A 72,089-nucleotide genomic window follows, 5' to 3' on the forward strand; every position below is an offset into this window, starting at 1 on the left:
AATATATCAAATTTCCCCAGCTATTATCAATTACCTTACTTGAATGCAATAATATTAGGTTAAGATTTAGGGTATTAGTATTTAAAATTGGGGGTGAGGGTGGAGGGGGGTTAGATGATTGAGTGGGGGGGGGGTAATGTCTTACTCTATCTACTGTGTGAAGTTATACCGGGGGTGGGATAGTTGGAGGGTGGAGGGGAAAGTAATTAACCAGGCCAATGTTCTACTCCCACAAAACTTTTATCGTTTTCGAATATGATTGATTCCAATTAGCCCAAAAAAAATTTTTTTTAATATATATAAAAAATAAATAAAACACGCAACCAAAAAATAGATAGTTCAACATGAGAAATTTAAAATATAGTTGAAAAAAAAACGCTAGATACAATGTTTTGTGTTATACTAGAAAAAAAAAACACACCGCGCAAGACATCAATTGCGCGAGGTAAATATGACGATTAACATCATTACCCAGGTACTTTATCTACCATTACCTGTCCAATTATTGTTTTCTTGATGCTGCGCAAATTACCAGCAAATTCCCCACAAAATGTTGTTGGCTGTCCCTGAAAGTAAAACATCTCTTGGTCTATCTATAAGGAAATAACAAATAAAAAAAACATTTCCTAAATGGTGATAAATGAGAAGCGATTTATGCTTTTGACAAGATAAGTATACCAACGATAAGATAAGTATACCAATCAAATAAATTTGGGTTTCAGCGTAGTCTAGAGAATGCTATTACGGTGGTTCAATCCATTCAGGTCGTGTCATTTATACTTGCCCTCTGACGTTTTATTAATTTACGTTTGATTTTCATGATTTCGTATTTTTTTATATATTTTCTTCTTAGAGTTCTCTCTACAATTTATCAAATGTCAAAACAACATGAATAGCTATGTCAGCAAAATGTGGCGTAAAATATGTTTTTACTTTTTTTTTTTTTTTTTGCTAAATGTGAAAAGGAAAAAAAAACGTAGAGGTTCTATATTTTATTCGGTGGAGCGTATGATTGTATTTATCGTCAAAATAAAAAAAGTATCCGTCAAAATAAAAAAAAAAATGGCTCCACGATTGCCTCAGGCGTTGAAGAGTCCTTCCATCGCCCTTTGTCGTTATTCATGGCTCACAAAACAAAACAAAACAAAAAAAAAATGGTTACCTCCCTGTCTCTATTACTGGAAACATTAATGCAAGTCCGGCGGTGCGTAAACCCGGGACTAATATGGATGGCCCGTAGACTGGGGAGGACACTGACCAAGGCAAAAATATGGTGAAAAAAATTGTTTTTATTGGGCCGAGTCTGGATTTGTCTGATAGAGTTAAGAAGAAAAAAAAAAACTTTCGATGGAGCTGGTTCGGGAAGAAAATATGTTATTTTGGATTGAGGATATGTTTGAAAGTTCTTCACAAGAGTGTGTAGGTGGGTTTAAGATTCTTTATGAAGGGTGAGCATGATGAAATTTTGTTTGTAGAGAGGGGTAGATGTAAGATTATAAGGACGGGTTGGATATAAAATTAGCTTGTAGAGAAGGCTGAACGTAATTTTGTAAGCCTGGACAGTCAAGGCTAGCAGAGTTTCTTTCAGGTATGTCTCCGGTAGGTAATGCCCCCCCCCCCCCTCCCATACATTTCCACCGCTCCTCCCCCTCTACCCTCAAGGACGAAATAGAAAAAGTATATAATTTATATAGAAAAAATAATACTTTAACACCTGTCCGCCTCATCCCTGTTCATAAATTTTAATAGCGACTCCCCTTCTCACCCCCACCCCTAAAGTTTTTAATTCCCCTCCCACCCTCCTCACTCCGAAGAAGAACGTCTAAAAAAACACGGAAGTCTAGGTAAGGTAACTGGCTACAACAGAACAGCACGTTCATAGACGATCTAAATTATGTTTAACCTTAGGGATGAGTGAAGCATGCGATTTGCAGTTACTGTAGACCTGAATATAGCTGCCTATAGAACCAGTACCAAGCGGTTAACAATGCATGGTAGTTCGTTATGTCTTATGCTTACAACATATCCTTCGTCAAGTCTAAGTAGGGAACTTTAGTCTGCCCATAAAGTTCATCATGGAATAACTTGAATTCCAAAAGCAGAGCTGTGGTCTTGTTGAAAAAGCCAATCAAAGTTAATATTTCAAAAATGAAACAACAAAACAAAATAATGGTTGGGTGTTCAAAAGTAAACAAAATATTAGTTTTATACGAAAGCACTTCTAAAACGTTTTCTGAGTTTTACTATTATGAAACACACCGTTCAAAACGTTACATTTCTAATTTCTTAAAAGTTTATTTTTAATATTGTTAAAATAACAAAACGTGTTTCATACATGTTAACAAGAACGATCGCGTGTCTCATAGCAAGGGGACGGCGTGGTCGAATGGTAGAGCTTAAGATTGCTTACCCAAATGTCTCTTGTTTGAATCCCGGGCTTCGATGGGTACCTGATTAACGTTAGGGAAACAAAGGCGGCTGGACATAGTGATGACAACACAATCTGTTCATATGCGGAGGTCATTGAAAAAGATTAACTCTACTTCATCTGTTTATCGTGTCTTGGGAACAAACTAGTAAAGATGATATCTTTAAAACCTAGCAGACGACATCAACAGGTATGTAAAAATGATGGGAAACTACAGTGCATGTCTAGCAGTAATGGTCGTAATGATAGGGGTAATGATATAAAAGACAATAAAAGTGATATACCAGTAGCAATATGATTATCATCGATGTCATTGATGACGACAGTCGAATGTGACGGCGTTGTTGCGATGCAACCTTGACACAGTTTAGTGAGTGATTTTGTTGTTATTCGGTGTGTAGTTTTACTGTTTACTGGCGTGGTTTTTCATGTTTTGAACGAATGTTGTGAGTTGTTTGAGTTGTTGACCTACTGTGTTACTTCGACGTGCTTAAAATAAAAACTGATTCATAATACATAACTGTTATTCAAGTCTTGTTATATAGACTATAAGCAAAAAAAAAACTCCATTTCGAATTTTTAATTCGAGTTTAATTAAAATTTAAAGGGACAAAGTATCTTACAGTTTGTTAGAAAAATTCTCATTTAACTACGCGTATTCCTAATAATTAATTTAATAAATTGTATAATTGCTTTTCCGTGTAAAATAAGTTCTAATAATTATTTCTTTCAAAAAAGCACTTTAAATAAATGCATTAGCGAGATCGCATTAAATCTTAAGGATTAAAAGAAACCATTTTTAAGAAAATCTAACAGCTTTCAGATACAGGGCGATCATGAATTAAAATTCACTTGAGAAAAATAAATGGAAAAGCAGGGTTGATTAAGCAAACAAAAATAAAGCTGAAATCGGACCTTAAAAACATTGCAGAATATTTAAGGATCTTGGAAGGGTGGGGGAGGGAAGGAGGAAGAGGGTGGGGCATGAAAAATCAATCGCTTGTAATGGCCATCGATAAGAAGATAACTCTATTTTCAGACTCAGCTATATTTACCTAAGGTATTTTTTTTCTCAATGTATGATGAAATATATACAAAACACACCCGACCTGCCTCGGCAAGATGATTCTCTTCAAACAATCTGAATACGTACAGACTTCATGTCGTCACGGCGCAGCTTCCGGTCTGTTAAACTCCGACGCCATCTTGGCGCGGAAGGTTTCCAGTACAGGGGCTTGCAATCTAAAGGCGCCAATCTGATCTTAAGGTCACGCTGTTAATTTAATCACCAGATACGTGGACTGGTAGACTAACCTAATCAGCACGGTTTCTGGTTCATTCTCTGATAAAAATCGATCTTTGCCCGTGGGGTGGGAAGGGAGGGGAGGGTGGGGGGTTACATCACAACACTGTGAAATATAAGCTAAAATAACTACCAACACGGTTAACTACCACGACGCAATAACTACCACAGTGAAATGTAGAATATATGTTACCGGCAATGTATGAAAATCCAGAATTCTATAGAATACATAGGTGATATACTCAGGTAAAGTATGAAATGCATACAAACGTTTGAGCACTATTTTTTTTTTAAATCAGATAACCACATAAAGACAGACTGAAACGACTAATGTACGTCACAAAAAAAAACTTAATAAGTTAATACTAACCTAAGTATAGTTTTATTTTCCTAGAAGGTTTTATAATTTGGTTTGAAAAGTTTATATAATCATACTACATTTTTTTTTTTTTTTTAAATGGCAAGCGATAAAATTATAGTTACATTTAAAAAAAAAAAAACTTAACGCCGTTTGAAAATCATCATTACTCTCATTTTCATATTTATGTATCGAATATAAGCCGTTGAACGCTGTTTAGAATTATTTCATCAATTCGAATATTTTTTAAAACCGCTATCAACCTCTCCTTGAAGTCAACCGGAATGGCCAGGGAGAGTAAAACAATAAAAGTCAGAAAAATTGCTTTCCATAATAAAATACACAATAGTAGTCTGTTGTGTATAGCCTAGTAGTTTATTTATATGAAATAATATAACATCCCCTATCACCCCAACACCCTGACTCTACTAATCCAAATTAAAAAAAAAAGTTTTTGCTAAATTACTATTAAATTACACGCAAATATTTCTTTTGAGTATTTCTAGCTTTAATGAAACCGGAAGTGATTTTGTACTTATGACACAAATATTTAATTTTGGTTGAAAAATATGCTTTCTGGCAACAAAAATTTTGAACCATTTGGAACCAGCGTTTCAAGCCTACTGTACACACCCTTTTAACTTGTAGTAACATGTGGCCTACACTACTGTCTTCTATTTCATGTTGTAAGAATATTAATATTTTTTTTTTTACTTTTCGGTGGATAAAAATACTAATTAGTATATGTTTTCGATAACCAATGAACAACCTTTCGTTTGAAGGATTTTGAAAAGCATTACAAGAGCATTCAAGATTATATTTTTTTTTAATTATAAAAGTAATCATTAATATAATAAGGGAGATAAATCGATTTTTCCACGCCGAACCCGTTTATATCCCTTGAAATTTAATGTTAAAAAAAACAAAACAACAAAGTCACGTTTTCGTTTGTAGCTAGCAAGTTTCTTTTAGAGTGCACCTTTTAATGTCATCATAAAAAATTGACTGAAATTTAGTGGCATCTCGACATACGAGAGCTCCAACATGTGAGATTTTTGAGAAACCGGCAGTCACATAAGTGATATTTTGCTTTGAGTTACGAGCAAAATTAGATATACGATAAAACGGCTCCGCGGGTTGTACAGTTCATGGCAAAGAAACACCCCAAATAAAGTTGCAATCGCAGCTATTTAAATAACAATTGTCTAACTCATTTACGCAGTTTTTTTAAATTAAGGAAGAAACAAACCTAATTAACATGTTTTGTTTTAAACGTCCTCAGTGAACATGATTAAAGACAGGCGAAAATATCAGACTAGTGATGAAAAGTGCAGTGACGCAAAATAAGAGAAAGTATTAACAAAGTATAGCCAACAAGTAGCATTTAAGTGCAACCATGTTCAGTGAATTTATCCCATTATCAGTGGCGTCGCTAGGTCGGGTGTCACCCGGTGCGGCAATTAATAGTCACCCACCCCCAAAAGAATTATATATATATATATATATATATATATATATATATATATATATATATATATATATATATATATATATATATATATGTGTGTGTGTGTGTGTATATATATAAATGCCACATACACGTGTAGTATGTGTATACGTATGTGTATATGTATTTGTGTATATGTATTTAGATATATTTTTATGCATTTAAATGTTTTTAAAGCTACGCATTTGTGGGCTAATTTTTGTCATCTTTTCTTTTATGTAGAAGCTCTTTGCCTCTGATGGGCATACTAAATGTGTAATTAATTTATAATAATTTTATATACTCCATTGCATAATATACACATTTAAAGATTAAATTGATTTAAGAACTGAATTAATTGTTTCAAAATGTTTGACAACTCTTTTTATAGATGAAGAAAAGCGCAAAAATGTCAAACAATTCTATTTAACTGTTGCTGGCACTTTGTCTATTGATATGTAGATTTGTAGATTTTGTAAATTTCCAATGTGCTTTCACCCCAATCTACTTCGGTAGACGGTGTATTTGGTGTGACCTGCGCCCTAACCTTTTTGTCAAGTGGCGTCAACTTAAATTAATCCACCTAGAAAAAGCAATAAGGGGCCTAATTCTAACAGTTTTTAATTTATGTGGAAAAATCATTGCCTTGGTAGAAAATTATTAAATTTGGTGTCACCCCCATTCCAGAAGTCGATTGACATATTAAATATCAGTTACTACAATTCTTAAAAAAGCTTTTTCCTTAGGCAAATTTAATGTTACAAATCTTAGTTGGTGTCCCCCCCCTTGATAGCTTTGACGATGTTTATCTGTAGTAGGATATTTATACGGCTGGATGTGGCATTGTTTTCTCTATCGTTAGCGGGTTTACGTCATGGTGTCACCCCCCCCCCCCCCCCCACCTCCCACCCACTCTTGTCGGAATTTGTCAACTTCGCTCTTAGAAGACTATTTAACTCTAATTAATCATTCATTTAACTGGAAGGATCATTGTTTTTCTCTATATTTTTTGTTATTTTTTTCCTTGGTGTCACCCCTCTGAATGGTGTAACCCGGTGAGGGGAAGAAACTCTACTTCCACGCTCCACCTTCGCCATCATTTTCAGTTTGCTAAACTATGCTGATTTAAAAAAAAAAGACATACTTTATTAAACCATTTTATTTCTTTACATTCTCCTTTCATTATGTTTTTATAAAATATGTGTTATTTTTAAAACACTTTTCATATTGAAAATTAGTTTTTAAAAAAATGCGGTAGAATTTTGAGGTCCCAGTGTTAATACAAGCTTGATCTCTCTACCAGATTTGTTTTAAATTTAAATGTCAGTTGCGAATTGGCGAAAATAAGAAATGTTTACAAGCAACGGTCCAAGTAACATTGTTTTATGCTGAGTAGATGCAGTTCAGTGGGTCTTGTAGGCATTTCTGTGTGTGTGTGTGGGGGGGGGGGGGGGGGGGGGGGGGGGGGCTTGTACGTCCACCACTCCACCCACCCCCGGCAGTGGTGTAGCGACCCATTCCGGCGCCGGGGGCGAACAATCAATTGTGCACCCCCCCCCCCCCATTTATATTATAATTATTCGTGTTGGTGAAGAAGCGCCCCCCCCTCCCCCTAGTTGAAAAGGTTGGTTGCCCTTCTTATCAGTCACTATTTTTAAAAAGTTTTTAGACAACATTTAGAAAATAGCTAAATCGGTGTGCAAAGCATTGTAGGCGTTTATTTTGTAAACCTTGAGTATGTATAATTCAATACTGCTTAGAATGAGATTTTACATGATTTTTTCACCTTGGTTTGTCACGCCCTTACGGTCGGCGTCCGGGCCGGTCGCCCTCCCCTAACTATACCACTGCCCCCCCCCCCCCCCCCCCCCCCCACACAGAGAGAATAGAAAAGATAAGTTATTTAGAAAATGCATACTTTAACCAGTGTCCCCGGTAGTTTCAAGCTCCTTCCCCCCTCCCAAATTTTCACGAGCTACCAAAAAATATATATGAAAGAAACCTTCAGTATTTGTTTGATAAATTATCCTTCCTTCGTCTTTTGAATCTGCTAGTGCTTCGGCTGCTTAAGAACCCTGAGCTTTTGTTTTGACTTCTGGGAAATTTAACCTATCTGGAGCAGGGACTGAGTCCACTCAGCTCTAATGGGTACCTGACATGTGTTTGGGATAGTCAGTGGCGGAACAAGAAAAAAAAGGCCCCCCCGCAAAAAAAAAAAGAATTTGGGCACCCCAAATATATATATATATATATATATATATATATATATATATATATATATATATATATATATATATATATATATATATATATATATATATATATACATATACATATATATATATATATATATATATATATATATATATATATATATATATACATATATATATATATATATATAAGTAGCCCGCTTCTCAAAATTTTAAATAGTCTATTACCAGAGTATTTTAATCTATTTTATTGCAATGTATAACCACTCTGAGATAACGAACCAATCAACAATAAGTCCGAACTCATTTCGGGCCCGCAATAATCGTGTTTTACATTTTTTATGATTTTTTTGTGTTTATATTATTATTTTAGAATATATTCATTTTTATAGCTATAGGATTCTTTAATATGCCTTATTTAAATAATAATTAAGAGAATAAATGGCTCATTAATTTACATAGTACAAAACTATTTAAATGAGCTTAATGGGCACCCGTGTTTTGATGAAGGGCAGTAAGTCATGGAAGTAGTGTGAACGTTTGCCTATCTTTCAAAGTAGAGCTCTTGTAGATTTTATATTTTTCTACGCAGAGTTAAAAAAAACATTTAATCTCTACTTCATCTGTCGTATGATATAAATGGGAAGCTTTCCTTTTTGTTATACAACCAACCTCACAACATCTGCATGGGCCCTGTAACTTAAATTAAAAACTTAACAATTAATTAATTTCGAAAAAAAAAATTACCAACACAGCTGAAAGTTTCAAACATTTATTATTGCACATTTGCTAATAACTATTTTTTTTTTACATGTCATTTCAAACAACTACTTGGTCATAAAACAAAGATGAAATGTTGAACTGAACCTTGAGAGGTACTCCCACTGATATAGATCTCCAAATGATCTGGCCAAACAGAGACACAAGACAACACAGGTTCTAGCTAGAAAACAAAGCTGTATAGACAATAAGCTCCCCAATGTTGAAAGGGATCAATGTTAAAATACTGATAGTCTTATGAAGAGGATTAAAATAATAGCTGTTGAAGTTAAATTACTAAAGAAACTTAAGATAATGTTATTTGCTTATCGAATTAACTTAAAAAGGATAAAATTTTAAATTTAAAAGTAATGTTATTTTTTATATATTTTTAATTTTTTTTAATCTGAATCAAATTTTAAATCAATTTGAGACAACTAGTGTTTTTAAAGATCTTATGATTCACACATTTAACAACTGGAATAAAATAAATCAGCATATTTATTTAAAATTATGTGAGTTATATTACTAATTAAAAAACAATTTAAAAATAATATTATCATACTATTGTTACCTACAATCAGTGATGGACTGGGCCTCTAGTAGTATTAGAACAGTTTATTAAATAAGATATTTCCGCTTTATTTCCGCAAGCAGCTTCAACAATCCAGTCCACCCCACCTTCACATTTTTATAAACAAAATAAAACATACCAAAAATGTTATATTCCATGACAATATTGTTAATTCACGAAAATAATCTAATAATTTAGAGAAGATTAAAAAGTAATGTAACTAAATATTGTGAGGGAAATAGTTATAAAAAAATATAACAAACTATAATGACACATGTTTAGTCTTAATATCACGACTTAATGTTTTCGTCTTGATATTATTTGTCTTAATATTAAGACTGCATTTCAAAATCTATTTTACAAACTCTGGAAAACTTAACACAGAAATCAAGTCATATTTGGTTGTGCAATAAACAGTCCAACAGAACACAGCTTAAAACAATGAGAAGAAATACTTATGTTATAAATACATACAAATGAAAACGATTTATAAATTAATACTTTTGTGTTTCTTTCACAGCCAGAGGTCTCTTTCTTTTCACAGATTTTTAAACAAGTAACGGAACTTTTATTCATCAGCTATTAATTAGAAAGTTTCACATTTTTTGTGTGATTTTTTTTTCATTACTATATAATGTGACTATATAGAAAACTAACCTTTACAATTATATAATTACAAATCTATTTTTAAAATTAAATATTTAGATTGTTAAAATTTACACTAAGAAAATTACATCAGGAAATTTTTTTTTCACCACCTAATTTAGCATATATAACCAAATTCTTTTTATTTGAGTACTTTTTCAAAACCTGCTAAGGCCACTTTTTGAAAAAAAATCAATTATTCTTATAGCCTTCTTAATTAAGTAGCAATTTTTGTTCTAAAAGGTATAATATAAAATAAAATTCTTAACAGTAAAATATAAAAAACCAGAAGGTTAGTTAACAAAAAAAAGTTTTTGAGTCAATATCCTCAAAATTAGTCAGATGTGGTTAAGCAGGTTTTGAAAGTGGACCCTCATTTTAGAATAGAATGATATAATAATAAGAAGGTGTTTTATTTGATAGCCTAGTATTTTAAAAAATTGACAGATAATATTAAGAATTCCACTAGTAAATTCTACCTCTTTGTACCTGAGACAAATCATTTGGCATCCTACAAGAAGCTGAGAAGTTGTGATTTTCAAAAATTCCTCACTAAAACTACATGATAAAACATTACACATGTGAGATATATTACAATGTCATTTACAAAAAAGTTTAGATTAATGTAACTTGTAACTCAAGTTTAGAAACCAACTAAAATTGTATTTTATTTTATCTAAAATGTTTTTCAAAAAAAAGTGTTTTATTTTATTTAAAAAAAAATGTTTTAAGTTTTAACTACAACAGGATACTGAATTTTTGAAAAAATAGAATTAAGACGTTTTAAATTATAATTAATGCAAATTTCACATTATGTAGAAAATTTTTAAAATATCATACCAGTAATATTTGAAAATCAATTATTTACAAAAATTGAACATTGTACATACAAGCTCAATGACAAAGAAATTGTGATAACAATAAATAAGAGAAAGAGACAGCAAATTAGCATTTATATATCTTTCTTGCAGTTTTTATAAACTAATAACAGCTTAGATAATGACTTTAGTATTGCCATACAAATAGAAAACAAAATACAAAATGTCATAAATTTAATTAAATTATATAAGCATATATATTGTGAAAAATAATAGCATGTTCTAACAGTAAAAATATTTTAAACATAATAACTTAAAATAAACAAAACTTAAAGTGAAATAGCAGTATTTTAAATTAAACAACAAAAACAAAGAGTTTCATTTTGATCAACGGTTATAAAGCATAGGCGTCATCTGAGAATAATGGTCAATATGGATGAGAATATGATTGTACATTAAACGGAATATGATGGAACAATGGAGCGACGGAATAAGTTGTTGATGATGGAATGATATTAGGAGAGTGCAGTAATATCTGAACATGGGTGGAATTTCGATGATAGAAATAGAATAATTTAAATCTATAGTCATAATAATAATAATATTGGCTGTTCACAACACGCTAGGAAAAAGTTTATAAAAATATTTAGAGTACAAGTCACAACCGATGCTGAATAAGGACCTGGAATGGCATTAAATGTCATTTAGTTTTGCAGTGTAGTTCACCTCCACTGGTATCATCATCATAAATTGGTTCACAAACTATGAAAGGGGCTTAACATAAGTAGGATTGCTAACTCTAAGGGGAGGTAAAGTTGAAAAAAACTAATTCAGTCATTGCTATAAATTAAATAGGTTACACCACAAAGGTCATTTTTTTTAAAGTTAGAAAGCACTATGCATACAGTTTTTTTCTTCTATTTTGAAAATAATTAGCCAGAAATTCCTATTGTTAAATATTTAGGAAAAGATTCGTAAATAAAAAGCCGCAAAAAAATGTATAAACATAGTTTATAAAAAAAAAAAAAAAAAAAAAATTCAATTTATTGTCAATTCTGTTCTGGTAAATACGCCCTCGTGCATTGGGATTTTAACTACATTTTTTTCATGCAATTGCAAATTAGGTAATCTGTGGTAGCAAAGATGCATGTCTTTAGATGTCATGCCAGTTCCATAATAAGTTTTTTATTTTCATAATTCATAAAAATATTATACTTTAAAAAACAACTTTAAATAAGATAAAACCACTAAGGGTTGGTGGAATAGAGTGTATACAGACAAAGGCTGCTTAGGTACTAGGCCCAGCTTCCACCACGGAATATTTTCTATTAATTATTTCATTCAGAAGGCATTTTCTTATGTGATAGTGTGCATTAATTTGACTTGAGTGACATGGTTTTTTAGTTATAGGCTACTAAGTTTGGTAGGGATAGTGTAATAGTTATATAATTTGATTTTGTTATCCTAGCAGAGATAGCTAAAATACTTTATTATGTTTTGTGCGAAACATGTATGTTTTTATGTGAAAAAATGTTAGAGTTTCTTTAAAACTGGCTGATTTTGTAAATTCTAACTTTTGGCTCTTCCGTCTTGAAGGTTGCCAACCCCTGGTTTAAATTAATAAAATAAAACAATATTACATCTCTCCCTCCCCCTACTACCCAACTAAGTGTTGCAAAAATAAATAGCAATGACTGAGGGGGGATCTACACAAGCAATGATACAACAAGAACCCTTCAAAAAATGTGCACAAAAAATGTGATGGGTGGAATCGTGAAAACATGAACTACCAATTCTACCTAAGCTATGGTTGGCTTATAATATCATGGATGTCGTCAAACTTATTCAGCTGTAAATGGAATACAGTATATGTTTTGTGATATACAATATCATAATTAACCCTATACATATTATATGAGGTTGAAGTTGATGTTTTGCTGCCCAGCAAACCTTGATAAAATATTGAAAAAAGATTTATAAATATAATTTTAGAAACATGTGTTAATATCTTGAACATTTTAACATTCCATTTAATGTGTGAAAAGAAATTATAATGTACCATAATATAGTGTGCTGAGTTGATCCATATTGTAGTGTACCATATTACAGTGTATTACAAAATATAATACTTAAGTATAATATATAATGATGTACTGTGTTAGAATGTACATTATTACAGTGTGTTTAACTAATAAAAAATTAGAAAATAAATATTATTATTTTTACCTCACAATGAATAGATTTTTATTTAAATTTTATTTATGTATGTTAACATTCATTATATAAAAAAAACAATTGCGAATTTTTGTAAAACATCCTAGACAAGTTCACTGGCAGCTATTGTCATTAAGTAAGAATGTTAATTATTTTTTAGGTAGACCATTTGCAAAGAAATACCCAGAGGTATTCCTTATTTGTTTAAAAGATTAGCAAGTAAATTGTATATTCCACCTAAATATGCAGGACAAGAACTCAGACATGTAACAAGTCAAGTGTTTTATATGCACAAAACTTTTTTTTTAAATTGTATGTTATCTATAAATAGTAAATTCCTTTGTATGGTAAAATTAAAAATAAATCTACTAAATATGTTAATATATTGTTCCATTAAAAAATCCATTTATTTAGCAAATTGTAAATTTGATGCCAAGTTTTTAATAACTCCGTCACAACCTGGTTCAAGTGATTTCGATGAATATTTTAGCACAACCAATATGTTTAGCAGGAACAACAGACACAACCAAATGTCATTAGCAGGTTTTGAAACATTTTTCAAGCACTGAAAAACATTAAGCAGTTAGAGATCAGGGGAAACAATCTGAATGTTTGGGGCAACATGTAACTATAAATATTTTCTCGTAACGGGATGACATTACTAATAATGCCCTTAAGGAAATCTAAACATATAAAAATTAATAGTTTTCTAAATGGAGATGAGTTTTGAAAAACAAAGTGATTAACGTAAACTGAAGTGGTATTAAAGTAAATAAATGCAATAGGAAAATGCATATTTTTCTCTGAAATATAAGATACACAAAGGGAGATAAAAATAAATTCAATAAAAGGACAGGATAAAGACAAGAAAAAATGTCAGGAAAATAATACATTGCAAAAGTTATTGCACAGAGAGTTAGGTTAATATTTGTACATATTAAGAAAAATTATAATTAAAAAATTGTCAATTGGAAGATAAAGTACCTATAAAGCTACAGAAGCGACTGATGTGTTTATATGTAAGCAGCATAATCTTGAGCAATTAGATGAGAGAGTTATGTGAATTAAACCAAGTACTGCAGCCAAAGTATATAGAGAAAATAATGATAACATTGGACATTAGAAACTAAATCGTATAGTAAATACATTTGATTTTAGCAAATTAATGAAACTTAATAAATATCACTTTAAAGTATAAATGATTAAAATTAATCTTAATTAAAAAGCATAACAAAACACAATTTATTATGTAGTCTTGTTTAAAATAATGGTAATAAAAAAAAAAAAAAAACTAAAGACTGAAATTAAAAACAAAATAATTTTAAAAAAGAAATGCTACATAATTATGTGTGTAAAATTGTAACTAAAATTATCAGAACATGTGATAAAAAATATTTTAAAATGCGAAAAACTTTCATTATTTGGACAAGCAATATAATGAAACAAAACAACTTTGACTTTCAAAAAACATTAACATTAACTGGCATTTACTAGTAAATATAATACAATTGCATTGAATTATACATGATTATATACATAGGTGTGTATAACACAACCATAAAAACAACGTGTAAAAAATATCTTTTTTCATTTTCTTTTAGCAACATCAAAATATTTCTTTAATGATGTATACATGAAAAAAAATCAAGTAACACCTCATACAGTTTATTCATTAAAAAATTCATTCATTTAACCATGTAAAGGAAACAAAACAGTATCACTCTAAGCTACAGAAGTAAATATATGGGGGCATGAACGTCTAGGTTCATACTCACGGAGATCATTATGTGTTCTTATGATTTTCATAGTAACACTCATATGGAGTGTCAACACAGGAAGGTGACACTGATGTAGTGTCACTGCAGGAAGGTGACGGCACAACATAGTGTCACCACAGGAAGGTGACACCATATGGAGTGTCACCACAGGAAGGTGACACTGACGTAGTGTCACAGCAGGAAGGTGACGGCACAACATAGTGTCACCACAGGAAGGTGACACCATATGGAGTGTCACCACAGGAAGGTGACACTGACGTAGTGTCACAGCAGGAAGGTGACGGCACAACATAGTGTCACCGCAGGAAGACGAGATTGCTGAGGGAGAAGGGTACCAGCGCAAGCGCAACCAGAAGGAAATTGCTTGAACATGCACTGCTTGAATTCTTAACTTTCTTTTTGTCTGTTTTGTTTGCTAAGGAGATAATTAAAAAAAAAAAAATTTTAGGCAAAAACAGTTATATGACAATGGGTGAGCAAAAAATGTAGGCATGTCTTTTATCTTTATCCAAATAATGCACAGAAATTCAATCAATTTTTTATTCAACTGGAAAATAAACTAAAAAATATTTGTGTATTTTTTTTAATATCATTGACTTTTTACAGAGTATAGATTTGATACAAAATTATTAATATATATATCATTGACATGAAGACCTATACTATTAAGTTGTTTATTTTTAACCAGAGAATTTAAATTTCAAGCAAATTTTTAGAATAATAAGCCTGAAAAATTAACAACACATCTGATATGCATTAAAAAAAACTGATCATTATTAAGATATTAATCCCATTTTCTAGTGACCACACTCTAAGGAGAATACTAAAATTATTTACTCTAGATAATCAACATCTTTGTTTCATACAAAAAATCTGCCCTTCTCATGCTTACCTGTGTGCAAAGATTTGGCCACCGCTATTGTCTTGCTGGTGGCCGTGTCACCCATCCTGTTGCTGGCCACCAGACGCACCTCCAGGTCGGCCACTGGAACATTGGACTTGTCCAGCATCAGCCAGGACTTGTCGTACACGTAGTCTGTGTTGTGCCAGTCTTGATGGCCTACAGGGATTGGGAAGTTCAGACATAAATGTTCTACCGATGTTCACATATTTATATTCAACTGATGTTCACACATTATATTCAAATGATGTTCACAATTTTAAATGCAACTTACGTTCACACATTACATCCAACTGATGTTCACACATTATATTCAACTGATGTTCACACATTATATCCAACTTATATTCACACATTTTCCATTCAACTGATGTTCACACATTTTATATTCAACTGATGTTCACACATTATATTCCATTTATATTCACACATTTTACATTCAACTGATGTTCAAATATTTTATATGCAACTAATGTTCAAACTTTTATATTTAAACGATGTTTACACTATTATATTCAAATTAATTTCACACAAATATATTTGACAGATGTTCACACATTTATACTCAACTGATGTTCACAGATTGTTATGTTCAAATGAATTTCACACATTTATATTCAACTGAAGTTCACACACTTTATTTTGAATTAAATATCACACACTCATAGTCATTGTATTTCACACACATTTTATATTTAAATGAATTTAACACACTTATATTGAATTTTCACACACTTTATATTTAAATGAATTTTCACAAACTAATTTTCAATTGAATTTCACACACCTATATTAAAATTTCATACACATTTAATAAAAAAATTTAAGAAGTGTTATACAGTTATATCTAACTGTAAGATTAATAGATTCACTTAGAATGTCATTTTAGTGCTATAATTGTTTTAAATTCACTTGATTAATTGAGAATATATTAATAACGCTTATTTTTAAGTTAGTCTATATTTGATGACACTGATATTTTATTAAATATTGCAGGCAATTAGCCTACACAGTCATAAAGACTAAGAAGAGATCCCACAAAGATTAAAAATAAGAGTCATTAAAATGAAAAAGAGAAATATCAAAGACCAAGAATTGGAGCCACAAAGACTTAGAAGGAGAATTACTTTAATGTAAAAAGGGACAAAGAAAGGGGAGTAATGTAGGTGAGTGATAAAGATGAAGTTGGTCTCACCTGATTGCCTGTACTCCACCAGGTATTTTACATCTCTAGATGCCTGGTCTGACATCCAGGTGATGTTGACGCTTGAGTTACTTAACTCTGAAACTTGTACTTTAGGAGGATTCGGTACTGTGAAATGGCAGATTTCATTTGAGTATTTATTTTGTCATAAATACATACAATTTCTTGATCCTAGACCTAAACAGAGCCCCAACCATACACAGCCCTCACCCTAACTGCTAACACTAACTATGATGGAAATACAGTAGATAACAAACCTTAAATAATAAAATAAAAAATAAAAATAGAACAATGTAAAAAGTAACACAATTAAAAAATTCAATAAAATGTACGAAACTCTTACTTTGTCCTTTAGCAGTGATCATATCATTGAAACTTGGTTCACCGCGTCCCTGTTTTGTACGAGCCCATACAATAAATCTGTATCTGTGGCCAGATTGTAGGCCAGTTATCCGAGCCCCAAGCGTTAAAGGGTCATTTATGTGGGGCATAAGTGGACGAATGGGCCCAAGTTCTAGTCCAGACACTGTCAAACATTGATAAAATAAAACATGTTTAACAAAATTAAATTTTTTGGCGTTTGGCCAACATTTCGGTTTTAACTAGATTATTCTAGAATGTTATTTATTTCTTGTAGTAATGTAAGTGTGTAAAATAAGTCAAAACATTAGGCCTAAATTTATAATTATATTAATGTTCTAGTTACAAACACAATATAGATCTAATTTGAATAGCCTAAATAAATGTAGACATAAGTTGAGTAGTAAAACTTAATTTAAAAAAAACACTTGAGAAATAGATCTCGATCTTGAACTTGGACCTAAACAGGCTACAAGTCTAAGAAAAGCTAGGCCTAAATAATTAAATTTTAAATTAGACCTCGACTAATGATTAAGGGCTAAATTTTTATTCAGTGGGTCTTAACTCTAAATTAAAGTTAAAGTCTATTACTCTAATCCCTAGGTCCTAATAATGCCTAATAAATAATACATTTTGAAATATTTTTAATAGTAATAGTGATTAGTAGTAATTAATAGGAATAGGCCTAGGCTATTTATTTGTATTTAATTTAAACTTTGAAATCTAGCTTACTGCTTATTTATTTGGTAATATTTAAAGTTTAAAGCTAGATCTAGAAATCTAGATCTTATACTACTAGAATACTAGAGTCTAAATTAAATTATTATTTATTTATATATATTAATTATATAGGCCTAATATATTATTTTTTTATATAGGCTAGTACTAGATTACAGATCTAGATCTAGATCTAGATTCTGAATCTAGATTAGATATTCTAGATCATCTAGATCTATGATACCTTAATTTAAATTTCTAACACTAGCCCTGATCTAGAGTTATTGGTTGATAGGTACTGTTATTAAAAATTCTAGTGTCACTAGAGAAATTACAAGTGAAACAATACAAAAATAAAGACTTGCCTTGCTGGTAAGCAATGTCGTAACCAAGCAAAATGCCATTAGGATGCTGGGGCGGCTTCCATTTCAGCAAAACGTAAGCTACGCCAAATGCGTGCACTCTCAAGTCTCTTACAGCACTCGGAACTTAGAGTACACGCAAAAAAAGAATAATATTAGTCATCCAAAGAAAATTAACTCATGTTAATGATTGTTCTAATGTTGCATTTTTTACTTCCCTTAGATGACAATTTATCTCAGATTTCTGATGAACTTAAACAAGTAGCCTATAAACAATAGTATCATGGCATTTATATGATTTAAGCGTTTATGTAACTTATGTATAAAATGTATTTTACAATTGATTGCAACACCGCCTTAACCTCTTTATATTTGAAACTGATTATAGAATATCGATTATAAATTTTAAAATAGCTATAAAAATAGGCCTACTAGTTACCTCCTTCAGGTGTAAAGAAGTCTAGCAGCTCACTAAAGGGTCCCGTGTAGTGGGCGTTCATGACGGCCACCTGGGCCCTGAGTGCCGTGTAGGCTGGCAGGTCGGACAGCGCCACCTTGATGCGGGGCCCGTGGGTGCGGAGTTCGTCCCCGATGACGATCTCGACTTCTTTTTTCTTGTTCCAGCCCTCACTGGACTTCCAGTAGCGGAGCTGGGGAGGATGGAAGGTTTTTTTTTTTTTAATATTATTTTAGACTGTTTTGCTTACTCTGGGGGGGGGGGGGGGGAGGGGATCATTTTAAACTCCGTGGAGTAGTGGCGTAAGACGTTTATAAGAATGGTTAAATTTTGTTTCCATTAAAACACATCCGTGCAGCTAATGAAAACTTTTTTGTCACTAGTCTTAACACCTATCGGTTATTCAAAAATGTCATACACAACTATACAATTACTCAATAACGCAAGTAATCAGTGATAAATTGAAATAAAGCATAGATTTTATATAATTGATACATACTTACTTGTAAACCTTAAAGTTAATATATAATAGACAAACCAGGGATGGAAATATAAATCCTGATAATTAGACCTATTTGTCAATCGATTTGTAGCATTAGACCAGTAGTTCTTAACCTGGGTTCGATCGAATCACAGGGGTTTCGGAGCCAGTCTCAAATGTCTGGTGGAGTTCATGACATTCACCCTACTCATACGATTCATGTTTGATTTTGTCAAATCAAACGATAGAACTCTTAAGAAGGGTTCGGTGAGTGCGCATCTGAAACTAGATGAATTCGGTACCTCCAAAAGGGTTAAGAACCCCTGAGATAGACAAAAATAGCAGCCACCTACTCTATACTTCAACAACGATTCAACAAGAATATCAGGCCCTATTATGGGTTCACCACTTTCACTTCACTGTGCCCCAGGGGTAGAGAAACTAAGTAAATGGGAGGGGGGGAGGGTGTTTTGAAAAGGCCAAGAGTGAAAAACATTACGCTGGTAGACTACATTAGCTCTTAGGAGAGAGTCTCTCTCGATAACCTTATACAGGCTCGTATGATAACAACACACAACATCACTGCGGGAAAAAAACACACTTCCTGCCCTATGTTAAAATTTAGAGGTTTTTGCGTCAATATGAGGGTTGGCTTGTAAACATGTTATTCTATTGTTGTTTTGTTTACGTACATTCGACAAATAAAAGCTGACTAGATGACAGGACATAGCTCTATAAAGTGTTTATTACTGTATATCTAAGAGTATTATGGCTTAAAAGATGCAATGTGAAATCGACTGCGATAGTGTTCGTTTTACAAACAATCCCCTAATAGGTCAAATCACCGTCATTATGGATCGTCATAGAGTCCACTCAGCTCTAAAACATACCCTATCCAACTTAATGATAAAAATATAACTAGGTATATAAAAATCTTTAATAATGACCGTTACCATTCAGTTACGTCACTTGGTAGCTTTTATAGTGTTTAATCTCATTCATATACACCAGCTTAAAAAATAATTAACTAGACACAACATTATTTTGACAAGAGTTCATTTCTCTTCCTCGGGTAAGGGGGCGGGGGTGTCACAGCTCTTAGGAACACTTCAACCGGCACCCACAACAACCAGAGAAAATAAAAAAAATGATATAATCTATATATGGGACGGAGGTGTCTAGCGGTAGAGAGCTGGACTGCTAACCCGTAAGTCTCGAGTTCGAATCCGGGTTCAAGTCAGTAGACCGTCACTGAGTCCACCCAGCTCTGATGGGTACCTGACGCGCGTTAGGGAAAGTGAAGGCGGCTGGGCATATGCCGAGGTCACAGAAACAAGTGAACTCTACTTCACTTGCCCCATAGGCCGTCAGGTTTGAAAGGGAACTACTTACTTTATAATCTATATAGAAGATATATACTTCAGCCAGCATCTATTTCCCCAACAGTTTCAAGTCCATCCGACTCCTCCTCTACGAAGGAACGAGGACCACTAATTTCGACATTAAAGTTAACGATTTTTTCGAATGGGTGTCACTCCCTAAATGGTGTCACGCCCTAAATGGTGTCACTCCCTAAATGGTGTCACTCCCTAAATGGTGTCACGCCCTAAATGGTGTCACGCCCTAAATGGTGTCACTCTGTGTCATCACACCTTGAAGCTACTGTTACCATGTACTGGTCCCTGTGTATAAATCCAGGTGAGTAGAACGTACAAACTAAACTACACGTATAACTTTGCAAGCGGTTCCAAATTATAATACTTCTTGCGTGTGACTTATATTTAATTTAACTCTTTATCATTTTATCCTAAGTTTGCGTGATCGCTGGACATTACGATTCGTTCTGTTTATTGCACTTACCATTAGATCAGTGGTTCTTAACCTGAGTTTATTTGAACCCTTGGGGTTTGGTGTGTCATTCATAAGGGTTTGGCGGAGTTCAAGATACACTTGACTCACATATGATTCACGATAGAATTTTTTCAGTGCGGAGGATAATATTAATATTGATTCGGTGAATTCGCATATGGAAGATTCAGGGCTCGGTACCTTCAAAAGGTTAAGAACCACTGCATTAGAGAGTTTATACTCTTCGTGCTAGAACCCTTTCAACAGAATTCAACGGCTAATGTATTTTCACATGAAACAATCATTGATACTGATCTATTTTTAAACTTTAAAGTGCGATGTCAAGTGGATATATATTACCTTATAACCTTTGAACTTTCCACAGATTTGTTCCGTGGCCGTGTCCACGGCGTCCCAGATAAAATGGGCTGTGTGGGGCTCTATGTGGTACTCGGGGTTGAGTGAAAAGTTGGACGGTGCAACCAGCGGTTCTGGAAGAAAAGAAAGAAAAAAATATAAGAAAACACCACAACATTTAACTGAGTCAAAAGTTACCCCACAATTCCATAGTGAAGTTTCTGAATCAAAACATTTTTAACAAAAGAAGGCAGTACAGACATGAAATCACAAAAATCCATAAAACAAAAGTATACTAACTCTGTGTTAGAACATTATATATATATATATATATATATATATATATATATATATATATATATATATATATATATATATATATATATATATATATATATATATAAATATATATATATATATATATATATATATATATATATATATATATATATATATATATATATATATATATATATATATATATATATATATATATATATATATATATATATATATATATATATATATATATATATATATATATATATATATATATATATATATTTCATTTACGTTGATTTCAAAATAATTATATTCCTTTACACTTTTTAGCAATCATTATCGATCTTCATTAATAATAATATGTAATTGCATTAAAATTCCTAAACGCAATATAAAGCCCAAACATCTAAAATCGCTTTTCCACACCCTTAATCACTTAAACTCACGATCTCATTCACAACGAAAATAAAAGAAAAGTAAATCTAATTAGAATATAAGATCCTCAATTTAATAATAAATAAAAGCGTTGACATATAAATCGAATTTAATCGACATTTTTTTTAAACGCTCAAACGTAATTAACGTAATAGAAAGAATATATTATTTTGGATAATGATTTATTTCATTTCTGTATTAAATACATTTTTATGTTCTTTTTCTACCTTTTTATCGATCACTTTCAAAAGATAAATTCTCCTTCCCCCTCCCCATTGTTAGTTGGGTATTGAAATAATCTTTGTAGCAATGTTAAGATTAAAAAGGAAATTACCTCCCTTTAGTTTGCTAATTTTCTTACACATACATATCAACACTTACAATACGCACACATACACATTACACATACACACATACACACTCCCCGTGAGTCTATTCATACACTCGACGATATCTATAAATACAATGAATAATTATATTCCTTAAGTTTAAAAAAAAGAGGAGGTTTGGGGTGGGGTGGGGGAGGGTTGTCGAGTTACCTTAAAATACAAAGGGAAGTAAAAGTTTTAATAAAAATAATCATGGGAGGTAAGTAAAAATCACCAATGGGAGGTTACCTTTAAACGTAATGCGGTAGTTCTCTTAAAATACAAAATGGAAATAAGTCTCAGCAAAAAAAAAAAAAAAAAAAAAAAAAAAAAAAAAAAAAAAAAAAAAAAAAAAAAAAAAAAAAAACAAAGAGAAAATTAACTCAAAACAAAAGGAAACTAAACCCAAGTAATTTATTGGAAATGTTACTTTATAACAAAACAAAAACAAAGGGAAATAATCCTATAGAAAATGGGAAGTTACCTTAAAACACAAAGGGGAAATAACCTTAAAGCAACAGTCTAAGCACTTCTGTTGTTCCCAGTAATCCCCCCTGATATCTGTGAGCCCCGGGTTGACCCGATAATGTCACACGGTCGGTCACACAATTCCCCAGCTCTAGGTCAGTGTTAAGTCTCGAACCTCACATTCGATTACCTCAAAACCCCCTCAAGACCCCCCCCCCCCCCCCGGACCCTTCTTCTTTAACAGAACATCCTTCACTTTCCCTTTATCTCAATAATCCCAACCCCGTTGAAACGAATTAAACCTGTTTTAAAATTAAACGTCTAAAACATCTAAATCTATACCAGTGGTATAAACTCCACGAGTTTAATACCCGTGTTTACAATCAGTTGTTTGTAAGAGCTAAGCCTGTTTTGATTCACCAGTTCAGACACCGTCCTCCCAACGGTCAGGCTTATCGGATGTCATGCGATGGCCTAAATAGATAATCGAACAGACCCGGGACGCTAGATCCCCGATCTCATTATTTCATTAGCAGTCGAAAAACGCGACTGGAATACACCAGGAAACGGTGTTGTGCTTAGGGTAGGCAATCGCGCAAGGGGGAAAAGTCGAGCTGGAAAAGTGATAATCAGAGTTGCATAAGGTCTATTACGCATGCGTAAACTAACAGGAAAGACAATTATGTAAAACGGATTTTCAAGGTCTGGGTTGGAATATATATGCGTGGTGTGCTAAAGTACTTTTGGTTTTAAAGCTAAAGGTGGCAACTGGTATCCGGACACAAAAAAAAAAAAAAGGGACATACACCCCACCGTTGATATACGCCCCCTTTATGTTCCGTATATGTCGAAATAGGGAGGTGTAAAAAAGGGGAAACTGACAAAATATATGTTATTTAATTTATTCAGCACGATTTCAATACTTCCTCTATATTCTGTTTACGATAAGAAGAAAAAACGTTAATAAACAAACAAAAAATGACACAAAAAAAATCCCTTGTATCAATCATCATCATCATTTCCCGTTCGTGTCCACGACACATGGGGCAGATGAAATAGAGTTCCGCCGCATTAGTTTCCCTAATGTAAGTTAGGTACCCATCAGAACTGAGTGAACTCACTGACGTTCATCTGATTTCATCCCGGATTCGAACTCGTGACTCTCGGGTCACACCTTTTTTTTTAACCAATAGTAACAATAAAATCGCTTTTTTTTTTCTTCAGAGCACTGATCTGTTTTCAACCAAATATTCTAAGTGTCCGCGTCATTTAAACTAAGCGAAGTGCAAACGTCTTAATGGACAAGAATGACAGTAAACTCAAAAGAATTCTTCGCGTTGCCGATGCCCGGATGTGACGTCAATTTTTAAAAAGTAAGTATGGCTTTCTTCGATGTCTCGACGCCCCCACCCTCCCCCTCACACACACACATACACACTGGAATCCCGTGAAATGTAAGCCGTATAATCTTATTTACAGCTGCGTTAATCCGGCTCTCAGATCTGCATGCGAGGGAGCGGATTAGCATGTTCGTCCGTGGATGGAAGCGAAAGTGGATAAACCCAGAAACATGCAACAGCTGTTTTTTAAATTTATTTATCCCATTCCTAGCATTATATTTTCCTTTTTTACTGTTGGGATTCTAATTTCTTGAAAGATTAATATTGATTCCATGTGAGAGTTATTTTGATTCATAATTTTAAAAAACAAGAAATCGTTTCATTTTTCTAGCGTGAATAAAACAGGATCTAGAGTTGATTCTGTAAGCAAATGATGCGTTATTTACTGACATTTACAAATATTTACATATTTATTTACAGGTATTTACATTTATTTTCATATTTTTTTTACAGATTTGTGCAGATGTTTGCAGATTTTACAGATATTTGCTCATTTTTACAGATAGTTACTGAAAAAAAAAAGAGTTCCTTTTGGACATCTTTCCAGCCCCGCCCCGCCCCCCCCCCCCCCCGTAGCACGTTCACCACATCTCTCCCCCCCTCCCCCAATCACTTCCCTTGGACATATAAGAAAAAAAATAAAGCTTATGCAGAAAAAGTTAGACTTGAACCTATGTCCTGTCTAGGGAAATTTAAAGTGCCCCCCCCCCACTGGAGAAAAAAGTCAATGAGAAGCCCCAAATGAGAGGAAAATAGAATTATTATTTACTGATGGTTCCGAAGTGCTTCGCCTTTCATAGACACATATATTCAATAACAATTTTTTAAGATTATACTATTGAAATCAAACCTTAATTGTTTCATCTGCTGTTTAAAAGTACGCGTTAAATAACGAAATTAAATGTTTCCTTTTACTATTCGTCTTCAATATGTCCTAAGATTTCTCTTTAAAAAAAACATGATAAATCTTTAGTTTATTTATTCATAAAAATAACCAGAAAATATATTTTTATCCCCCGCCCCTTTTCCCTTATCCTATTCCTAACAAAAAAAAAACAACTTCAAGCTGTGAAAATAACACCAGGTTTTCATGACATCTTTGATGTTTAATTCTGTTAGTTTTTTTATTTTCTTTAAACATTATTTCCTTCCATATTTCGAAATATTTTTTTTTGCCAATATAAATAAAACGGGTATTTTGCTACAGCTGACGTCATAGCCTTGCTTTATTGGTAGTGATAAATCTGAAACCACTTAGGTCAGCTCAGTGGCGTAGCGAGGTCGGGTGTCACCCGGTGCGGCACTTAATGGTGTCACCCCCCCCAGAGGCATAGAGACCCTTCCCAGGGACAAACTTTCAAATTTTCGATTTGCACCCCCCACCCCTCGAGTTTTCAATTTGCACCCCCACCCCTCAAACTTTCGATTTGCACCCCCCCCCTCGAGTTTTCGATTTGCACCCCCCCTCAAACTTTCGATTTGCACCCCCCCCCCCCTCGAGTTTTTCTCTATATATTTTGCTATTTTTTGCCTTGGTGTCACCCCCCTAAATGGTGTCACCCGGTGCGGTCCGCACCCCCGCCCCCCCCCCCCCCTCGCTACGCCCCTGGGTCAGCTTCCTTGTTGTTCAAATGGCTGAGGAAAATGAGATCTAAAGAAGAGAATAATAAAACGGGAGTGATCTCCCTTAAACTTTCTCATATATTCTTATGTAACAGTAGGTGGAAGGTACTTTCAGGGCTATAGGGATTTTTTTTTTTTTATACCGGAAGGTCAAAATTTGTCAAAATTGCGAATAAAATTTCGTTCACGATTACAGCTCACCCTTTTTATTCCGAATACGATAAAGCAGGGAGGTGTAAAAAGGTAAAAACTATACAAATTTCATGTAATTTTTGCGCACGATTACAATACTTTATCAATACGCTATACGAGAAAAGTAGAAAAAGCTGTTTCTTCTATTTTGGTATTAGTAATAAAACAGACAGTGTTAGTTACCTCACTAGTTAAAGGCAATTACAGGTGGTATGGACGTTTCGACCCAAGGTCTTCGCCAGCACAAAACAGTGTGGTTAAAGACTAGATAAAAAAAGACAAACAGTAACACAATTTTGGACTAAGCTCGACAGTAAAACGTCAATAGCACATTTAACTGTCTTTAACTTGTGAGGTAGCTAATACAACCTGTTTCATTACTAATTCATTAACCTCACAGCAGCTACCATTTGTATTTTTCTATTTTGATAACACCTTCACAACACAATATTCATAACATGTAGCTAAGACCAGTGGCGTAGGCAAGGGGGGGGGGGGGGTTAGGGGGATAATAACCCCTCCTATGGACTCATACCCCTATATATATATATATATATATATATATATATATATATATATATATATATATATATATATATATATATATATATATATATATATATATGATTTTATACATATGGAAAAATATTTGAACCCCTCCCATGACCCATGGCTACACAACCTGCTAATACTACGTAAAGTTCTTAACCTGTTTATAGGTCTATTAATTAATTTCACTAATAAATTTATATGCGTGTGTGGATTCTTTTTTTAAACACCCCTACCCCATGTACCGTATCCAAGCATACGCCAAAACTTCTGTATAAACTACAATAAACTCACTCGATACTTCAGTAGTACTGTAGGGACTTGAATGAAAACTAACCGGAAATATAGTCTCGTGACGTATGCGACGAGAGAGTAGGAAAAAAAAACAAGAGTTATCTGTCCAAAATAAAAAAACAATTGGGACGAAATGATGAGCCAACTCGGGCGGAGTGTAATAAGTGGAGTGAGATGATGGGAGTGCTATACGAGGGAGTGAGATGATGGGAGTGCAATACGAGGCATGATCGATGGTACACAAGGCAAGTCAAGATTATTTTTTTATTGATTGTGCCATTGTCCAGAACACAGGCGAAATTGATGCAAATTTGTCAGGAGTGGGGAAAAATAAATAGGCTCTACATGGCTAACAAAAAAATTTCTAACTTAATTTTAAAATTGCCTGATATTCTATTATTTTATTTCTCTCTCTCTCTCTTTCTCACACTCGCATATATATATATATATATATATATATATATATATATATATATATATATATATATATATATATATATATATATATATATATATATATATATATATATATATATATATATATATATATATATATATATATATATATATATATCGTTAGGTTTACTTTAGACCTGGATTTTTTTTTTTACCGTCATTGCCAAATATATTCGGTTTATTCGTTTAGTGAGATCTTGCGAGTAATCGATTATGTCAAATGTTTAGGTTTTGTCTATGCAAATTGTGATAAAAAATAATAATATTCATTGGGCATGTTGCTTCGATATGTTGTTTGTATTGAATATGTCCCGCTATTAGTAGGGTGTCTTCGTGATGTTTGATACTAACAAATACTTTTGTCATGTTGATATGCGTGTGGTTAGTATTTCCTGTGAACCTTAAACTTAATTTTCCCTTAGTATAATATATATATATATATATATATATATATATATATATATATATATATATATATATATATATATATATATATATATATATATATGTATATGTATATATAATAGGACGCTTAATTGCGCCTTGTGGAGCTGTAGTTTGACACGTGACCCCCTGCTACCGGTAACAACAAGGTCACGTGTCACTAGAGTACTCACCAGATTCCCCCGAGTGCCCGAGGTAGATGAACGCCGGCTGATGCGCCTCCCCCATCGAATTCTCGGCCTTGACCTGGATCTCGTACACGTTGTACACGTCATTGGTTTCAATGTCCAGAAACCCCTGGTTGGGGTCCGTGACGTAAGCAGAGTCCCACGTGAACGTGCCCTTTAACCTCCATTTGACCTGGTATCGAAATCGAGGCCCGTGGAAGTATAACCGGCTCATGGGCTGGAATAAAAGAAGAGATAGTATAGAAATAAATAAGGCATACTAGTTTTATTTAAACTCTCTAGTGTATTTAAAACTATTTTAATTACCGTGATGAGTTGGACGCATAGATACAATTCTTAGTTGAAGTTGTTTAAGGGTATTGATTACTAGAGTAAATCTAAAATTTTAGCTTTATAATAAAAAATAGTTATGAGAAAAATAATTTAACGCACCACAAATCAAAATTATGTTAATGGCAACTTAAATCTAGTAATAACTTAATGTATGGAAGATGAAGGAATCAATTTAGACAGAAAACAAAAATCATCGTATTTGACATTTGTGAACTAGATTTTAAAAAAGAACAACGACGTACGACTAGTAAATGCGTTTCAGATGTCTCAAATCAACAACTGGATTTTATTTGTTTAGATACTGTGTTTCCCTCTCACACGAAGTGGTTTTTTTTTATCGCGGACTCAATGTTTGAAAGTTTCAAAGATTGTAAAGATTTTATACATTTTGCACATTGTATTAAAATATAATAAAAATATGAATTTCTAGAATTTTAAGATTATTATAATTTAAAAAAAAAACTACACAATCTAACGTATCCATTTGGCGGATGAATAAAAACGTATACTTTAAAAACTACACAATCTAACGTATCCATTTTGCGGATGAATAAAAACGTATACTTTAAACAAAAAATGTAACATAACATATTACTACTACAGGAATATCCCAACATCTCGTAAATAGAATTACTGCATATGGGCTTGAAATGGAACAACCGCGATTGGCGTTTGATTGCCGTACATAGATAAAACTCAAGTATCAAACCCCAGTTCAACTGGAACAACGTCCAACTTACTGTCCACTCGACCACCAGTGTTTTCTTCGTGTCGGTCCGGGTCCTCACGTTGCTAGGGTTACGGTCGGGCCGGTCAGGGGGCGTGGTGCACATCCGGCTGGGGGTGGCGCTGGGCTTGCTGGAACCCATCGCGTTCCGGGCTTTGACACGGAAGCTGTAGGAGCCGTACGGATACAGCTGCAGCGTGGCTGCCCTGAAGCTGGAGTCGAACTGTTCATCGTAGTCATACCTGTAGAGAGATTTGCTGCAGTTAGTGGCTTGTATGTGTCTGATATGTTTTGTAAAGTAAAGTTCCACTTTAAAACTTGACGGTCTATACGGCCAGTGAAGTAGAGTTTACGTGTTTCTGTGACCTCGGCATATGAAGGAAAAGTGTGGTCAGAGCTATGCCCATCCGCCTTTATTTTTCATAAGGTAAGTTAGGTACTCATAAGAGCTGGGTGGAGTCAGAGACGGTCTACTGACTTGAGCCCAGATTCGAACTCGAGACTAACGGGCGAGCAGTTTAGCTCTCTGCCGCTAGGCTGCTTCGTCCTATATATGTTTTGTAGATGTGTCTTATTTCAAATACATGAGACAACTCATTAATTAGCTTAGAGCTCTCTCTCTCTCTCTCTCTCTCTCTCTCTCTCTCTCTCTCTCGTACTCTATCTTTCTCTCTCGTTCACACAACAACACATTCTACATTTATTAATGGGGACTGTGTCTAAATTTAGTGAATTTACATTCAAAGAATGAACTCTAATATTATTTTTAAGGGGGGGGGGGGGGGGTCATCCATAAATGACGTCACACTATTTTTGACGAATTTTACCCACTCCCTACCCACCGTCAGACAGACACAAAAAGACAGACCTGCTTCTTCCACATAACGACGTCACACCTCAGCCTACAACCCCCTTAAAAGACTTTTTAAAATAAGTGTAATTAATGTTTCAAACAGATTTCTTTCTAAAATTTTGCCTGAATTCGGTCAACCTAGCGTATACTGATCTGCTTGTTTTACACTTTACAAAAACAGGCAAACCCTTAGATGTGTCGTAAGATTTAATATGTTCCATTCAGACTCACAACCGAACCTACGTTCACCGTAGATTTTTTTTTCTCCCATCCTCACATACACATACATTGTAGTGCTAGACTACGCGAGTGTTACCATAGATCCGGGTGGTCGGAGGTGTTAAACTGTATGGTGTATCCCTGTATCTCGGCGCCGTTGCTGTTGCCCTCGTCCCACGAGAGACCCGCCGAGTTACCATGGCAACTGGTGACCTTGACGTTGATTGGTGGATCCGGAGCACCTACAAAACAAAGAGTGAAGTAGAACATAAAAGTAGATGTTATTAAAGAGCTTTAAATTTGTAATACATGTATTTAACATATACACGCATACTAAGAGCTAACGTTGATTACTTGAAAACAAAAAAATGATGTGATTTTTTAATTAAGTAGCTAATTATCTCTCGTGATGTATCGTAAAAAAAAAAAAAAATCTGATCGTTAAAATAAAAAGAAACTCATCCCTAAATATAAACCGATTTATCCACAAAAAATCGCTTTACTGTCTACACTCCTTTGCAAGTGAGCTGCTCACTGAGTATTGATTGGTTTTGGAACATTCGATAATCGATCTTTTTTATTTACTTTATTCCAGACAGTTCAGAAATATAGGAAACTGTACAAGAACATTTTTTCCTGGCTGAAACATTTTAGAAATGGGGTAGATTGTACAAGATTTTTTTTCCAATACTATTTCAGACATTTCAGAATTGTAGAAAACTGTGGGGTAGATTGTACATGATTTTTTTTTCAAATATTATTTCAAACATTTCAGAAATGTAGAAAATGGTCCAAGAATTTTTTTTCATTTCCTCTTGCAGTTACAGACATTATAGATATGGAGAAGATTGTACGCGATTTTTTTTCACCAGACATTACAGAAATGTCAGAAAATAGCACAACAATATTTCTTTCTTCATGTATTCTCAAAAATTTTAGAAATGTAGAAGATTGTACAAGATTTTTTTTTCACCAGATATTCTAGACATTTCAGAAATGTAGAAAATTGTACAAGCATATTTTTTATTTTTTTCTTGTATTCTCAGACATTTAAGAAAAATAGAAAAAATCTACTTGAAATATATTTTTTTTCTCACGACGTCTACGACGTTCGCGCGATGTTAAAGAGATGTGTCTGGCCACCCAACCCGGAAGTGATGTGGAGTTTTGTATAGCGGGCCCTTTCCGGGGCTTAAAGGTTATACAAAGCATAACGTGAGTTTAATCAAGCGGTGTGTGTGTGTGTATGTGTGTGTGTGTGTGTGAATGTGACCACACGCTGGACACCGCCACCCCCCACCCCCACCCCGACCCCCCGTCTATCAGATGAATATGTCCGCGCGTCGCCCGGGGGTGTAATGAAATCATTTCTGTTTGACAATGTCTTTATCTGTCCCCCACGCCAGCCCCACCATGTAGATGAACACCCTCATCCGGTCCCTTCAGCGCGCGACGCCATTTTGGTTCGAGGGATGCCGGGAGGTAATGCAATCACATCTATTTGAAGGGGAGACAATTTAGTCATGTCCTGTACGTGAATCGACCACCCCAGCAATCAAAGGTATTTGGCGAGCATGGCCGAGGACTGGGACGTTTTCTGTGCAAGGAATCACGCGATGGGCCAAGTGGCCCCTGCGGTCAGTGGCCACTGAAATTGCTCACTTGGTTGGCCCTAACGAAATCTGGCCCGTAATGAGCTCTCTCTTCCTACATTGGTTTGACAACTTCGTATTCCGGTAGTGATAATATTTTTATTAATAATTGACCACGGTTTGATCGAATTCGTGAACGATTAGAAATATAATAACAAGGGCGTGAAGGTGATGAATACAAATGCATCAAGAAGTGCCAATCTCTAAAACTAAATATATCCCAACACTAGAATTGGCTAAATAGTTATAATTAAAAGTTTTTATTTTATTTTACCGATTTGTAGCAGTATGTCACTTTTAATGACCTCAGCACTAAGCCCAATCGTATTGAGTCAGGTACCCAGTAGAGCTGGGTGGACTCAGGGACTTCGTGCAGACTCGAACCCGGGATTCGAACTCGAGAATTTCGGGTTTTTAGTCGTAAGCTCTACCATCCAACCACGCTCTATCCCTCAATGTTTCAATAACTGGTAAACCCAGTCGCGAAATTCATAAACAACTATAACAATTCAGAACCTACATGTCATCCAGTGGCGTAGCGATGTCGGGTGTCACTTAATGGTGTCACCCTCCCCCCCCCTCAAATTTTTCTTGGAGTCACCCCCCTAAATGGTGTCACCCTGTGCGGTCCGCCTCGCTACGCCTCTGATGTCATCTGTATCTTAAAACATAGCTAAACCTGATGCGATGGAACGACATGATGGCATAGTGAACGAAAGTCTCGAGTTCGGATACCGGGCTCCTCCGTAAACCGTCCCTGAGTCAAACCAGCTTTAATGGATACCTGGCTCCCGTTAGGGAATGTAAATAGGGTTGGACATGATGTTGATCACGCTAGCAATTCATATGCCGAGTTAATGGAAACAGGTGAACTCTACTTCATCTGCTACGTGGATCTTTAGATTCAAGATGTTTACTTATTTATTTTACAGCGTTAGATGCATTGCTTACAATCCTTCAAGACGACCAATTCTATGACAAAATCCTGACCTATCTCATCATCACGGCAAACACTGACACCAACTTACACAACATAGACCAAAGACCTAACCCTATACAAACTTAAAGTCCAGAACTTCACTGAAATGTCATGTAACTAACCAAATTCAGTCTAGACACTCTATTACTATACCAATAGACCGCTATACTTTTATACTGACTTCGTCTTTTGAGTCTAGACTCAGCGAGCGAAGTTTGATAGTGTTAGACTGCTTTTGATATCTATCCATGCTGAGAGAAAAACCAACTCTTATTTAAACATGAGGAAGACAACCTTCACTTTTTTTTACTCAAGAGTACGTTCTATTAATGGTTTTCCTATTATAATCTAGTACGCTCGTAAAAAAAGAAAAAAAGTAAAGTTACCTTCCCAACGTAGTACAGGTAAAGTAGAGTTCACCTGTGACCTCGGCATACTGAAGGTCAGCAAAATGTCCAGCTGCTTTTACTTTCCCTAAAGATGGTCAGATACCTATCATAACTGAGTAGACTCAGAGACGTTCTACTGACTTTAATCCGGGATTCGAACTCGAGCTTTTCGGGTTAGCAGTCGTATGCTCTACCATCTGACCACCCCGTCCCACAAGTACCTTGTATGTAAATATATTATATTCTAACTGGATTCCAGCTTTAACGTTGAATCACAACATTACAAACCTTAGCACTTTAGAGTATGTTTTCCTAACTTACGAAAATATGATGATGTTATCAAAAGATATTTTAATGATTTCGGCCAAGTTTGTAACACCTTTAAAGAGGATCTTCCTAGGCTTGAATGAAATATGTTTGACTGCGTCATGTTATTGAAGCGACATCATTACATTAGTGACTTAAATATTTTAAAACTAGATCAAAGAGGAACTGTTTTTTTTTAAAATATGATAGATTTTTTAAAATTTGAGCTTTGGGTTAATTTGGTTTGACGTAATGTATTAATATCATAGACGAATGGTAGTAGTAGGATTTCGGTTGGTTTTAGTACATAGGTGGGGTATTATTATATGTTGGGTATTACTACATAGGTGGGGTATTACTACATAGGTGGGGTATTACTACATAGGTGGGGTATAACGACTTAGGTGGGGTATTACTACATAGGTGGGGTATTATTACATAGGTGGGGTATTACCACATAGGTGGGGTATTACCACATAGGTGGGGTATTACTACATAGGCGGGGTATTACCACATAGGTGGGGTATTACTACATAGGTGGGGTATTACTACATAGGTGGGGTATTACTACATAGGTGGGGTATTACGACTAAGGTGGGGTATTACGACTAAGGTGGGGTATTACTACATAGGTGGGGTATTATTACATAGGTGGGGTATAACGACTTAGGTGGGGTATTACCACATAGGTGGGGTATTACTACATAGGTGGGGTATTACTACATAGGTGGTATCATTACATAAGTGGGGTATTACTACATAGTTAAGGTATTACTGCATATGTGGCTATTACCACACAGATGGGGTATTACCACATAGGTGAGTTTTGCCACATAGGTATTGCCATATACATAGGAAATTAGCAAATAGGTAAGGTATTACACATAGATATGATATTACCACATTGGTAGGGGTATTACAACATAGGTAAGGGTTACCACTTATGTGATATAATACCACATAGGGAGGATTTACCACATATATGAGGTATTAATACATATAGATATATTCCATTTTAGATGATATTTCACCATTTGGTATAAGCTACTACCAAATGATTGTAAACTTTACCATATTGGGTAGTGTTCAAACACTGTTGATAGATAGGACCAAGGTCAAAAGCCAAAGGTAAATCCAGCATAGCACAAACACGCTGACCAGACTTTAGATAGGACCTTTTCTAACTTTTTAAGCGAATTTTTTTACAAATGATATCTTCTTCTTAAGATGAAGTTTACCAGATGAAGTACAGTTCGTCTGATTCATTGACCTCAGCGTATGAAGGGATAGTGTCGTCAGCACTATGAACAGCCACCTTTGTTTTCATAACGTAAGTTAGGTACCCATCAGAGCTGTGTGGACTCAGTGACGTTTCAGTGATCTGAACCCGGATTCGAACACGAGACTCTCGGGTAAGCAGTCTAGCCTTTTACCGCCGTCCCATTCGAATGAAATATGAGCACAGATAATAGTTTCGTGCGAGATGATTTTTAAAAGTGTAGTTCATAAATCAGGCTGCTACTTTTCTTTAAATAAATATAAAATCGTACCAGAAAAAAGATATTTGATAGATAATTAATTCAAATGTATAAAACTATATTTGTATACAATAAAACATCGTAAAAAATTCAGTCATAAAGGCATAAATTAAATAAAACACATATAATTTATTTAGATTTAAATTTTAAAATATTTTAGAGAACACGGTTCAGTCATATAGGACTTATCACCGAAAGTGTCAAAAATGGAATGTGTGTCTAAAAATAGAAATGTCAGCCACTGATGGTGCTAGACTTGAGTGCCAATAAAAGCCCTATTTCCCCTTAGTGAGAAACTCACTCGGCTATTTACCGAAACACGCGAATATGACCGAGACATACTCCAGACATTTTTTTTCCTCCCGGCACCTCTAGCGTGACTGTCTACACTGCGATTGTCAAGTTGTCTATTGCGTTATCTCCCGCCATCGGCTAAAGTTGCTTCCCTTGTCATCTTGGCTTGTAAGGGAGAGAAAAAATGTTTTTTTCAAGAAGTCGGGCACTTGAGTTCCATTATCTGCTATCTCTGCCCGCACATTTCCTCCATCTTTGCAGACATTTTTTTTCTTCTTTCCTTATTTTAGTTTATTTTAATGTTAGCCATGCGATTTTCTTCTTTGCCTGGAAACTTTAAAAAAAAAACACTGTTTACCAATGTCTTCTTCCACCTTAGAAATAAGCAGCTAAGACCTGACTCGGTCTTGCTGGCGAGATATCCCAAGTGCTATTGATTTAGTTTCATTACATCTAATGCTACCGGGGGACATGCGAAATGGGGTCTTTGATCTCTACTCCTTCCGGCGATTCAATATTCGGAAGGAATTTTCGATCATTTCTCCCTTCCGCACCAAATCCAAAAATCCTTAGGAGTCAATAGAACTCTTCGACATCTTAAATTCGATCTTTCTTCCTCTCCTTAATCGATCTATTGAAATGGAAAAGTGCCCTCTAGCTGGGAGGAATTCACGTCTAATGCCTTTTCAGATCTTTTGGGGCTTCGATGAGAGTTAATATTCCTTATTAGTTGAAAAGAGTGGGATTGTGGAATTAAAAGATGGCCTCTGTCTTGTTTCAGATTCATTGGGATTTTTATTAAAGCATTGACTGTTATTATGAGGTTTTCTGATATATCTATATCTCAAAATCTGAATAGGGCTATATAAATATATATATATATATATATATATATATATATATATATATATATATATATATATACATTTTATATATGATCCCATGTCAAATGAGCTCATGGCATACTATATCAGACAAATTATCCCAGACAAATTTTCTAATGGACAAATGATATCATGAGTAATCATCCATTTTTGAAAAAGGGCAAATGATATCATGATCTGACGAACAAAAGTATATTAGGACAAAATATATCAGGACAAATTATATGCACAAATGATCTTACGTACAAAGTATATCAGGACAAATAATAAAGGACAAACGATAGCAAGGACAAAATATCTCACGGACAAAATACATCAAAACAAAATATCTCACGACAATATATTTATAGTATCTGACCAAATGACGAACTGACCAGCTGCCATTGGTTCAACTTAACGGCCTTTCCGTACTTAGAGTTCCAATGTGTTGTTCTTAATTTCGATTGATTTATGGATGTGGTTGATTTTTCTTAATCAATAAACTAATTGAACCTAATGAACTTTCCAGGCCACAAACTCTCCAGCTACGATTTCTTGTGTTTTATCCCTAGTATAATCTAGTCCGGCAGTTAAGTCAAAAGTAAGCAGAATCTATTGTTAATTACAATGCGTATGTTTTAAATTCCAAGTCAATTATACATTTCTATTTTTCATCTATTTTAATCTTACATTTAATAATACATGTAATTGTATTCTACAATACATTATTTAAACATATTTTTTATATAAGTGTAGGGTTTTTTCTATCAAACTCAATACGTTTGATTTATTTGATACTAACAAAAAATATTTCACTAGATTGAAACATCGAAATTCCGTGTGGGTTGTGCGTTGTATTTTGAACCCGACATGGTTATTTTGTTAACTGGCATATCAAGTATTTAATGTGACGTCTGCATGGTATCTCAGTTATGAACAGTTTTAATGTGGCTGAAATTTTACTTGAACATAATCCAATTTTTTAAAAGTATTTAGTGGGTTGGTAAAAGGGAAATTAATATTAAGTAAAGTAAATTTAATACAACGTGAAAAGAAATGAAATTGAAATTTCTGTATAGAATTCCAGAAACCATCAAATGCAGCTCCATTTAACGTGTGAATAATTTAAGAATTCCATCTTAAAAGCACGCACTAAATCGCATTTTATCCTGAAGTTAATGCTGCCAGTACCATCATCTCATTACCATCATCCTACTTTCGTTTTTAAGCTAGTTTCTTTTCTATACTTGATTTTTTGTGCATTAGAAAACAGATTTAAAATCCAATCCAATAATTTTTGTCTTTTAAGCTGGTTTACAAGAGTTGTTTTTGTGAAATTTTTCAATACTATGGTGACTCATAGTTGTAACCCATTGTTAAAATGTAAGTCAAATAGAGTGTTTTTACTTCTCATTGTGGACGTAGGTAAATAATCCTCTTTAGACCTATCTATCTATTTAGTAGATGAAGTCGAACACCCACCACAGTCAGGCTGGGTAACAGGCAGTAGGACATGGTGTCCAGAAGCTGGTAGGGGGGGGGGGGGGGAGCCTGCGGTTGAAACGCGACCAACATGTAGTGATCAAACCCACATTTTCAAAGCCAGTTAGTTGGAGCCGGCCTGGCTAATGGGAGTCTAACTCCTAAGCCGGTATATCAGTGTCACGATGGTAAATGAAGTAGAGTTCCTCGGCATATGAAGGGATAATGTGGTCAGCACTATGCCCAGACGCCTTTTTCAACCTAACGTGAGTTAAGTACCCATCAGGGCTCGGTGAACTCAGAGACATCCACTGAATTAAACGTGGATTCGAACTCGAGACTTTCGCGTTAGTAGTCTGGCGCTCTACCGCTAGGTCACTTCGTCCCATAACGTGGACGTATAGTGGAACAGAAAATGACTAGAAAATGTCTACTTGGAATCTAGATTTGAAAACTGGTGTTAGCTCATCATTGAGGTAACGACGAAGACCGTCCTTCTAGAAACAATGTCTAAGTCTGGGTAGAAAAGGTGTGGTCGAATGGTAGAGCTTACGACTTATAACCTGAAAGTCTCGAGCTCAGAACCCTGGTTCAGTACTTAGGGCTCTGTTGATTCTACCCAGTTTTGGTGTGTATCTTCAAGTAAAGGCGTCGCACATAGTGCTGACGTTCATAAAGCCCTGAAACACGCACTCTACTTATAGACAAGGTGCGAAAATGTAAGTAAATTACGGCAAAGAAAGGAGAAGAACTATTATATTTGTTTGACTGTTTTGATATAAAGTAGTGTAATGTTAAACGGTGATAAAGAACATATAAAGATTTATTTGTTTCTGGCCAACAGCTTAAAAATGTTTATTATTTTGGCCAATATCTTAAATTTTAAAAATTATTTTGGCCAACATCTTAAATTTTAAAAATTATTTTGGCCAACATCTTAAATTTTAAAAATTATTTTGGCCAACATCTTAAATTTTAAAATTATTTTGGCCAACATCTTAAGTTTTAAAAATTATTTTGGCCAACATCTTAAATTTTAAAATTATTTTGGCCAACATCTTAAAAATGTTTATTTTCGTTATACATTGGTTTGAAAGTATTTGACCTAAACATATATTTATATAATGGTTTAAAGTTTTAACAAATACAAATGTCACGTGACACGCCAACCCGGCAATTATCCATCTATAAAACCAAACTTAGAACACGTCAGCTGTGCCCGGCTTTGTTCGATCTGTGACACACGACACACAAATCCACTCAACGCCACCAGCATTTATCATTACCATATGATTAGCTTTGCTAGAAAAACATCAACCACAGTGATTGATTTTTCATCGAACCCCCCCACCCCTTCCCTCCCAACGAAATAAAGACTGACCACCCTCGCCCCGCATGCTATTCACAGATGACCAACAGCTGACCCCTACCCGCATGCAGTGCTTCACTGTCTCTAAAATGATGCCCCCCCCCCCGGTGTCACCGACTGACCCTTAATCCAAAAGTCCTATGCTGTCCCCAGCTGGTGCCCCCCCCCCCCCTCTACAATATCACCAACTTACCCCCCCCCCCCCCCAGCTGTCTAGGCTGTCCCCAGCTGATGCCCCTCTCTCCCCAGTGTCACCAACTGAACCTCCACCCCACCCCCCCCCTCCAGTGTGACCGACCCCCCCCCCCTCCAGTGAGACCGCCCCCCTCCAGTGAGACCGCCCCCCCTCCAGTGAGACCGCCCCCCCCCCAGCTGTCTAGGCTGTCCCCAACTGACCAGGAGACCAGCTGATTAAACCTGCATATTAGCCCCACCAGGGGAGAGAATTTATTGCATGGAACAACGCCACCATATATCATTAGGGTCCGTTCTTGAGCACTTTCTCTAAAACCAGAAACCATTAATTGGTTACCAGAAAAACGCACGCAGTGACTCCTGCTGGTATTAGGCGGTGATTGGTTTCGATCTCCAAACCTTTAAGTGATATAAGTGACTTAACTACTACATAACACATACTCGAGAAATGTGCCTCATTTTTAATTAAACAAACCAAGAACAAACAACAAGGCAGTAGTTGTTTGATTTTGGAGTTGTCTCTCCTAGAAGAGTGGCTGTCACCAACTAACGAGCTTTACCTATTAGTTTCGTATAAAATAAACGAATTTTTTAAATTTATTTTTTGCTGTTTAATACTTACTTTCATGTGCCGAACATGGTAAAAGTAGTCTAAAGGTTTTAAATTCTAAATTGTAAAGAATAGAAAAAAACGCCCATATACCCATAACATGAAGTTCGTAATTCTGATTATTTGAGCTCTACCTATACAATTGTTTAAAATGTTTGTTTAATTAAATATGTTGCAATCCAAAAAGAAAAGCAGTCTGAAATCGTAGTCAATGGCCTCAATGGCGCATAACCAGTTGACACGTAATACTTAATTGTGTTGAAGGGGATCCCTTCCAACACTAAAAGTAAGAACGAAGAAGAAAAAGATACTAAACCGATGACATAACAACACAAATGATGCATCTCTCGACTTACTTTTGATTTGAAGGTGAGCACTGGACATGTCCGTATCAAGACCGACTGACGCAATACACGAGTACACCCCCGTGTCACTCAACTTGGTTTTCTTGATGATGAGCGCAAACCTTGAGCCTTCCTCCTTGTGGATGAGTCGACCGGAATCTTCCGGACTCAGATACTGACCGTTGACCTTCCACGTGACCGCGAGCCGTTCCTCGTCCAGGTGATGAACGTCGACCTTGCAGACGAACTTGGCGCGCTCTCCCTCCTCCACCACCACATTCCGCAGCTGTTCAGAGATTCTCACATTACCAGCTGGGGAGACACGTTAGTAAATATTTAAGTTGATGTTTATCTTTTAAAAAAAAATAGTATTACCTTAATGGGTGAAATGTTATTTATTATATTTCTACTATAAATAGATACATAGTTTAAGTCTGGCTAGTGATGCCGTGATCGGATTGTAGAGCGCACGCACGACTGCTAGCACTAAAATCTCGAGTCCGAATCCGGGTTCAAGTCAGTAAAATGTCATGAATCCAATCAGCTGGTTAGGGAAGGTAAAGACGGCTTGGCATAGTGCTGCCTACACTTCATATGCCCAGCTCACAGAAACAGGTGAACTCTACTTCACTTTCCACATGCACCGTCAGTTTCGAAAAGATAACTTTACTATTTTCGGTATTCAAAACAAAATTGTTTTGGCAATGCTATTCAGTTCTTTAGAAGGACAATCGAGACTGTCATATAATACCTATGTAAAATTTGATTAGCACATTCACAAGTTACATTTACACACTCTCTCACTCAACACACACACACACACACACACACACACACACACACACATATATATATATATATATATATATATATATATATATAAAGAGAGAGAGAGAGAGAGAGAGGGAGGGAGAGAGAGACAGATAGACAGACAGACAGAAAAAGAAATAAACATCAGACGGAAGCTCTGATGAATTGTGAATATATTCCCCCCTCAGCCAACCACCAACTGCACACAATAAATATTCCTTTCAGAAGACGTCTAGACATTTTCATTATTTACAAGACGTCCGCATCCGAACAGACGCCCGCGTCCGAACAAACGAGGAGATGAGGCTTATGTTTAGTTAAATAGATATATGATCGCATGCACGCTATGAGACGGGGGTATACGATCGGGGGGAATAAACCAGATTCAACGCGTGCTAATGCAATCGTGTTTTGTGCATGAGTGTAAAAAAATTTAAAAAACTGGGCGATTGATAAAAAAGTTGACCGGGAAAATAAATGAACACTTTGACACACGTAGATGTGAGAAGTGTTGAAATCATTTCGTTTTTTTGTGATGCAAAAAAATTATAAGAAGAAAAAAAGAAGCTGTGCTTGGCTTCTCTCGTGTGATGGGATCAATAATCTTATTCGATATGTTTAAAATGAAACAGATGTACTCTAAACGGCAGCTGAGCGTTTGTGTGTAGATATAAGAAGGGTTTTCTCCCTTGGATTGGCCGTTATTTTTTGGGGGTGTGATTTTCTTCATTAGCTCTTCTCTTTTCGCTTGCATTATTGAGGAAACGTTAATCAGTGCACTATTAGAGCAGAGCTGTAATCATTGTAACTGTATATATATATATATATATATATATATATATATATATATATATATATATATATATATATATATATATATATATATGTGTACATAATTATATTGCTTTCTTTCTCAATCACCATATTGCTCCTTATTTAATGCACATATCATATGCGTTTTTTTAAACGGCAGTTAGCACATTACAAACATGCATTTCTAGGTTTAAAAATAAAATTGAAATTAGACGTTTATATTATGTAAAGTCAACTGTCGTAAACAAAATGATAGTACATTTCAGAAAGAGGCACTACTATTGTAAATCTGTATCAGTCCTTAGAAGCCAACGATGAAAACTGTAATACTAAAGCAAACATAACAAGGTAAACTGACGACGTAAATTACATATCTGAGGTGATTAAACACCAAGCAGCAACATATTGGACAGAAAAAAATTGCATTGATTTAAGTATTATATAACACCGTGAATTTGAACCGATATATTAAAGAAACATTAACAGCTGATTTTTTTCCCGTATACGATTTCTAGTTATTGTTACGTCCCTTACATGTCCCTGCTTGTGTGTGTGTGTTGTGTGCTTGAACGACAGGTACCCTCCCTTTGGTGTATAGTTGTATCCCTTGGTTGAGTGTGTTTACATGGAGCGAGAGGTGTTCACGTGAGGTGTGTCAGGTGACGGGTGTCAGAGCGTGTGCTAGTGTGTGAAGCAGTTAGTTGTAGTGTGGATGTGGAAGTGGCTGTGGCAAGACGTGGCTATGACTAGGGTCGTGTTAAGTATCATCATCTGTGTTAAAGCATATAGTATATGTTATTATTTTCATATTATTTATTCTTATATATATATATATATATATATATTAAAGTTATTATTATTGCTGAGCATTGTTATCCAGCGAATTTACTGTGGTGTATGTTGTCAGTTGCTATAATATACCCAACAGTTATCAGACCACAGCAGTGATTTTTTTCAGTCATATCTTAACCTAATCCCCCCCCCCCCCCCCCCCCGTCCTCCCTTCATGAACGTAAAAAACAATTATATAGAAAATATATACTTTTACAAGTATCCGCACCCCTCCGCCCCCCACAAAAATGCTTCAAGTCCCCGTCCCCCCCCCCCCCCCCCCCCGCGGAGAAAAAAAAGTCTGAAAGAATCACTGGACTACATTTTTACCCAACACAAACATAAACGTGTCCCCTTATCGAAGTATATGGATAACAACATGAAACACAGCAAGATGAGAACGTTGCAAACAAACACTTAGGAAGTGAACACTGTTCACGAATCAAGTTAAAGGATAGTTGAAACTTTGGAAATCCTTTCCTGTATACGAGTACTGCTGATGATGAAGAATTTGATTTGACATGTGAGAACCTCCTACGCTGGATACAAGTTATTTGAAACTTTGAGAACAACAGAACTTTAGATGTATGGCATTTTGAGAACCGCCCTCTGGGTATTTGAAATGTGAGAACAGCTAGCAGAACTTGAGATGGTTGGAAATTTGTGTAGTGTCAAATGAAGATGTGTATTTGAAACTGTCTGTATTATTGGACAAAGTAAAACGTCGATCGAACTGAATGGGGCTACGCCTGTAGTCTTACCGTCATGTTTATGTCGGTGAATCAACAACACGTGTAAGATAATATGTTTTAAATACTGAGAGCTATCGTTATGACGGGTGGATGCGAACATTCGTCTCTAATTATCTATATATATAATTCTCTTCAGGGAGACGCTAGAAAACAAGCTGTAAGCGCGCTCCCTACCACCCCCACCCCTACATTGTCTGGTGAGCTTTGGTTCACGTTAAATGTTTACATTCGTGGAGCTGAGTTTAGTGACGGCTATTTGTATTTCACGGATATATTTAGCGTTTATTTAGTCTTTAATGTTGGAAATATTTAAATGTGGCAGAGGGTTGTTTAATTTACGAAGAAAAAAAGATTAACAAACAACAAATAACAAGCATATCTTGTTTAGTAGGAAGGGTCTGGGGTATGGTTAGAATTATGGTTAGGTTAAGAACCCCCAGTTCTGTAACTTCGACCAACGATTTGTGTTTCTTTCAGACTTTTCTCTCCTGGGGAGTGAGCACTGTTAAAAGCATGTATTTCTATATAAATTCTAATTCATTCGAGGGGAAGGGGAGTAGAGGGCGCTAGACGTGTTTCAGAGGAGGTGTCTATGCCCAACCCCTCCCGAAGAGATGCATCAAAGAAATAGAGCCATCGATAGCTTATTTTATTATTTAGTGCAAAAAGAAACGCTAAAGCTTCATTACGTTCTATTGAAGTTTTCACTACACTACTAAACGTGTAGAATATGCTGAAAATGTAAGATTATATGGGCGTGTTTTATTTGGGAGTGTGAACACTTCTAAAAAAAAGTAACAACGCCAAAAGCCTGATGATGGAACCTACAACATCAACACTTCAACGGTCGCACCACAGCATCACCGAGAACACAAATCCCCTACTGTATCAGCGTCCCCTGACTCCCCCTGACTCCCCTGACTCTCAAGACAAAAACTTAAATCCTTTTAACAGCTAACGACATCTGAAATGTCCCTTCAAGTAGCTTTAAAAAAAGAAGAACTCCGTCACTCCCACTAAGACGATGACCCGACATTTCGCTGTACACTGCACTCACACGCTATCCCCCCGGGTTGTCCCTGATTTGTGTCTCGTATATTACACCCCCTCCCCCACCCACGGACCATTTCATTCGCGCCAATCCCGTACAATACCTAAAAAGGTTGGGTTTGACTCCCAGTAGAGCGGCGCTCAGTGTTGTTTGTTTGTCGAGTTTTAAAAACAGTTCATGCATTATTTGTGAGAGTTATCGGGTTAAAGAGTATAGAACATGTAGCTCTGTCAACTTCAGTTCAATAAAAATGTTTTGCATGAGGTTTTTTACAGTGTAAAGAAAAAGAGTTATTTTATAATTTTAGTTGGAACGACGTGGTCAAGCGGTAGAGAGCACGACCGCAAACCCGAAAATCTCAAGTTCGGATCGAGCTCGATTCTATACAACGCCTTTGAGTCTACACAGCTCTAATGGGTACCTAAATCTCGTTAGGGAAAGTAAAACCACTGAGCATAAAACTGATATCAATAACACCCCGATGTCACGGAGACAGAGTGACTCTACTTCACCTGTCCTATTGACAGCTATGTCCGATTGGGCAGCTGTAAAATTTCAAAATGCACATGAAACAAATCAAGCTGCACACACACGTCTTCGTCTGAATACAACAATTTACATTCTTTTTTCAGGTTCAGAGTGTCGGCTAAGCTCTGTGATGGAGATGTAAGCGGACGTCTATAAACTCATAAATCAGATAAATTTAAATTCTGTTTTCTGGTTCAGAGTATCGGCTAAGCTCTGCACTGGAGATGTTAATTGGATTTTTATTCTTATAATTGTTATTGGAGAATGTGTTGTTTATAAATACCGCCTTTTTTTTCTTCCTGTAAGAAACTATCAGGAGTTTAAGTTCCTTCTATCAAGAAGCCATTATCAAGAATTAAAGTCTTCTTTGTAAGCTATTATCAGGAGTTAACGTGCTGTCTAAAGAAGCTATTTTCACAAAGTAAAGTACTATATATAAGCCATTGTCAGGAGTTAGCTTGCTGTTACAAGGCATTGTCAGGTGTTAATGCGCTGTCTATAACCCATTGTCAGGAGTTGGCGTGCTACCTATAATCCATTACTCCAAAATCAAACAACTGCTGGCTGAAATTGGAGTCAATAGCCTCAAAGGCGCATAACCAGATGACACAAATATTAAGAACGAAGAAGAAGAAAGATAAATAAAGCACTCTCTATAATCCATTCTCACAATTTAAAATACTGTCTTTAAGCCACTGCGAGTAGTTAATGCACTACCTATAAGCCACTACCAGAGGTTAAAAGGCTCTCTGTATACTATCATCTAGTTATAGATCCTATCAATTCTCTATCCACTGCCCTATCGATGCTGTCAATAACTATTATAATATTATAACGTGGAGCGTTCTGTGCGTGCCCATCTTGAATGGGTAGCCCTTTTTTCCCCTACCCTGGGGCAGACATCTGGTAATAGATATCGATTAGGGACCTAGGCTGAGGGACTGAAAAAAGGGAAAACACTCTAGTCTTGAAGACAGCATACAGTTTCCACATCATTAGGTGTCGGAGTGTTCTTTACGTGGGGTTGATGGTAAACATGTGGGGGACATCTTGTTGTGGGTGTAGATGTGTGGGTGCACATGTAGGTGTGGGTTTAGATGTGTGGGTGTAGATGTGTGGGTGTAGGTGTGTGGGTGTAGATGTGTGGGTGTGCCTCTGTGGGTGCACTTTGTGGGTGTAGATGTGTAGGTGCACTTTGTGGGTGTAGATGTGTGGGTGTACTTTGTGGGTGTAGATGTGTGGGTGTACTTTGTGGGTGCATATGCGTGGATAAACATGCTTTGATGCAGCTGTATTGGTGCAGATGTGTGCGTGGAGATGTGCGGGTGCAGATGTGTGGGTGTAGATGTGTGGGTGTAGGTGTGTGGGTGTAGATGTGTGGGTGTAGATGTGTGGGTGTAGATGTGTGGGTGTAGATGTGTGGGTGTAGATGTGTGGGTGTAGATGTGTGGGTGTAGATGTGTGGGTGTAGATGTGTGGGTGTAGATGTGTGGGTGTAGATGTGTGGGTGTAGATGTGTGGGTGTAGATGTGTGGGTGTAGATGTGTGGGTGTAGATGAGTGGGTGTAGATGTGTGGGTGTAGATTTGCGGGGGTAGATGAGTGGGTGTAGATGTGTGGGTGTAGATGTGTGGGTGTAGATGTGTGGGTGTAGATGTGTGGGTGTAGATGTGTGGGTGTAGATGTGTGTGTAGATGTGTGGGTGCACTTTGTGGGTGTAGATGTGTGGGTGCAGATGTGTGGGTGTAGATGTGTGTGTAGATGTGTGGGTGTAGATGTGTGTGTGTGTGTAAATGTGTGTGTATTATGTGGAGATGTATGTTTGTCGCAGCTGATGTAATGGGGACACAGTTGAGGGGTCGGAGCAGGGGTTGAGTGTCATGAATGTTCAGAGCAGGGAAGTATTTCAAAAACGTTCATGAACTTAACGATTTTGTACATAAAGTGTGACCAAATTGAATTACTCTCTAAATGGTGACTAAGCATCAAGAAATAACTAGTAACATGTAATTGCCTGTTAAATTATTTGGGAGCTAGAAATTCCATTGATAAAACATTAACAACACTTCGTTTTATTGCTCTACCAAAACGGTAGGGGGTTGTCTTACCTGTAAAACAAAATCTCAGATAATTAATGTTTACCTAATAAGATAGCCTATGAAGTATGTCTTCGGTGATGTTTGAAAGATTTTTCCTTGCGAATACAAATCATAGGTTTGATATTTTTATAATTTTTTTTGTCTTGATTGTCTTAAACCTTACTATATCTTCTTGTTATATTAGATTGTTGTAAACCTTATTATCTCCTCTTGTTGGACATCAGCACGTGCAAGGTGTGAGTCCAGGTGTTGGGGTCAAATGAACGGTCACGTGCATCAAGCAACAAACGTGCTGAGTGTCCGTTTTCTGTTGAGCGCGAGATATTTGCTGGAATCTGCTGACATGATTTGTTGTTTAGGAATAGGATGCACAACAAACAATGTGCCACGTAATGCAGAAATAAAAACATTGATGAAGGGTTAATTTATACGAACTGTGGCAAACTTGCGTTTTATTGAATCATGTCCACAACTTAATGAGATAGAGATAACAAACTAGTAATTTAATAATGTAAAGACCATCGATACACTCATATGTAAAAAAAATGATTCTTCTACAGACATAACATTTCGGCATATGTAGAGATCGTGTGGTCAATAACATCCCCAGCTGCCTTTACTTTCCCTAACATGAGTTAGGTACCCAGTCAGAGCTGGGTAGACTCAGGGACGTTCCACTGACGAACCCGATTTGGAACTCGAGACTTGAGGATTAGCATTCTAGCACTCTGATTCCTTAATGTGAGTCATGTAAACAGACATGCTGGATGGAAGTGCGAACCGAAATCAAATCGTTCGGATTCAAAGTCATGGGCTCTATCTTCCAGCCACAATGTCCCACTTCCAGCGCTATATAAATAGGTTTTTTTTTTAAAAATATTATTCATTTAATATAAATCAGATGTCGCTATTTTCAGAGATATATAAATATCTTAGTCTTGCACCCTCGAGTCAAGTAAATCAACTCAGCCTTGTAAGTCGTGTTTTAGAATTTTTTGATAACTACACACTAGTAAATCACAAACTACACGCAGAACGGGCGACGGTAAAACAGAAATATATTGCATCCCGACTCAAAATAGCAAATTATAAAAAAACTTCAGCAAACGATTGCTTATATATATATATATATATATATATATATATATATTATATATATATATATATATATATATATATATATATATATATATATATATATATATATATATATATATATATATATATATATATATATAACTTAGCTCAGAGATGAACTACCTTGTCATAAGCCACCAGACCAATTACCATCTATCAATACATTGTGAAATTATCCTCCACCCCCACCCCCACACACATACACACATATATATATATATATATATATATATATATATATATATATATATATATATATATATATATATATATATATATATATATATATATATATATATATATATATATATATATATATATATATATATATATATATATATATATATATATATATATATATATATATATATATATAAATGTATAAATATATATATATATATATATATATATATATATATATATATATATATATATATATATATATATATATGTATATATATATATATATATATATATATATATATATATATATATATATATATATATATATGTGTGTGTGTGTGTGTGTGTTTATAATTATAATAAGTGTACACAACACATTAGAACTACCTTTAAAATGTCACGCTATTTTTTAAAATCATATACAATTTCAAAGTCAATGTTCGGCTTCAATACCCATGGGGTGATGGAATTTCAAAACTTGATAATGAAGTTGAAATCTCTCTGCCGTGATAAGCTCTTAATGAAGGTTGTGAGGTCATAGGTCGCCGTCCCAGAAAGCTTATAACCTTCAAAACCAAACACACCCCGCGTCATGACCTTTAGCACCGTAGGGCTATTCCCCCTGTGTCACCGACAGGGGCATTAATCAAGACACGCCAGTTGAAATGTCGGAATAACGACGGATAACTCGCAGACAAAGAGAGACAACCAGTGGAACGGAGGGGGGGGGGGGGGGGGGAGGGAAGCAATAACTTTTGTGGTGAGGGGGTGGGGGTAGAGCAGAGTGATCGGGTGTAGGTGGCGAGCGGTGTCTAGTTAAGAAAAATACCCGTGAAATTTGTTCCAGGAATGAGGTGATTAGTGGAGAGAGGAATGAAAGACGCGATCTATGAGTGATTGAGTTGTTGAGTTAGTGTACCTTTGCTGACCCGATCTAAGGTGTGGAGTGGGTGTGGTTTGGTAGGTAGCTCAAGACTTACCACTTTTTGTTTTTTTGCATGCGTGGCTTTAGAGGTAGAGCGCTATGTTGCTGACTCGAGATCGAATCCGGGTCCTAGTCAGTAAAACGTCCCTGAGTCCACTCAGCTCTGATGGGTACCTAACTCATGTTAGGGAAAATAAAGGCGGCTGGGCAAAGTGGTGACCACCCCTACCCTTCATATATCGTGGTCAAGAAACATATGAACTCTACTTCATCTTCCCAATCGATCGCTAGGTCTGAAAATTATTCATTACTTACTTTAAATGTTGCTAGCTTCATTATTTTTGTGACACGTTTTCTTTTCTAACAAAAGATCATTTATATACCGTTTAGAAGCGGCTGCTATAGAGATACAATATATATTTCTTTGGTAACAGCCATTTGTGATGAGATAGTGGTCACGGAATGAAGTAGTCAAGAGTAATTAATTAATAATTAAGTGAAACTAACTTTAGTATCTCTTGTCATTTTCAGACAAACGGCAAACACAACACAGCGACGTAGGTATGTGTGTTATTGTCAGTCTACCACATAATAAGACACAATGAGACACAATGAGACAAACATAGACACACATAGACACACATACACTGAGACACACAGAGACACGCTGACACACAATGTGACACATCACCAACAAACACACACACTACTCAAAACACAAACTACCACTCCCCACCAAACACTGCTACACACTACCACAAACACATACTAAAAACACTAAGACACACTACGATATTGTCCAACTCACTACCACACAACCACATACTTACAAACACTACGACATAGACCACTTACAACCTCACACAACCACATACTTACAAACACTCCGACATAGACCACTTACAACCTCAGACAACCACATACAACCCCACACTTCACACACATTACCCAGCACTTGCGCATTCCCACACAATCAGACACCACTAAATTATTAAAACTAAAAATATCCAACTAAACCTCATTTAGACAATAATAAAAAAAAATTAATAGCTATTTGACATTTTTTGTAACATTTCTCTCCCCATCGACAGATTTCTGTCATTTCCGTCAAGGAATTAATCGCTCTAAAATTCTAAAATCCAAACCCAAAGTTTGGATCCTTCAAAATAAAAACACCCAAGAAAACAATGTCATTTAGAAATATTTTTTTATTTAAATTCGAGGTCCTTGCTCACGTTCATAACTCCATGTTTCTGTTTCGTTACAATATGAACTGTTACTCGAATTACGAATTATCCGTTATCAATCTTAGCATTACTTAATTACTGAAGTAAAATGTAGTTAATTGGTAACAGTGAGAGATAATGACAAATCCGTTTACAAATAACGTATATATATATATATATATATATATATATATATATATATATATATATGTGTGTGTGTGTGTGTGTGTGTGTGTGTGTATACTTTTATTAAATCTATACTTATTTATACATACATAATTTATAATAATATAGACGGAGTGGTCTCCAGTTCGAATCCGGGTTCAAGTCAGCAGACCGTCCCTGAGTCCACCCAACTAAGGAAAGTCGGCTGGACATAGTGTTGACCACACTATCTCTTCATATGCCGAGGTCACAGAAACAAGTAAACTCTACTTCACTTTTCAGGTTTGAAAAGGGAACTTTACTTTATATATATATATATATATATATATATATATATATATATATATATATATATATATATATATATATATATATATATATATATATATATATATATACAAAGAGAGAGGGAAAGAGAAAGATATTATGTGTGTGAATCTTACCCGTTATTGAAGTCCTGGCAACGCTTCCCCATCTAATTATAAAATGCCATCAGTACATGTAGCGTGTAATCACATGCCTACACCTATCATGCATAACAACCAACCCCCACCTTTCACTGTTCTACAGGTAAATTCATCTACCACATGCCATAGGTAAGTAGGTAAATTCTGTAATACACGAGCATTCTTCTAGTCGAGAATTCCCCCCTCCCCTCCCTTCCCTCCTATCTGAAATCATCAATCAATGAGCCATGACGACATGCGTGTATGGTACCGTCTGCTACATGCCTGCGGCACTTGGCAAGATCGCCTGACTCGGTTGATGATGTGTGGGATGTGATGAGCGTGGTACAGGCAGGTTAATCACATACCACATCAGTGGTGTACCCTAGGGGAGGGAGAGATTATATCATTCCCTAGGGACACCACCATGAGTGTTCTATCAAGTTTTGTTACAGCTCTTGTATATATATATATATATATATATATATATATATATATATATATATATATATATATATATAGATAGATAGATAGATAGATAGATATATAGATATATAGATAGATATATAGATATATACGTATGTTTGTGTGCGTGTATTATTGAACTCCACCTTCATAACGAAATTATGACATTTTCACTAATCAGCAAGATTATCTTGTATCTGCTTTGAATGTCTTTAGTCTAAAACTACTTATGTACGTTGTTCTTTTTTTTAAACTTAAGGATTGTGTATGCAGTCTAGGCTTTTGAATTAGCTATATTGTTTTCCTGATGGAATTTTAAATTAGAACGTATCAACACTTTAATAATAAATGAAGAGATCTTTGAAAAAACATCTTTATCTGAATTCGATTTGATCGATATATGTTAGTCAATACAGCTACAGCACGAAACTAATCGTGCAGTAGATTTAATGTTCGATTAGCAAAGATTGATTTTATTGAGGGCAGTAGGAGGGTAGAGTTAGTTCGCTAATTTGTTCTCCTTACAGTTACGTTGGCTAAAAGTATAAAAAATGTAAATAACTTTTTAAAAAATTAAACAAATTATTATCGTCTGAGTTTCTTAATTGTATTGATTACACTATTGTAACAGCGATAATAATCTAAACAAAAAGGGTATGTTCTCTAGTATATCAAAATGAAGGATGGTATAAATAGTACATTTTTAATCGGTTTCTTTCGAACACACAAAAAACTAATATATTATTTTGTATTGTTTTAGAAAATACATTTCTTCATTAGCAGAATAGCCATTGTTTAAAATAGCAAGTCATGTTTTAATTATAAATCAACAACACTGAATAAACAAATTTCAGAATATTTTGACATTCTTCCCATTAATTAGGTAAATCATTATCCAAATTCAAAACATCGTCTCAAGCAATTTCTCAATTGAATTTTTCTTGTCATTAATAACTGTTTGTATTATCCACCAAATAAAAAGTGTACACACTGACATGGAGGCAATTTGTGCCTTCTGCCACGACAGGTCACCCTGCGCGTGTCTGACATGCTCGTGTCTGACGATGCGTGCTCACGGAGGACGCGCGTGCTTTTGATATGCTGATTCGGGTATGCTAATGAGAGCTGCATGTCGCTACGGTCGTCGGCTTTGTCGGGTTTAATGTCGCCCTAATCAAGGCACGGGGAGCAGGCGAGGGGGGGGGGGGCGGTCATTGGGGGCAACTCGATTAGAATTCTATGGGGGTAAGGGATAGGGGTGGGGGGTGGGGTGACCACGAAACCCAGGGAAGATTGTGTCGGCGGAGGATTGGGTGGGGGGGGGGGGGGACAGACTGATGATTGAGGATCGGGCCTAAAATTGGATTGAGGAATGGGCCTAAAATCTTTTTTTTTTTACTTCGACTGGTATGAGGGCGTACACACTAACACTAACACACAATGTTATATGTACAAACTGAGTTAACTATCAGAAAACATATGCATATATATGTATGTATATATATATATATATATATATATATATATATATATATATATATATATATATATATATATGTATACAAATTACTCTAGTATAATATATATAGAATATGTATGTAAAACAATACATATATCTGTAGCCTATGTAGCATAATAATATATATATATTGTATATAATAACACCCCCCTACACCCCAACAAGCATATAGAAATCACTTAATATAAAAAGTATAAAATGTAAAAGAAAAATGTCTAGTAGTAACCAAAACACAATTTTCTGTTAAGTAACCTCCCGTTTTTAAATGTCCCATGATATTATTGATATAACTCGTTAATAATTTGAATTTTTTAATGTAAATTCCGAGGAATTACGCCATCAGCATACTCCAAATGCGATATTCTTGCAAACTATTTGCATACATTATGATTAATTAAACAAATATAAAATATATGAAACATAATACCGCATTTATTTATTTTTAATTCTGTATATTGATTAGCTAGGCTATAGCATTTAAATTTTCATGAGAAGCGTCAAGTTAATGGTATGCTTAAAATTGAACTTGAACGAATAAAATAAACAGACGAGGCCACTAAAGATCTGATAAAAGTAATGAAACAAATGAAACAGTGAATGAGGCTCATACAAGGGCAAACCAAAACGTGAATGAGACTCATACAAGGGCAAACCAAACAGTGAATGAGGCTCATACAAGGGCAAACCAAACAGTGAATGAGGCTCATACAAGGGCAAACCAAACAGTGAATGAGGCTCATACAAGTGCAAACCAAACAGTGAATGAGGCAGGCTCATACAAGGGCAAACCAAACAGTGAATGAGGCTCATACAAGGGCAAACCAAACAGTGAATAAAGCTCATATAAGGAATAAATCGAACGCTCTCGGCTGAGACAAGATAAATGAAATGGAATCCGATATGCATTTTAATTGGCGGGTCACGTGTCTAGAAGCATTTGTTTAACTGAGTCGAGTTCGGCGCGGTCAACTGTTGTAGAGGTCGGTGCTTGCTCGTGCGGGATGTTCATTTTGAAATAATTGGTGCGTAGGAAGGAGGGAGTGATGATTGTATTGTTTTAGTTGTGGTGTGTGTGTGTGTGTGAATATATGTGTGGTTGTGGGAATAGAGCGAGAGGGTGGTTTATGAGGGAGAGGTGATTTTTATGTCTGTTTGTGGGGGGGGGGTTGATAGGAGTAGTTGGGGGTTGGGGGTGAGTTATGAGGATAGAGTTGGTGGACGGGTGAGTGGATTTTCAGTTACAGTATGGGTGTGTATGGGTTTTAAGTGAGTGAGTGTGTAATTTTATTGTGTGTGTGTGGGGGGGGGGGGGGGGGTTGGGTGGGTGTGGGATGTATCGAGCCAAGTGAGCAAATAAAGCAGTAGTGCGTACATTGGAGTTAGTAGACTCTTCAGGTCTTCTAGTGATATTACAGAGTTAGTTACTGGTGTGTGGGGCAAGGGGGGGGGGGGGATGCAGGGGGCTGCGGGAATGGCAATTAGTCACTGATTGGGGAGGGGGTGGGGGGGGGGGGGGGGCTAGAGTAGAGCGATGGAGAGATAACACACGATTTTCTGAATACCAGCATCTCTAGTTATCTCAACAGTACCAAGTTCCATCTACCTAAGATAATTCCTGGAGCTATGGTCGATCTATTGTAACGGTCGATGGTGCCTTATCTTGGTGGACGACTGCACATGTGAAGTTTCCATGGTCTCCATTCAGTTGTCAATTACTTTTTTAAATCAACATGCGGATACTATCAACCCACTTGCAGTGCGCTCGAATTAATTGTCATGATATTGTTTATAATTATTATTATATTTTTGAAATCTAAATGTAAATGTTCAATGTAAATGTAAATATATAAATGCAAATAAGAATTGTGATTATCATGTTGTTTTGTTTGTTTTTTTTATAACGTATTGTCTGTTTACTAAATTAATAGACAACTGCACATGACACTTCTCAATGGTCACTCAAAAAGAAATTGACAGGGCTAGAAACATAACACCATTCAATATAAAAAACGTTACTCATACAGACGTGGTTCAAATCGTGTACAAAACCAAGTATCAAACACGACAGTATTCTATATCAGTGGCGTAGCGAGGTCGGGTGTCACCCGGTGCGGCACTTAATGGTGTCGCCCCCTCACAGGCGTAGCGACTCTTCCCGGGGACAAACTTCAATTTTCGATTTGCACCCCCTCCCCCTCTCAAACTTTCGATTTGCACTCCCCTCAAACTTTCGATTTGCATCCCTCCCTCAGACTTTCGATTTGCACCCCCCTCAAACTTTCGATTTGCACCCCCACCTTCAATTTTTTCTCTATATATTTTACTATTTTTTGCCTTGGTGTCTCCCCCCTAAATGGTGTCACCCGGTGCTATCCGCCCCCGCCCCCCCCCCTCGCTACGCCTCTGTTCTATATAACACTCATTTCAAGCGCTGCCTCCCCCCTGATATCTTTGAGAGAAGCTCTGGGATAATCCAATCATCTACGACAGATGATCAATCAGAACGCAATCGGCTGCAAACTGATGCCCATCTGGTCAGTCTGTGGTCAATCGTTAATTTAGTGGCTCACTGGTTTTCGGACACACCGGAAACAAATGACCGCTTAGGGTTTGATTTCTCTTTGTACAAAAGTGGCCTATTCAAGCAATACATTCACTATCTAATGCGTCTTCATATCTTTCGGTTTCGGATGGGAATACATATTCCTGATTTGCTTAAAAGAGTGGGATTGTGGTATTAAACTGTGTTCACTTTCTAATTTCATTTATTGGAGATTTTATTAAAGTGTGTTTGAGTGTTATTATCAAAACATATTTTCTGTTATATCTATTTGTTAAACATCATACGTACGATTATAGGCCATGTATATTATATATATTTATATATATATATATATATATATATATATATATATATATATATATATATATATATATATATATATATACATATATAAATATATATATATATATATATATTTATATATATATATATATATATATATATATATATATATATATATATATATATATATATATATATATATATGTAAATATGTATGTATATGTATATATTGTAAATTGCATGTATGTATATGTATGTATGTATTTATATGTATATATGTATATAGTGTAGATATATATATATATATATGCACAGATCCCCTGAACCTACACTCAGGTACAAACAGATATTTTCTATTCCGAATTCCGGCGCAGATCCAACACATCTGAAATTGTTTGTTGGGGCCGTCAAGACGCTGTAGGTCAATCACAAACACGTTGTACGAGCCCAGGGTGAGTGACTGATACGTCCGTGGGGTATGGGGGGGCTGGTGCTAGTAGTGGGGTCTGGAATGTCTAATGCTTCTCCTCCCCCCCCCCTCCACCAGCAGGTACATGTTACAATCACGGGGTAAGAGGTAAACATAGATACCTTGATCTATTGAGGTGTCTGTTATCAAATTCATACCACTGCTTTAATGTATGTAATTTTTTTTTCATATTTTTTAGATAGTAGTCCTTACATATTACTAAATTTATAATGCAAGCTTAGACTTTATACGTTTTAACTCATTTAATACTGTTTTATAATACAAATAATATTAATTACGAGCCGACCCGCTGCGTATCATACGCCGCTATTTAGTTGTTTTTTTTTTCTACTTTTCAGTAATTTATAATTTGTGAATTCGACAGTACCAATGCTGCTACTGAAAATATTTGCTTAAAAACACTAACCCCCCCCCCCCCCCCCCCCCCCACGTGAAAGCAGCCTCCTCTTAGTTACCTCCTCTAAGTTTAAAATCGTTTCAAACTAAATTATCTGCCCCTAATAGCCGTCACTAAACCTGGCTGTACGGTTTGTAAACATTAACGTGACCACAGCTCAGCAGACCATGTGGGGGTGGGGTAGGGTGGTAGTGATAGTGATAGAGAGAAAGAGAGGGGACTGTAAGGAGGCGCTTGCAGCTTGTTTTCTAACGGCTCGCAGAGGAGAATTATATATATATAGATAATTATAATAATAATAATTACCTCTGAATTTATTTTCTTTAAAAAAAAAGGAAACACTCAAAGCCTTTTAAATTGTGTTTATTGCGTGTATTTCTATTTGTCTTGCAGGTTTAAAAAACGAAAATTTAAGAGTGATTTTCTAAAAATTTAAAAATTGAAACTAAAAAAAAAATACACTTTTAATACAGAATTTGCAGAAATATTTCTTAGTATCCCCCGTCCACCTTTCTTCCCCCCCCCCCCCTTTTCTGCCACCCCCCCCCCCCTTCACTGCCACCCCCTGTCAATTACTCCTCGCTTGTGTCCACTCCACCAGTTGCCTGGGATAATATGTCCCCATTTCTACGCTTGATTGACGGGTCTGTTTAAGCCGTGTGATTGACAGGTCACGCCAGCCCGGACTAGAAAAAGTAATTTTGTTTAGAAAAGAAATAATCACACATTTAATTCCCCTTGTGTGGGGTTTTCTCCCCTTTTGTTTCAGGTTATTAGGGCGGTGATAGAACGCAGACGGCGAGGTGATAAGTGGCAGAGGCGTGGTAGGGGGGTGGGGGGGGGGGGTGGCAGAGGTGTGGTTGGGGGGTGTCAGAGGTGTGGTAGAGGGGTGTCAGAGTTGTGGTAGGGGAGATAGCAGAGGCGTGGTAGGGGGATGGCAGAGGCGTGGTAGGGGAGATAGCAGAGGTGTGGTAGGGGGTGGCAGAGGCGTGGTAGAGGGTGGTTGAGGCGTGGTGAGGGGGTGGTAGAGGCGTGGTAGAGGATGGTAGAGGCGTGGTAGGGGGATGGCAGAGGCGTGGTGGGGGGGGGTGGCAGAGGCGTGGTGGGGGGGTGGCAGAGGTATTTTGGGGGGGATGGCAGAGGCGTGGTAGGGGGGTGGTAGAGGTGTGGTAGGGGGGTGTCAGAGGTGTGGTAGAGGGGGGTGGCAGAGGTGTGGTAGAGGGGGTGGCAGAGGCGTGGTAGGGGGATGGTAAAGGCGTGGTAGGGGGTGGTAGAAGCGTGGTAGGGTGGTGGTAGAGGCGTGGTAGATGGATATGGCCAGACGGGAAAAGTTCTTTGTGGCAGAGGCGTGTTAGAGAAAATGGCATTGTTGACAGGCTTTCTAAGCGGGAGATGTCTGGCAGGGGGTAACAATAAGGTGGTGGGGCTACATGACAGAGTGGTTTGTGGGGTTTTGAGGCAGAGGCGTGATAAAGGGTTGAGGGTGGGAATGTATATATATATATATATATATATATATATATATATATATATATATATATATATATATATATATATATATATATATATATATATATATATATATAATGCTTACGCATTCTAACAGGCAAGGTAAACGTAAACCAATATGGATTGATAAAGGAAATGAACACAATATATCAATATCAAATTGTACTAGAAAATCCAGCCGTGGAAGCTTTACGGTAACAAAAACAGTTTAAAAACTTGATTTACAGCGAGTTAAATCTTGAGTTCCTGGGCTGTCACGACCACGTGACTCCCGCGGGGGACAGCCCGGACATGCGCAGAAATCCGCATCATGTGGAACAATTTCAATGTATCCAACAAAACCCCTCCCGAATACCCCTCCCCCCTTCACGCATATCCAGCTCTAATCCTCCCAGGCAAGTTTCTCTGACGGCCGCCCCAGCGATGAAAGATGCATGTCTCTCCCCCGAGCAGCTCCCCCCCCCCCTGCCCCCACCGGGCGGACTGTGTCCCCGGAAGTGGAATGGAAGGTTGGTAGTTGCGGAGCCGGATATGGCGGACGTTTAAAGGTGGCATTGATGGGGAGATGAAAGGAATACATTCTGAGGGCATCGCCATTATTTTCATCGAAGAAAATAAAAAAGAAAAAAAAAATGAATTGAGAAAAAAAACATTAAAAGTTTGAGAGATAAAATTAAGTCTTTTGGTGTTTTTTTGCTTTGAAATTTGACGAAGTTTCTCTTATTCACCGAATTATTTTTACTGTAGATATAATCGAAGACCACAGGAGATAAACTACAATTGCCAGTTTTCTACAGTTAAGAATGATGAGATTTTGTGTTTGAGATACCTAGACCCCTGTTGTTCCATTGTGCCATGATTTGAAAGTCCTAACTATTGAGGGAGTCGAGGTGTTTTTACGCTTTCATATTGTTATACGTGATAGGTATACGCTAGTACTACATGAATATGGCGCAAACGCAAATATTTCAAAAAGAGGACATCGGTGGTTTATCTTGTGTGGTCTTCAAATGTTTTCTAAATAAAAATAGTTTGTTTTTGAATTCTTGTAGTTCCTAGTTAATAAACAACGCATAAATTCCGCATTTAATGCTTCGTGATTTAAATATATATATATATATATATATATATATATATATATATATATATATATATATATATATATATATATATATATATATATATATATATATATATATATACGTTTTATACTTATAAAACGAAAGGTTAAAACATATTTCTATTTACAGACACTCGTTATTCTTATTTTTATTTTGTGTATATTGTCCTATTTTTAACTTTAGTTGTTACTACATTCTAACGCTACGAACAAGTGGTTCAGCTTAATGAACCAATGACAATGGGAACAGCGTGGTCGTGCGGGAGGGAACATGGTTAACTCCAAACGTCTTGAGTTCGAAACCCCGGGAACATGAGACTTGTTAGGAGAGACAACTCCAGAATCAAACAACTACTCCCTTGTAGATTTTTATTCTTGGTTGGACAAGTCTACAGAAGCAAAGTCAGACAGAAAAGCAGACTCAAGTATGAGTCAACAGGTCATGTGACGCATATCATGTTGACACACAGTATTTAATTGTATTGGGGGATATTCCCTTCAATATTAAAATTCAGATAAAAAAAAAGAAGTGTATGACTCATATGAATGCTGATTTTGAACGAGGGTAGCGTTAATCCAAAGGGGCAAGCAAGACGGGATTATGAGCTTATCTCTGAAGTGGTATGGCATTTCGAAAGTGATTTTTTATTTCGTTTTGTAACATGCCTGCATATTTAATACCCCCCTCCCTGACATATCCGTTATGTCGCTCCCAATGGAAAAGATATCTCAAGCTATTGCAAATGAATACGATGAAACGTTATGAATTCTATATTACGTTTCGATAACAATAGCAATTAAGCTGCATTTTAGAATGTAATGGAATTTATTTCTTGAAGATAAATTGATTTTTCCCCCCAGCCCATTAAGGAAGCATTGATAGCAAATTAAATGTATTTAATTGAGTGCAAAGTCATTAAAATAACGTGAAAATGCTACAAAAATATCGATTAAATGTCTTGGAAACTAAATAAATGGATTGAAGAAAAAGAAACAGCGCTTTTGGCTCGCTTGTTATCTCCCCTGACTCTCTGCGTCATGTATGTCTGTTTAGAACATCGATTCTCTCCCTTCAAGTCTATATTGTCCGATGTGCAATTTGTCTCCCTTAGATATCACCATTTGATTTTTTTTTCGAGATTCGCTTCGCTCCCTTTAAAAGCCTTTTAATGGCCGATTTCAACAGTTTAACCACAGCAGATTAGAGATGAATCTTGCGTTCTTTTCCGAGTGGACATCGAACGAACCACACCGAAAAAAAAAACCCACAGTGCCGTGAATTATGTATGAACACTCTGCTGCCAGGGAAAAAGATTTCGCTGCCGGAGAAATATTTTTATGGTTATTTATTTAACATCGTTTTATCTCTTCCCCCCGCCCCCACACATTCACACTTCCTTGGCAAGACATGTAGGCCTATGTTATATTTACTCCACGTTTTCCTTGAGTTCTCAGAACCACAAAACTGGATTTTTATATCTTAAAGAGTGTATTTAAAATCTAGACTACAAATTTCAACGAAATCACTATTTCTATTAGTGTTTTATAAAATAATATATGAAGCTTAATTTATAATTTAAACAAATCTTCCGCACCTGTAAATAGATAATTAGGGGCGAATCAAGAGGGAAGTTGTTACTTGCTCTAATTGATGTAGGGTCTCATTAATTAATTAAAATGTCATAGCCATAATATTTTTTGGTTTTTATTGATTATGAAACTATAGTATATATATATATATATATATATATATATATATATATATATATATATATATATATATATATATATATATATATATATATATATATATATATATATATGTATGTGTGTGTGTGTGTGTGTGTGTGTGTGTATACCGTGTCATATGTTATTAATGTTTCAATCTGTTGAAGAATCCAGACATAATTTGAAATCTTTTAAAGATAATGAAAAATAAAACAAAATAAATAAATCCTGAATGTCCAAACGTATCATAGGATCTCACAGACAAAGTAATGATTGTAAGGTAGTCCTAACCCCATATATACCTTCTTGGATTTGATTGCGTAGGTATTGTATTTTTGTGTATTGCTATGTTTGTAGAGTATGTCTCCACATATACACCCGGACGATATAAAAACGATATTAATTGAAATTGGAAAATATTTCTATTTATATTTGCCCTCCCCCTTCCCCACCTCACCAGAAATGGATTTTTCGATTGCCCTCTTAGAACGAAATGTCTGAAAGAAACACTGTTTCTGTGTTTAGTTTGCGTACATAAAAAAATCTGCATTATATTTTTAACAACTTTTTAAAATATTTCAATTATTTAAGATACATTTACAGTTTGCAACATAATATTCGAAAAATCATAAGAGTAATGTTGCAAATTATTTCACAACAACATTCAACGTTTGTAAAAACATGACACATTTTAAATTATGTAACGGAAGAGTCATATAATATAGTGTATATTATGTGAAACAAATTTAAATTTAAAATTATGTTACGAAGGAGTCATATAATGTAGTCTGTAAAAGAATACCTTATATTTGTGTGACAAACTTAGTTTTAAAATTGTTACAATAGAATCATGTCTGGTAGTCAGTAAAAAAAAAATACTTGTTACATTTGTGTTACAAGATACCTTTCAAATTGAGTTACGAAACAACATTCCATATAAATCTATGTAGCAAACATATGGCAATGTACACGTAACACGTAATTACGTTACAAAGACAAGTAACAGACGGTGCATCAAAACAGCCTAAACCACATTTTTTTTTACAGGCATTAAGTTATCTTGTGTGTGTGTGGATGCGTGTGTTGGGGGGGGGGGGGGGGGGGGTGCTGACATTGCACTCACGGAACACGTCAATCGCCCCTAATACACCCCCCCCCCCCCCCCCCGACCCCCAGTCCGGACGAAATTTTTATGAAATATAATCTTTATAAAAAATAAATACTGTATTCCTTACCCCACAGCTGCAAGTTTCACCTCCCCTCCCCTTCGGAGATAAAAAAAAATTCTGAAAGAAACACTACCCATAACCCCCCTGAAAATGTGAACACAATTTGCTTGGAGTTATCCCGTCCTGTCGCCAGCCGACGCTACCACTATACCGGCCTGGGCGGCGATTGATTGAATTTCCCTTGCATTTTTTAGGTTTTTTTTTTTTTTTGCTTGTGTAACGGGAGATGCACGTGTATGTGTGAGTACATCATAACGCGTGGGCTAGTCTCGGGGTTTTATAGAGTTAGGTTTTTTTTTAGAAAATGTTTTATGGATTCTCATAAGAAAAAGTGTATGTTGGTAGAGTAATAATTTTTAAACACGATTTTTTTCCTTCTGTTTCTGCATTCATATGACCTTTTAAATCTTTTAAATATTTATTTTCAATTAAAAGTTAAGATGCCCTAAAAAGTTTGCATATAGAAAATCGATCTTGAATTTAAAAAATATATATTAAAATCATATGTATCATATAGGCGACTTAAGCCACAGAAAATAGTCTGTAGAAGATTTCAATGTTTTGGTTTGTAGGCCATTATATTATACACACTGGAACTCAGGTTAGCTGCTACATTCTTGCTGTTTTTGAACATGAAGGTCTTTAGAACAGATGAAGTAGACTTAACCTATTTATGTGACATTGGTCTGTAAAGTCATAGTATGCAATGCTTTAATCAAGTCAGGTACACATCAGAGAAAGGTTTGGATCGGTGTTTAACTGTTAGCAAACGGGTACTAAATATGATTACTTGATTACAAAACACAACAAAGGGAAAAAAAATAGAAAAAATATTTAATTATCTGTATAACAGTCACATAATATTCCAATTAAATATAAATAGATTTCCTATAAAAATCCTCCATATTTACCCCAAAATCTCTAAACCACAGAACGTAAATATTTAAAAAAAAATAAAACAATGTTACTTAACCCACAATCTCTAGAAACGTCAATATATATAATACCTAACCTCAACCTAATTGTAGTACTTAGTGTAACCTTACCCGCTCTTCTAAATTTACCAATACATGAGTAGAGATCAACAAAAATGGCAATTTCTCGATAGCTTTTTCTACTAAAAATATCCGAATAAAACAAGGGAAATATCATATTCAACTGCCTAATGTTTAGATTTGGGTTTAGCAATATCATCTTATTAAAAAAAAAGACATATGCGTTTCCTAAACACTGCACCAAGCAATAAATCTTCCCTCCCCTAGGATGTTGTCCCTCCCCCCCCCCCCCCTACCAAGTCGCCTATGGTCAAGTATAAAGCGATCCTAACTGCAAACAATCATCCGCCATTATCATGTTTGTTCAGAGGGTATTAAATCTTAATGAATGAATTTCTGAACTTGTCTGAACTTTACCTCTCATTCAGCTCAGACTAGCTGTTGTCTCGTTCGTCTTAAGGGCACAAATATGAGAAAAAGGTCAAAGTTCGACTCGGTTATTCAACGCATTCTCCCTGCAGTGTGTTATTCATAATTTTATTTTTTAAATTTATTTTCATAACTTTTCAATGACTATTTTTTTTTATATTTGAACTTGATCTGACTATATAGAAAACGTGTTAAATGCATTGAAAGACGGTGCTAATTATTGGATTAAGCCTTAATTAAAACAAGATCGCGGATCGATTCCGCTTATTTCCGACACGATTCCGTCCGTGCTGAGTATGAATGGACGGACCGACTACTTGAATTGAGAAAACAAAAAGCTCAACTCAGTACAAAGGGAGGAAAGAAAATACGTTTAAAGCAATGAAAACATTATTGTACTTGGTATGTGTGTGGGTGTAGGTGGGGTGGGGGATAGGGATGGAAGGATGTTGTCATTCATTATAATATTTTTTTAATTGTTAGCATCACATTTATTCTTCGTTAGAATAGCACATCTTTTATTCTACCTTTGACTGACATTTTAAGTACACATTTTTTAAAAATGCTTTTATTTCCGCATGCCTTGAATGCTTATTTTTTTTTTTTTTTTTTTAAATTAAACTTTAAATTAATTTAGAAGAGTTTCAAATATAATATTATTTTACAGCATTTGTAAAGACAAATTTGTATTGCAATTCTAATAAAAATCAGCTTTAATTTTTTTTAAAAACGGCATACAAAACATTCAACGCTAAGAACTAAACATTGAATAATTTCACTCAAATCCTCAACTGTGACATGTATAATTATTCAACTATGAAAACTTGGACCAAAACTAGATCTACTGTTGGATAAATGACAGTGATTTCTGATGGGGCCAAATGTTGGTTTTGTTGTTTTGACGGCAAGGGGGTGTTAACAACATATAGTTTTTAAAATATACATGAAATGGCGACAGAAATGAGTTTACATCGCATTAATCTATAGTGTCCAATGTAGTTCATTATTTGATGCACGTTAAGTGTGTAACTAGTGATATATGTGTTTCGATCCAGCTGAACACACTCTTTTGGGTAAAAAATACAGTAAAAAGCTTATTTTAGAAAATTACTTATCTAGCGAACACTAGTATCCCATGTTAATATTTTAAAAGACCGTATGTATTTTCTAATGTTGGTTCCTGTATTAACGTTTATGGATTTTAATGTTGATATCTCGATATGTAGTATACCTAGCTTTGCCTTTTTTTTTTAAATTTATGCTTAGCGGTTAAGTTGTATTTAAATGAGGATGGTATTTTGTTGACCAATTTGTACTCTATCGGCTATACTTACAGTTGAACGATTAGCTGACCTTACGAATGTACTATATATAGCTGTTTCTACGAGTCTATACAGCTGTCCTTACGAGTCTACTCTATACAGCTGTCCTTACGAGTCTATACAGCTGTCCTTACGAGTCTATACAGCTGTCCTTACGAGTCTACTCTATACAGCTGTCCTTACGAGTCTATACAGCTGTCCTTACGAGTCTATACAGCTGTCCTTACGAGTCTACTCTATACAGCTGTCCTTACGAGTCTATACAGCTGTCCTTACGAGTCTATACAGCTGTCCTTAAGAGTCTACTCTATACAGCTGTCCTTACGAGTCTATACAGCTGTCCTTACGAGTCTACTCTATACAGCTGTCCTTACGAGTCTATACAGCTGTCCTTACGAGTCTACTCTATACAGCTGTCCTTACGAGTCTACTCTATACAGCTGTTCTTACGAGTCTACTCTATATTCCCAAGTGCTGCTGTTAATTCTCAACTTAACTACAACAGCCACACCTAATGCAATATCTAACCACACTCAATTCTCTTATTAACAATGCAATCACCTGCACAGAAAAAAATCATTTGCTTTAAAGAGGCAATTGATTTTCTAATTACTTATCGACTTATCGACGAGTCTAAAAATAGAGGAACTCCCGTCTAATTTAGCAGACTAACGAAGAGTCCAGTCTATTAATGCATTAATTTATAGGCAGGGGAACAGTACTCGGCAATACGTTTTGTCACTCAAGTAGGAAAACAATGAATTAAATAGCACCAGTGGCTTGTGCTTAGGACGCCATTAACACGAACACAATCAATACCCGAGGGCTGGGAGGGCTTTATCTGTAAGGGCCGGGTTAAACGGGTCTTGGGTGGGTCGGGGTGGGTCTTTACCTGAGAGTGTAAGACCAGGAAGTGCTTTCACCTGCTGGTGGGTTAGCCTGGTTGGATGTCATTAGGTACACGAGCTTTGCTGTTGGTGTTAATGGGATTTGACCATCATGGTTAGAATTATCCAATAGCTTGTTTTAGGTACACGTACTTTGCTGTTGGTGTTAATGAAATTTGACAATTGTATTTTAAGGGTGATATTGTCTAAGGAATAGTAAATAGGATCGATGTGATAACTTCGATGAACTCTTGATTTTATTAGCTTTAGTCATGAAACTGTAAGTTTTAGTCTGACAGAGATTACCAAAAATAGTCCATTATATACACGAATAGATTACTTCAATTATAACGAAAACAATCCATTAATCCATGCTTGCCGTAGTTATTTTTAAGTTAAAAACTGAAGTCCAGATACTGCACAGTTTCCGTTTACGTATAAGGCATAACATTGCTCTTGACGGACATCAAAACATCCGATCGGATAATAAAGATGGTGGTTCGGTTATTCCTTTCAGTCCCCCGCGAAACACAGTAAAAAACGTTGTTACAAGCACGTTTTCTAAAACAGCCGTAACTTCTATATTCTACCTTTACGCACATTTTCAACAACAAACAAAACAAACATATTCTTTACTATACACATACAAGCATTAACATACACGTTTCAATAGTTATAGTACACGCAGTAACTTAAACATCACTGATAACATAATCAATAGTTCTATTAAAATTAACGAAGTTCCTGATTTGATTTGCATATTGTTTTTCTTTTTTTTTTACTCAGCAGACTAAATCACGCAAGCCAAATAAAACCAATCAGTCGTTCCCTAATCGAAATGATTTAAATAACTACCACGCTCATCTGATATAACTACATGGAGGGAAAATAAAACCCATACGTGCTGTAGCACTTTACCTGCACTTTTATAAAATAATTGAAATCAACAAGAGAGAACATAATGTGAATGCTTGCAATACCCCCCCCCTCCCAGTCATACATTATCACACATATTCAACTCCCCCCCCCCCCCACAGATATGTGACGTCTTGTATTGAAACAAGTTGTGACGTGTTTTCAATTAGTTAACAAGACGTCACAACAGCTGTCACATTAAGATAGATACATAACTTGCCTAATTTTGTTTTCACTTAACATGAAAAAGGTAGAACGTCGTATTCTGCATGAGAAATTCAATCCATTGCACCCAAAATGGTTGTAGTTAGACCCAGAGAGAAAATTACTCGACGTGAAACTAACGATACATCTTTAACCATTTATTTCTTACTTGATAAGATTTTAGAATGTCTTGTACTTTTTAATTACGTGATCATTATTCCATAAACTTTCTCTGAATTTAAAAACCGATCTTAATTTTAAAAGTATTTATTGATAATAAAAACAATTTGTCATATAAAATTTACCTTAGCGTACACTAATATAAACCACTTGAATTAAGTATGTCTCGTGCTAAGCATGCCAGAAGCCAAGATGCCTGTAGAGACTGTCCCCCCCCCCCAAGTACTCTCACCCCGGTCGCCAACCCCCGGGGGTGATCTGTGCAGGGACAAAGGTTCCAGATTTTTTGGATTTGTCAATATTGCACTCTGTGTGCGTGTACAGCCTCTTCCATCTGTTCTTAACGCCCGCCTATATTGTTCTCTGCTGTCAAGGAAAGGCTGGCTTCTAAAAGGTTTTCAATACAGTTTCTGACCGTCTAGAACGGTATGATTGTGGCTGTCAAGGAATAGCTACTACATATTATCTGCACTTCAAGACATCCAGTTAAACCATTCAATAGAGTCGCTACAGATCCAATTTATAGTCTCTTGCTTTTGATTGCATTTCACTAAATGATAACCAACGGTTGTGCATTGATGGAACCGTCGCTTAAAAATTAAAAAAAAAAATTGAATATCAGTGTCCTTATATTGCGCTTCATTTCTTCTTAGTTCTTGATAGTACGTGATATTTAAGGTGATTTCCATCAACACAATTAGTAGGTTTTAAGTGTCAGCCTATTATGTGTGATATCGCCTGCTTGCTCCGACTTCCAACTGCTTTTCTTATTGGATGTACACTCATAGCTTTTGTCCTTCCAAAAACAAACTATAATGTAGCAGTTGATTTAGGAGATTTCCCTCAAAGAAAGGTTGATTTTACAAGCTAACAAGCCTCTACTTTTTTGTACGATTGTGAACACTATCTGTTTATTTGATTGTACTTTTCACAAACCAGCCCTTCATCAATTTATCTCAACTACATTTACCCTCTGTTCACCAGATCTATTCCAATAGAAAGCGTTAAGTAGACAGATGCATCATCATCTTACTTAACAACAAAGCTGTGACTCACGACCCCTATTGTCTGTAACCCCACTGACAGGGTAATACCACGGCAGGGTGCTCTAAATGACCATTCCCCGGCTCATCTCTCTTAACCCAGCGCGTCCATCTATCTGTTGACCGTGCAACTAGTTCAGCAGCCACCGGATAATAAATCCAGCGTCATTACACAGGCGACGGTTGAAGATTCATTCCGGGCCGGGCTCAATTACTGAGAATCGCCTGGGGAGTCATTTGGGGGTGACTCTCTTGGCTGCATGCAGACATCGTCTCGCTGATGAGAGTTTGAAGGAACTGGCCAGATTAGACTCTCACAGTTTGTTCTTAGCTGGAACTCAGGCGGCGAAAAGAATAGGGGGATTTTCTGAAGGCGTGCGTAAATGAGAATAGACATGGGGTTTATGGAAGAGGTTTCGTTGGAATTTACGAGGTGGTTTTTAGGAATAGGCTCCATCAGAATATAATAGATGGGTTTAAGGAACGTTCTAATATAAAACTAGATTATATTGGTTTAAGGAACAGGTTCCAATGGAATGGTTTAAAAGAAACTTTTCTAAAACAAGACTAGATAATTTGGTTTTAGGAACAGGCTGAAGTGGAATATTGAAGGTGGTTTTAATGAACTTATTCCGGTTAGAATAGAGTTGGGTAGGTGATTTTAGGAAAATTTTCAACTCAGACTAATTGGCAAAATGGTTTGGGGCATAAGTTCCGATATGAATTAAGTAGTTTTTTTTGTTTAGAAACGTTTTCAAATCAGAAAAATGCAATGTTGTTTTGAACACGATTCAATCAGAAACAAAGGTTTCAATTATAATAGACATTGTAAATAGCTCTGATGAAATGACTTTTCGTGAGACTATCTTTGTTCTTCTTCTTCGTTCTTAATTTTTAGTGCTGGAAGGGATCGAACTCGAGACTTTGGTTTAGCAACCATGAGCTTTTTACCTACTCGACCACGCCGACCCCTTTCCAACAAAGTTAAGATTTACGTGTCAACTGGTTATGCGCCATTGAGGCTATTGACTCCGATTTCAGCCTGCTTTTCTTTTTGGATTTGCTTCCATAGCCTTTGTCCAACCAAGAACAGCTACAAGGCAGCAGTTGTTTTATTTTTGGAGTTGTCTCTCCTAGAAGTGTGGCTGTCCCCAGCTAACGAGCCTCATCTGCCCGAGGGTTCGAACTCGAGACTTTTCGGTTTGGCAACCATGAGCTTTTACAGACTCGACTACATAGACTCCTCGTGAGACTATAAGTTTTGGAGCTCATGTGCCAAACAGTCAAGACAGTTTTTAGAACTTGTTCCGCAATAATACTAAAAGTAAAAGGAAATAAGCATGTTCTGTAACAAAATCTTGCATAAGTAAATTATTTTCCTGCGGTTCGAGCATATGCGACAAAGGAAGAGTAATTTGGGTTAAGAATCACAACTGATTAACAAAAAAGAAATACAATAAATTTCTATAAATTTTGAATAATTTACCAAAAAATGCTGTGTAAATTTCATTTTTTTAATACAATTCCATTTGTATCTGGTGCATTTTATTTGTCTATTATTAAGCTTGTCAAAATTATAATGTACTAATTGTGTGAGTGCGCATGTGTGTAAACTATGTTTATACATATGTTTTTGTGTGTGTTTGTCTTCGTGTGTGTGCACTTCTAAGCAACTCTTATATACAAATTTAATCATTGAACATAAAAAAAATATAATGGTAGGATTATCTTTGATAATCCGCCAGACGTAACTAAGAACCACGCTGGATTTTCTTTTTAATTGTGTATGGCTTACTCAATTACACAATTTTTGACACAGTGTCAAATTCATGATTATAACCGCACGCTTGAATAAAACTGGCCAATTTTTTTTTTTTTTGAGTGTTGCTGAGATCTCATCAAGGTCGCCCCAACCAAAACAAACGCCCACACTTAGTAACGACATGACGACGTGAATTTTAAAGTGCCCACGTGACCGAGCCCCTCCCGTGGAGGAGCAGCTCTCCGCAAGCATAAAAGATGGTCACATGACCGTCTCTTGATGCAATTAAAACAGTACTCACGAACTGTCGGGTTATGAATGATTGATAGTTCAAACTAAGCGGGCGCGAGGCTATTAATTAGCCGTGTCCAATAATATTTCATCCACAGACCAGAGGAGTAGGGGGGGGGGGGAGGAAGAAAAGGGAGGGATGAGGTGGTGGGATTAAAGGAGTGGTGGGGGGGGTCGTTACCACCGGGGCTTATCAAAGTTGTGAAATTATTATTTCATGACGCCGGCACGCTAATGAAAGAACAAAACAGGAAATGTATTGCGTGAATGAAAAAACTGAAACGCAAGTTAGTTTTTTTGAGGGGTGGGGTGTGGGTCGGGTGGGGTTGGGGAATGGGGTGGGGTGGGGGAGGGGTCACATGAGGGAGGGGTCGAGAAACCAGCGACAGAACGAAAGACGGAATTCCGGAAAGAGAGAGAAGAAAAAAAATTAGACCGAAGTAAGGGATGTGGGGCATAATGGAATATCTAATTTAGGAATTTCGCTATTTTAAAAAGAAAATCTGTTTTAGCGTGTCATAATTTTGATGACGTTACGGCACGCAATGCTTGAAATTGTACTTGATGTCGAGTCGAATCGTGAGTTGGATCCAGTTGAACAGATTTTTTTTTCATTTTTTTTTTCAATTGCATTAGAAATGAGGAAATATACACAATAAATCTATCTTTGATAATCACGTTTTGTAGATATAAAAGCTTTAATTATTTATAATTACGATTAATGTTAATTTAGATTTGTATGTGCATTGAAAGCACGAACAAGCAGCGCTAAGGCCAAAAAAATAAAAGACAAACAGGAAAACAAAATAACATATCTGTTGTTGTTTTTGTTTTTTTGTCTATGCGTACGGCAACGTTTTTATATATGGATAAACGATCTAGTCTTAGTGTATATGACGGTGTGCATACCAACGCTATTGTGTCCATACTTACATACATACACATACATCACAAATATGCACATATATATATATATATATATATATATATATATATATATATATATATATATATATATATATATATATACATATGTATATATACACACATACGTATGTATATATTTATATATACATATATTTATGTTTACAAAAACTTATATACATACTTAAAAAACATATATATTATATATATATATATATATATATATATATATATATATATATATATATATATATATATATATATGTATATAATGCTTGTGTAAAAATGTAAAACGTGGACGTTAGAATGTATATTTGAAAATAGATGACCCTCGCCAAATATCTTAAGTAGCAGATTCCTAAAAGAAATCGTCTACTTTTAAATCATACTTTTTTTCCCTCTCATTAAACTAAATAAAATACCAGGAAGAAAAGAGAATGCAGTAAAGTAAGCAATCAATATACATATACATTAGACATTGCGTGACCGGCTGCTATTTGATTGGGCACGTTCTCCCCTTCCCCTCCCCCCCTTCTTCCTCCCCTCCTGACATCCCTCTCTAGGTTGTGAAGAAATAATGGCGGCCGGTAAGGGAGGTAAGCAGCGGCAAAGATCAGATAACTCTGTTAATAATCTAAATGTCGTGACCCTCCCCCTCTCCGGGTGCGACCACTCAAATCTATACAGTAATTCGCTAATGCCAGATCAGGGATTAGAAGGAGTATTCCTGCAGGGGCTATAACTCTTTGATTAAG

The 72,089-nt window shown here is 35.7% G+C and overlaps 1 protein-coding gene across 1 annotated transcript; it reads right to left on the reverse strand.

Annotated features, from left to right (window-relative positions):
• Positions 1-14,780: 14,780 nt before the first annotated feature.
• LOC131935478 (neuroglian) lies at positions 14,781-53,841 on the reverse strand. Its single transcript, XM_059291875.1, has 12 exons — positions 53,685-53,841; positions 40,128-40,427; positions 30,192-30,336; positions 29,036-29,264; positions 27,948-28,179; positions 21,267-21,397; positions 18,560-18,770; positions 18,124-18,246; positions 17,025-17,207; positions 16,673-16,789; positions 15,469-15,636; positions 14,781-14,991 (listed from the first exon to the last, which is right to left on the reverse strand). The coding sequence occupies exons 1-12, from the start codon at positions 53,839-53,841 to the stop codon at positions 14,873-14,875; spliced, it is 2,115 nt and encodes a 704-aa protein (XP_059147858.1). The 3' UTR covers positions 14,781-14,872.
• Between the last annotated feature and the right edge of the window lie 18,248 nt (positions 53,842-72,089).

The sequence above is a fragment of the Physella acuta genome, unplaced genomic scaffold (assembly GCF_028476545.2).
Source record: "Physella acuta isolate Inbredline_101_S28 unplaced genomic scaffold, ASM2847654v3 ptg000145l, whole genome shotgun sequence".
NCBI lineage: Eukaryota > Metazoa > Mollusca > Gastropoda > Physidae > Physella > Physella acuta.

Bases quoted from the DNA above. Each gene is read 5' to 3' on its own strand.
- LOC131935478 (XM_059291875.1), bottom strand. From the start codon at position 53,841: ATGAGCCTGCCTCATTCACTGTTTGGTTTGCACTTGTATGAGCCTCAT. The intron at 17,208-18,123 runs GCAAGTCTTTAT...AATGTTTGACAG, and splicing joins CGACATTGCTTACCAGCAAG to TGTCTGGACTAGAACTTGGG. The intron at 14,992-15,468 runs GTAAGCATGAGA...TTATCTCCTTAG, and splicing joins GGCCAAATCTTTGCACACAG to CAAACAAAACAGACAAAAAG.